This window comes from Pseudophryne corroboree, chromosome 1 (genome assembly GCF_028390025.1).
Source record: "Pseudophryne corroboree isolate aPseCor3 chromosome 1, aPseCor3.hap2, whole genome shotgun sequence".
In the NCBI taxonomy this organism is placed as follows: Eukaryota; Metazoa; Chordata; class Amphibia; order Anura; family Myobatrachidae; genus Pseudophryne; species Pseudophryne corroboree.
This window is the reverse complement of record NC_086444.1, coordinates 166,810,001-166,882,089: the sequence shown is the minus strand read 5'-3', so window position 1 is coordinate 166,882,089 and position 72,089 is coordinate 166,810,001. Positions and strand designations below refer to the sequence as shown.

The 72,089-nt window shown below is 45.9% G+C and overlaps 1 long non-coding RNA gene across 1 annotated transcript; it reads left to right on the top strand.

Moving 5' to 3' along the window:
- Positions 1-32,773: 32,773 nt before the first annotated feature.
- LOC135019437 (uncharacterized) lies at positions 32,774-70,111 on the top strand. The gene is made up of 3 exons (XR_010217445.1): positions 32,774-32,849; positions 55,207-55,249; positions 69,716-70,111. It is a non-coding gene; the product is annotated as an uncharacterized LOC135019437 (long non-coding RNA).
- The last annotated feature ends 1,978 nt before the right edge of the window (positions 70,112-72,089 follow it).

Sequence of the window (72,089 nt, the reverse complement as noted above, 5' to 3'; positions counted from 1 at the left end):
AATTGCTGACGCGTTATCACGAGGGCAGTGGGAAAGATTTTGTTTGTTGGCACCCGAGGCCGACGAGCATGGTTTTCATTGTCCCGGTTATGTTTGGCAGGTGATCGGGCCGGACTGGAGGGTCTAGCGTTGCGGTCAGTCGCGCCAACCACGCTTAAGGCTTACAGGCAAGCTTGGAGCGAGTGGGAGGAGTTTGTTCAAGGACGGAATTCACAAGGTAAGAGCGGGCATCGGATGATGCTTTCTTTTATTTGGCAGCTGTATGTTTCGGGTAGGTCCAGAGCGGTGGTTGCCCGGTACTTGGCTGGTATTTCGTTTTTCAGCAAAATAAAGGGCGTCCCCGACGTGACGAAAAGTGGGATTCTGCTGAAGGCGATGAAAGGATGGGCGCGCGTTGCGCCGACGCCGCCTGACAAGAGGCGGCCCATTGATGCGGCCTTGCTTCCAGATGTCATCAGGGCGGTTGGAGGCATCGCGTCGTCCATGTTTGAGTCGCTGTTGTTCAGTTTGGCGTTCTCAATGGCTTACCATGGGGCCTTTAGGGTCTCGGAATTGGTAGCGCCTTCTAAGCGAGCAGATTCGCGCATGCTGGTCGGGGACGTGGTGGTGGGTGAGAGGTCCTTGCTTTGCAGATTGCGTCGCTCTAAGACGGACCAAGTGGGGAGAGGTCGTTGGGTCACCTTGGTTCCGGCACTGGATGAGAGCATTTGCCCAGTAAGTTTGGCAGTGCAGTATGCGGCAGTACGGCCCGGCGGTCGGGGGTCATGGCTGCTGCATTATGACGGGCTGCCGGTGACGAAGTATCAATTTCGTTGGATGCTGGGTCGCTGTCTTGCGAGCTTGGGCCTTCCACCCGCTGCGTTCGGGACGCATTCCTTCCGCATATGGGCTGCGACGTCGGCTGCGGCGGCGGGATTTTCCATGGCCGAGGTCCAGGCGGTGGGGCGATGGAAGTCGTCAAGTTACAGACGGTATATTCGCCCCGTTGCATGAGATGTTGGCTCGCGCGTAGTTTGTTGTTTAATTACAGTTCTTCAGTCATGTTGTACAGTTCAGTACGTTATGGTGTTGTGCGTGTGTTTGTCTTCTCCCCTTTTATCCTACTCAGGGATTAGCTACTCGCCGTTGCGGGCATGAGCCGGCAGCGGGGGTCTGGAGTTATTTTGCGATTTTTTGCCTGACTTGACGGACTGAATTCTAATCCACAATTCGGCTAATCTGTTCTAATCAGAGTCCCTCAGCAGGTCTTTACGCTTTCACCTCCAGCTGAGTTCTTACATGTTTACCCCTTTTTTTACCCCCCCCGTTTTATTTTCTTAAATTTGTTTTCAATTTACCCATTCGTGTGTTCGTGTTATGCTTCAAATTGGCTCGAAGCTCGTGCAGATCGGCTAGGCCGAGATTTCTGCAATATTCGGAAACAAAATTTTTCTTTTTGGCCGATCCTTCAGGTTAATGCACTTACTGAATTATGGTTTAGATATTTAGTAACAAATTTTACCCCCTTTTCCTCCTCTTCAGGTTGGTTTGCTGATGTCTTGACCGTTTGGGTGGTGGGCAACTCGTATGTTTTTTGGGCCTCAAAGTTTTTAGCCTCGGCTGGGGCTCAGCGGTTTCCTAGGGCTCAGGGAGTTAGATGGCTTGGTTGGCGAGGAATGATGTGGAAAGATCTGAGGAGTAGACTAGTCAGTCAGGCCAGCAAGCATGGAGTTCCTAAAGTATTGGTTGTCCATCTAGGTGGCAACGACCTGGGGAAGAGGACATCTTTGGAGTTGCGGTGGGCCATGATACAGGATCTGGCAAGTGTGGCCGCGGCATGGACCAATTGCATATTGGTGTTCTCATTGATGATGCCAAGGTTGAGTTGGCGAGGTGTGACGGACGGTCGCGTAATTGATGAGGCCAGAAAGAAGGTGAATGGGGCGGTGGCGAAGTGGGTGCTGTCCCACGGAGGCAAGGTAGTTCGCCACCCTGGGATTCGGTTCCGAGACAGTCACCTTTTTCGGCCTGATGGTGTGCATCCAATGAGGGGATGATGTTTTTCCTGGAGGATCTGTTCCTAGTGTTGCAGGAGTTAGGGTGAGGTTATGGTGGCGGTGCGAAGACTCTGGGGAGGAGTCTTTCGCTGTTGGCGGAAAAGAACGGCAGTTTGTAGTTGTATGGTAAGCTGTAGTGATTTACAGTTTGATTTGGTTTAGGTGCACTCACCTCCATCGACTTATTGGCCGCTCGACCACCCGACCGGGAGGCAGCGGAATGGGCACCCCTCCGGGTGGGAAGTCATTGTGGGGGTGGAGCTAGCACCTATTACCGTTTTTGATAGTTTGTAGTTAAATTAGGATGGTTTTGATTTTAGCATTTTAAGGTTAGCGTCAGTTTAATAGAGCCGTTCTTTTTTTCTGCCACCATATGCCGGCTGTTTCGGCATCTTAACAAAAGTTTTTCATTTACAGGTTTGCTATGGTTAGGGTCAAATAAATAGCTAGCAATTTTTCTGCCAAATTCAAGTCTCCGTGTCTTTATTTCTTGGTATGAGAGGTAACGAATGCTTACTTAGAACGAAGGGGTCCACCAAATGTCACTAGGATGTTTAGGAGAGAGAATTGACAGCATAGGAAAGGAATGAGTTAAACATCTTGTGAGGGGTGGACCTAGCTGGGAGGAAAGTACAGCCCTTGGAAAAAGGGGAGGGTTAGTATATATAGGGAAGGATAGGCCATTTTGTCTCTCTCTGGTTGGTGAAATTGCCTTCCCGCCCTCCCACCCTGTTTGGTAGAGGTTCTGGCACGGAGTGCATTGGCATTGAATTGTTGGCTGGTTTTATCGTTGGCTATTTATTGGCGGAAAAGAACGGCAGTTTGTAGTTGTATGGTAAGCTGTAGTGATTTACAGTTTGATTTGGTTTAGGTGCACTCACCTCCATCGACTTGTTGGCCGCTCGACCACCCGACCGGGAGGCAGCGGAATGGGCACCCCTCCGGGTGGGAAGTCATTGTGGGGGTGGAGCTAGCACCTATTACCGTTTTTGATAGTTTGTAGTTAAATTAGGATGGTTTTGATTTTAGCATTTTAAGGTTAGCGTCAGTTTAATAGAGCCGTTCTTTTTTTCTGCCACCATATGCCGGCTGTTTCGGCATCTTAACAAAAGTTTTTCATTTACAGGTTTGCTATGGTTAGGGTCAAATAAATAGCTAGCAATTTTTCTGCCAAATTCAAGTCTCCGTGTCTTTATTTCTTGGTATGAGAGGTAACGAATGCTTACTTAGAACGAAGGGGTCCACCAAATGTCACTAGGATGTTTAGCCATATATATCCTCATATGCAGTGGCGTAAGTTCGTCACATTTGCCCGGAGGCAAGATAAATATTGGTGCCCCCCTATTTCCTATATTAAGATAAATATATGTATGTATGTGTGCGTGTGTATATATGTGTGTGTGTGTGTGTGTGTGTGTGTGTGTGTGTGTGTGTGTGTGTGTGTGTGTGTGTGTGTATGGAGTGTTCTGAAAAAAAAATTATGTACTGTATTTATACATTTAATTGTCTTTTATTTTAAGTCACACATTTCTTAGCAGTCATACCCAGGATTAGAACCCATGACCTGTTACACTAACAGCAGACACTGCTGTAGAGAAAGCACGAGAATTCTAACTATATGAAATTATGTGTAATTGTCAAAGAAGTATCTTCATATAGTTAAAATTCTCATATTTCCTATACAGGAGCAAATAGCTCCATCAGTAAGGTGCCGCATCCAGTGTAATAGGTTGTGGTTTCTAATCCTGGGTATGACACTTGTAAAATGTGTACATTCAGTATAATAAAGAGGGTGTGATTTGTAAGGTGCAGGGACCAGTGAGGAAGTCGGCCACTGAAGAGATAGTGACAGCTATCAATTAACTTAATTCAATGGTGTCACAGAATGGAAGGAGAGGTGCCCCCCTTCAGAGCAGGAGCCCGGCGGCAGATGACTCCGTTGTCTCCCAGAGTTCTGCCTCTGCTCATATGTATATGCAATTTAATTAATATTGGCTATCTGCAATTTATATGGTAAGCAACGTGGTTATAAGTGAACAGTTCATTTAGCAAAAATGCACCATCATCCATATTCATTGAGGCACATGGTTATGGACCATGTACCCAGAGCCGACCCTAACCAATATAATGCCCTAGGCAAGTTTTGGGCTGGTGCTTCCTAGCATCGCTGTTAGTTCTGCCTCTGACCCTTCACCAGTTTCCCAGCATCATCACCCCTCAGCCATAGCAGTCCTCATTTTGGTGCTCCTACCATTCCGTGCACAGCACAAAAAGGAGAGTGTTCTTGCTGGGAAGGGACATGGCCACACAATAGTACTCCCAATTCAAATTACGACACACAGTAGTGCAACTTTATTCACATTCTATCAAGCGATAGTGTCCCTAATTCACGTTACATCACACAGTAGTACCACGTTACCTTATAAACATTACTCCTCACAGTAGTGCCCCTTATTCATATTACATCACACTGAATTGCTCCTTATTCACATTACACCACACCATATTGCTCTTTATTCACATTAGACCACACAGTAGTGCACCTTTCTATACATTATGCCACACAATAGAGCACCTTATACACATAATACCACACATTAGTAATGCATTTATACACATAATACCATACAGTAATGCCCCTTAAACTTATTCCGCACATTATTAATGCCCTTATACACATGACACACATAATGTCCCTTACACATATGCTGCACATTATTAATGCATTTATACACAACACACATAATACCCCTTACACATATGCTGAACATTATTGCACAACCAAGCCACCCGCACATACAGCACTCACATGGCCGCTAATACTGTGACCTCTGCCTCTGCTTGGATACAGATGTGTCCTCATACATCTTGCCTCAATACGCCATGCAGCAGGAGACATCTTTTTTGCCAAAAAGTCAGGCGTCTTTTTTGCCGAAAATGCATCTTATTTGCATTGCTATATGGCTAGGCTGCACAAGCAGCTTCTGCTGATTAAAATAATATGCGGAATGCCTATATTCTGTGTGCAACTGTGGCTGTATCTGCATACGAAATGCTACGTTACAGTGATTTTCAGGAATACACTGTAAAGTAGCATTTCGTATGCAGATACAGTCACAGTCACACACAGAATATAGGCATGCCACATATCATTTTAATCAGCAGAAGTAGCTTGTGCCCCTAGGTATTCAAAATGCCCTAGTTTGCCTATGCCTAGGGCCGGCTCTGCATGTACCCATGCCTCATGGGGAAGCAATCATTTCAATCTCTTACTCCATGTGGAAATAAAATAAAGCAATAGAATTGGCATCAACAACCCAAATGGACTAAATGAACACAATAGTTTGTGATATGCTTCCTCTAATATAATTTTTTTAATGATTGTGAATTGACAATTTTTTTTACCGACATGCCATGTTTTTACCTTACTCTTAAGCCTATGTGACGTGTCATATTTTTTACAGTACCTTTTACTTTTAGCTTATGCGATTTTGACTAGGCTTGCTCTTTCTTTATTCTCCGTTTTGCACCCCTTCTGGATCTTTTTCTGTCTCTTATCTTTTCATGTACAGTACAGATTTTTTTATTTTTTCATATACAGTACAGTTTTATGAGCGACTTTATCCTCATAGCTCCCTTTGCCCCAGTGCTAGTCATGTTCACTTCATAGCCCCCATTTTACGGTGGGTTCATTCATTAACTGTTACTCAATGGACCCTTATTGGTGGGAAGACTCTGCTAGAGATCTGTATTACACAATAGCCACGCTGACTCTACAGAGGTGCCAGCATCTATGGTTACAGAAGCACCCAGCAGCTCTATCCCCTGGGTGATGTGCGGCCACGTCTTCTCCTTTCAGGTCACGTTCTGAGTAGAGATAAGCGGGTTCGGTTCTCCGAGATCCGAACCCCCTCGAACTTCACCTATTTTACACGGTTCCGAGGCAGCCTCAGATCTTCCCGCCTTGCTCGGTTAAACCGAACGCGCCCGAACGTCATCATCCCGCTGTCGTATTGTCGCGAGATTCGTATTCTATATAAAGAGCCGCATGTCGCCGCTATTTTCACTCGTGCATTGGAGATTGAACGGAGAGGACGTGGCTGCGTTCTCTCCCTGAAAAGCTCCGTAATCTGCGCTCAGTGTGCTGCAAATATCTGTGCTCAGTGTGCTGCAAATATCTGTGCTCAGTGTGCTGAAAAATATCTACGTTCTCTGCCTGAAAACGCTCCATATCTGTGCTCAGTGTGCTGCAAATATCTGTGCTCAGTGTGCTTTATTGTGGGGACTGGGGACCACCGGTATATAATTATACTTATAGTAGTACAGTACAGTAGGCCATTGCTGTATCTTGCAGCTCTGTGTCACTGCAAGTATCCATTCCATATCTGTGCAGCATTTTTGTGAGCAGTATATATAGTAGTACAGTGCAGCATTTTGGTGACCAACAGTATATAGTTGTACAGTACAGTAGGCCATTGCTGTATCTTGCAGCTCTGTGTCACTGCAAGTATCCATTCCATATCTGTGCTGCATTTTTGTGAGCAGTATATATAGTAGTACAGTGCAGTATTTTGGTGACCGACAGTATATAGTTGTACAGTACAGTAGGCCATTGCTGTATCTTGCAGCTCTGTGTCACTGCAAGTATCCATTCCATATATGTGCTGCATTTTTGTGAGCAGTGTATATATAGTATTACAGTGCAGATTTTGGTGACCAACACTATATAGTTGTACAGTACAGTAGGCCATTGCTGTATCTTGCAGCTCTGTGTCACTGCAAGTATCCAGTCCATATCTGTGCTGCATTTTTGTGAGCAGTATATATAGTAGTACAGTGCAGCATTTTGGTGACCGACAGTATATAGTTGTACAGTACAGTAGGCCATTGCTGTATCTTGCAGCTCTGTGTCACTGCAAGTATCCATTCCATATCTGTGCTGCATTTTTGTGAGCAGTATATATAGTAGTACAGTGCAGTATTTTGGTGACCAACAGTATATAGTTGTACAGTAGGCCATTGCTGTATCTTGCAGCTCTGTGTCACTGCAAGTATCCATTCCATATCTGTGCTGCATTTTTGTGAGCAGTATATATAGTATTACAGTGCAGCATTTTGGTGACCAACAGTATATAGTTGTACAGTACAGTAGGCCATTGCTGTATCTTGCAGCTCTGTGTCACTGCAAGTATCCAGTCCATATCTGTGCTGCATTTTTGTGAGCAGTATATATAGTAGTACAGTGCAGCATTTTGGTGACCGACAGTATATAGTTGTAAAGTACAGTAGGCCATTGCTGTATCTTGCAGCTCTGTGTCACTGCAAGTATCCATTCCATATCTGTGCTGCATTTTTGTGAGCAGTATATATAGTAGTACAGTGCAGCATTTTGGTGACCAACAGTATATAGTTGTACAGTAGGCCATTGCTGTATCTTGTTGCTCTGTGTCACTGCAAGTATCCATTCCATATCTGTGCTGCATTTTTGTGAGCAGTATATATAGTATTACAGTGCAGCATTTTGGTGACCAACAGTATATAGTTGTACAGTACAGTAGGCCATTGCTGTATCTTGCAGCTCTGTGTAACTGCAAGTATCCATTCCATATCTGTGATGCATTTTTGTGAGCAGTATGTATAGTAGTACAGTGCAGCATTTTGGTGACCAACAGTATATAGTTGTACAGTACAGTAGGCCATTGCTGTATCTTGCAGCTCTGTGTCACTGCAAGTATCCATTCCATATCTGTGCTGCATTTTTGTGAGCAGTATATATACTATTACAGTGCAGCATTTTGGTGACCAACAGTATATAGTTGTACAGTAGGCCATTGCTGTATCTTGCAGCTCTTTGTCACTGCATGTATCCATTCCATATCTGTGCTGCATTTTTGTGAGCAGTATATATAGTATTACAGTGCAGCATTTTGGTGACCAACAGTATATAGTTGTACAGTAGGCCATTGCTGTATCTTGCAGCTCTGTGTCACTGCAAATATCCTTTACATATCTGTGCTGCATTTTTGTGAGCAGTATATATAGTATTACAGTGCAGCATTTTGGTGACCAACAGTATATAGTTGTACAGTAGGCCATTGCTGTATCTTGCAGCTCTGTGTCACTGCAAGTATCCATTCCATATCTGTGCTGCATTTTTGTGAGCAGTATATATAGTAGTACAGTGCAGCATTTTAGTGACCAACAATATACATATACAGTAGGCCATTGCTATTGATATATTACTGGCATACAATTCCACACATTAAAAAAACGAGATTTATGGTAAGAATTTACCTTTGTTAAATCTCTTTCTGCGAGGTACACTGGGCTCCACAAGGATTGGACAATGGGGTGTAGAGTAGGATCTTGATCCGAGGCACCAACAGGCTCAAAGCTTTGACTGTTCCCAGAATGCACAGCGTCGCCTCCTCTATAACCCCGCCTCCCTGCAAAGGAGCTCAGTTTTTAGTTAACCAGCCCAATGAAGTAGCAGGAAAAGAGACAACAACGGTTAGTAGCCACATACACCACACTCTCACGACAAGAGAAGTGTCAGCGGCTAATGCCATACCAACCCAAAGAAGCTAAGTGCGTCAGGGTGGGCGCCTTGTGGAGCCCAGTGTACCTCGCAGAAAGAGATTTAAGAAAGGTAAGTTCTTACCATAAATCTCGTTTTCTGCTGCGGGGTACACTGGGCTCCACAAGGATTGGACAATGGGGATGTCCTAAAGCAGTTCCTTATGGGAGGGGATGCACTGTAGCGGGCACAAGAACCCGGCATCCAAAGGAAGCGTCCAAAGGAAGCATCCTGGGAAGCGGCAGTATCGAAGGCATAGAACCTTATGAACGTGTTCCTGGAGGACCACGTAGCCGCCTTGCACAATTGTTCAAGGGTCGCACCACGTTGGGCCGCCCAAGAAGGTCCAACAGACCGAGTAGAATGGGCCGTAATGTGAGCAGGAGCTGAAAGACCAGCCTTCACATAAGCATGTGCAATCACCATTCTAATCCATCTGGCCAGGGTCTGCTTGTGAGCAGGCCAGCCACGTTTGTGAAATCCAAACAAAACAAAGAGAGAATCAGATTTTCGAATAGAAGCAGTTCTCTTCACGTAGATACGGAGAGCCCGTACCACATCCAAAGACCGCTCTTTGGGAGACAAATTAGGAGAGACAAAGTCCGGAACCACAATCTCCTGATTAAGGTGGAACGAAGAAACCACCTTAGGTAAATATCCGGGACGAGTCCTAAGAACCGCCCGGTCACGGTGAAAAATCAGATATGGGGAACTACAAGACAAGGCACCCAGATCCGACACTCTTCTAGCAGAGGCACTAGCCAGCAAGAACACCACCTAAAGGGAAAGCCACTTAAGGTCAGCTGAACCCAGGGGTTCAAACGGAGGCTCCTGCAATGCCTCCAAAACCACCGACAAGTCCCAAGGAGCCACAGGCGGGACATAGGTAGGTTGGATACGCAACACACCCTGAGTGAAAGTATGAACATCAGGTAAAGTCGCAATTTTTCTCTGAAACCACACCGACAAGGCCGAAATATGAACCTTGAGGGAGGCCAGACGCAGGCCTAAATCTAGGCCCTGCTGCAGAAAAGCCAAAAGTTTGGCTGTACTAAACTTGGAAGCGTCATAATTATTAGATGCGCACCAAACAGAGTAGGAATGCCAGACCCTATAGTAAATCCGAGCAGAAGCCGGTTTCCGGGCCCGCAACATAGTTTTAATGACCTCTTCAGAAAAACCCTTAGCCCTCAAGACGGAAGCTTCAAAAGCCACGCCGTCAAAGACAGCCGGGCTAGGTCCTGGTAGACACAGGGGCCCTGAACGAGGAGGTCTGGACATTGTGGAAGCAGAAGTGGACGCTCTGACGATAGGCCTTGCAGGTCTGAGAACCAGGGCCGTCTGGGCCACGCCGGAGCTATGAGAAGCAGAATTCCTTTTTCTTGCTTGAACTTCCGAATTACCCTGGGCAGGAGTGACACCGGAGGGAACACGTACGGCAGCCAAAACCTCCACGGCACGGCCAGCGCATCCACGAATGCTGCTTGAGGATCCCTTGTCCTTGCACCGAAGACCGGAACCTTGTGATTGTATCGAGACGCCATCAGATCTACATCTGGAAGACCCCACTTTTCCAGTAGGAGTTGAAAGACTTCTGGATGGAGGCTCCACTCGCCAGCATGCACATCCTGACGACTGAGAAAGTCCGCTTCCCAATTCAGGACTCCCGGAATGAATATTGCCGATATGGCCGGTAGATGGCGTTCCGCCCAACGTAGAATCCGTGAGACTTCCTTCATTGCCAAACGGCTTCGAGTGCCGCCTTGATGATTTATGTTAGCCACTGTGGTGGCGTTGTCCGACTGTATTTGAACAGGACGGTTCTGAAATAAATGCTGGGCCAGGTTCAACGCATTGAAGACCGCCCGCAATTCCAGAATGTTGATCGAGAGGAGAGAGTCCTCCTTGGTCCACCGACCTGAAGGGAGTGTTGCTCCAGCACCGCGCCCCAACCTCTTAGACTGGCATCTGTCATCAACAGGACCCAGTTGGATATCCAGAAGGGACGGCCCCTGCACAACTGTTGGTCCCGGAGCCACCAAAGTAGCGACAGACGGACCTCCGGAGTCAATGAGATCATGTGAGATCTGATCCGGTGAGGCAGGCCGTCCCACTTGGCTAGAATCAGCCTCTGGAGGGGGCGAGAATGGAATTTAGCATACTCCACCATGTCGAATGCTGACACCATGAGGCCCAGCACCTGCATCGCCGAATATATCGACACTTGTGGACGAGAAAGGAAGCAACGAATCCTGTCCTGAAGATTCAGGACTTTCTCCTGAGACAAGAACAACCGCTGGTTGTGAGTGTCCAATAGCGCTCCTAGGTGCACCATGCTCTGAGCAGGGACCAGGGAGGATTTCATCCAGTTGATGAGCCACCTGTGGGCTTGTAGAAACCGGACTGTCATATCCAGGTGACACAGGTGAAGTTCTGGGGAATTTTCCAGGATTAACAAGTCGTCTAGGTACGGCAGTATCCTGACCCCTTGACGGCGGAGTACCACCGTCATCACCGCCATTACTTTGGTGAAAACTCGAAGAGCCGTTGTTAAACCAAAAGGTAACGCCCGAAACTGGTAATGAAGGTTGCCAATAGCGAACCTCAGGTATTGCTGATGTGACGCTGCTATAGGAATATGCAGGTAAGCATCCTGTATATCCAGGGAGACCGTGTAGTCCCCAGGTTCCAAGGCCAGAACTATAGAGCGAAGGGTTTCCATACGGAACTTGGAAACCTTCACAAACTTGTTCAATGCCTTGAGGTTGAGAATCGGCCGGGAGGACCCATTCGGTTTCGGGACTAGAAACAGCGGAGAATAGTACCCCCAGCCCCTCTGAGCAAGAGGCACCTGTACTACAACTCCTGTATCCAGGAGGGTCTGTACCACCGAATGCAGAGTGTTTGCCTTTGTCTGGTCCGACGGGACGTCTGTCTGGCAAAATCGATGAGGGGGTCGGTTTTTGAAGGCTATGGCGTAACCTCGAGTGACGACTTCCCGTACCCAGGCATCTGAAGTGGTCTTCAACCATTCCTGGGTATACCCTAGAAGCCGGCCCCCCACCCTGGGATCCCCGAGGGGGAGGCCTGCCCCGTCATGCAGCAGGCTTATCGGTCTTGGAATCTGGCTGACGGGCAGCCCAGGCTCTTTTGGGCTTCGGCTTACCAGGTTTGGACGTGCGGGCCTGCTTGTGGTACGCCTGACCTTTTGCTTTACCTGAATAGCGAAAGGGGCGAAAGGACGTACCTTTAACCCTCGACACAGAAGGAGTGGTATTTGGTAGACAGGCAGTTTTGGCAGTAGCCAAGTCAGCCACTATCTTATTTAAGTCCTCCCCAAACAGAATATCTCCCTTGACAGGGAGTACCTCCAGGGTTTTTCTACAGTCCAGATCCACAGACCAGGATCTCAGCCACAATATCCGGCGAGCCAGGACTGACGTAGTAGAGGCCTTGGCTGCTAGGATACCAGCATCCGAAGCCGCCTCTTTAATATAGCGAGAAGCTGTGACAATATATAACAAGCATTGTCTAGCATGGTCAGAGGAGATTTCAGTATCTAACTCCAAGGCCCACGCTTCAATAGCCTCGGCAGCCCATGTAGCTGCAATAGTGGGCCTTTGCGCAGCACTTGTGAGGGTGTAAATCGCTTTCAGACAACCCTGCACACGCTTATCCATAGGCTCTTTTAGAGACGTGACGGTAGTGACAGGCAGAGCTGAGGAAACCACCATCCTGGCCACATGTGAGTCCACTGGAGGAGGCGTTTTCCAATTCTTAGACAGCTCTGGCGCGAGGGGATAGCGAGCCAGCATCTTCTTGTGAGGCACAAACTTCGTACCCGGGTTTTCCCAGGGTTCCTGACGTATATCCACTAGGTGGTCAGAGTGAGGTAAAACTTGTTTAACCACCTTCTGACGCTTGAACCTATCTGGTTTCTTAGGAGGGACGGATGGCTCGGGATCATCCGTAATCTGTAGAATTAATTTAATAGCCTCCAAAAGATCAGGAACATCCACATGTGAACTACCCTCCCCATCAGCCGTATCTGAGTCAGAACCTGTGGGGTCAGTATACGTGCCCTCTTCATCAGACGAGGTGTCAGTGACAGCAGTGGATTGTGAGGAGACAAGCGCTCGCTTAAAGGACCCCTTGGACTTAGGCGAGCGATGGTCAAACTTTTTAGTAGTCAGGGACTGTTTCAACTTCTTTAACTGAGCAGATAAATCATCCGCCCACGGCGGGTTAGCTGCAGGGACCACATACGGTTGTACCAGCATTGGGGATCCCATAGGGGGTGTTAGTTTATGAACTAGCGTATGCAGAAGCGTGGAAAAAGCGGCCCACGGTGGGTCAGTATGTGCCTCCGTTGCCACAGTCCCACTGGGGGGCAAGGAGCCCCCAGAACCAGAGCCCACAGCTGCTATATTCTCCTCATATGGGTTTGTGGCTTCAGCAACAACAGCAGTGTGTTCAGCCCCAGAACCGTTACCCTCAGAAGCAGACATGATATAACTTGCAGTATGAGGAAACACAGTACAATTATCAGCAGCACTATGGGGGAGATGTACTAAGCCTGAAAAGTGATAAATATCACTGTGATAAAGCACCAGCCAATCGGCTCCTAACTGCCATGTCACGGGCTGTGTTTGAAAAATGACAGTTAGGAGCCGATTGGCTGGTGCTTTATCACAGTGATATTTATTACTTTTCAAGCTTAGTACATCTGGCCCTATATCTCTAAACCCAAACCCTTGCGCAGTGTAGTCAGCACTAGCAGAGATAAAGGAGAGATATGGTGACTAAATCACAGAGAAAAAATAAGAATTTACTTACCGATAATTCTATTTCTCGTAGTCCGTAGTGGATGCTGGGGACTCCGTAAGGACCATGGGGAATAGCGGCTCCGCAGGAGACTGGGCACAAAAGTAAAGCTTTAGAACTACCTGGTGTGCACTGGCTCCTCCCCCTATGACCCTCCTCCAAGCCTCAGTTAGGATACTGTGCCCGGACGAGCGTACACAATAAGGAAGGATTTTGAATCCCGGGTAAGACTCATACCAGCCACACCAATCACACCATATAACTTGTGATCTAAACCCAGTTAACAGCATGATAACAGAGGAGCCTCTAGAAAAGATGGCTCACTACAGCAATAACCCGATTTTTTGGTAACAATAACTATGTACCAGTATTGCAGACAATCCGCACTTGGGATGGGCGCCCAGCATCCACTACGGACTACGAGAAATAGAATTATCGGTAAGTAAATTCTTATTTTCTCTAACGTCCTAAGTGGATGCTGGGACTCCGTAAGGACCATGGGGATTATACCAAAGCTCCCAAACGGGCGGGAGAGTGCGGATGACTCTGCAGCACCAAATGAGAGAACTCCAGGTCCTCCTCAGCCAGGGTATCAAATTTGTAGAATTTTACAAACGTATTTGCTCCTGACCAAGTAGCTGCTCGGCAAAGTTGTAAAGCCGAGACCCCTCGGGCAGCCGCCCAAGATGAGCCCACCTTCCTTGTGGAATGGGCTTTTACAGATTTTGGCTGTGGCAGGCCTGTCACAGAATGTGCAAGCTGAATTGTACTACAAATCCAACGAGCAATAGTCTGCTTAGAAGCAGGAGCACCCAGCTTGTTGGGTGCATACAGAATAAACAACGAGTCAGATTTTCTGACTCCAGCCGTCCTGGAAACCTATATTTCCAGGGCTCTGACAACGTCTAGCAACTTGGAGTCCTCCAAGTCCCTAGTAGCCGCAGGCACCACAATAGGTTGATTCAGGTGAAAACGCTGAAAACCACCTTAGGGAGAAACTGAGGACAAGTCCTCAATTCCGCCCTGTCCGAATGGAAAATCAGATGAGGGCTTTTACAGGATAAAGCCGCCAATTCTGACACGCACCTGGCCCAGGCCAGGGCCAACAGCATGACTACTTTCCATGTGAGATATTTTAACTCCACATATTTAAGTGGTTCAAACCAATGTGACTTTTGGAACCCAAAAACTACATTTAGATCCCAAGGTGCCACTGGAGGCACAAAAGGAGGCTGTATATACAGTACCCCTTTCACAAACGTCTGAACTTCAGGGACTGAAGCTAGTTCTTTTTGGAAGAAAATTGACAGGGCCGAAATTTGAACCTTAATGGACCCCCATTTCAGGCCCATAGACACTCCTGTTTGCAGGAAATGTAGGAATCGACCTAGTTGAAAATTCCTCCGTCGGGGCCTTACTGGCCTCGCACCACGCAACATATTTTCGCCAAATGCGGTGATAATGTTTTGCGGTTATATCTGTCCTGGCTTTGATCAGGATAGGGATGACTTCATCCGGAATGCCTTTTTCCTTCAGGATCCGGCGTTCAACCGCCCTGCCGTTAAACGCAGCCGCGGTAAGTCTTGGAACAGACAGGGTCCTTGCTGGAGCAGGTCCCTTCTTAGAGGTAGAGGCCACGGATCCTCCGTGAGCATCTCTTGAAGTTCCGGTTACCAAGTCCTTCTTGGCCAATCCGGAGCCACGAATATAGTGCTTACTCCTCTCCATCTTATAATTCTCAGTACCTTGGTTATGAGAGGCAGAGGAGGGAACACATACACTGACTGGTACACCCACTGTGTTACCAGAGCGTCTACAGCTATTGCCTGAGGGTCCCTTGACCTGGCGCAATACTTGTCGAGTTTTATAAACATGTGGAAGACTTCTGGGTGAAGTCCCCACTCTCCCGGGTGGAGGTCGTGTCTGCTGAGGAAGTCTGCTTCCCAGTTGTCCACTCCCGGAATGAATACTGCTGACAGTGCTATCACATGATTTTCCGCCCAGCGAAGAATCCTTGCAGCTTCTGCCATTGCCCTTCTGCTTCTTGTGTCACCCTGTCTGTTTACGTGGGTGACTGCCGTGATGTTGTCCGAATGGATCAACTCCGGGTGACCTTGAAGCAGAGGTCTTGCTGAGCTTAGAGCATTGTAAATGGCCCTTAGCTTCAGGATATTTATGTGAAGTGATGTCTCCAGGCTTGACCATAAGCTCTGGAAATTCCTTCCCTGTGTGACTGCTCCCCAGCCTCGCAGGCTGGCATCCGTGGTCACCAGGACCCAGTCCTGAATGTGCGGCCCTCTAGAAGATGAGCACTCTGCAACCACCACAGGAGAGACACCCTTGTGCTTGGTGACAGGGTTCCGCTGATGCATCTGAAGATGCGACCCAGACCATTTGTCCAGCAGGTCCCACTGGAAAGTTCATGCGTGGAATCTGCTGCATGGGATTGCTTCATAGGAAGCCACCATTTTTCCCAGAACCATCTCATTGATGTACTGAGACTTGGCTCGGTTATAGGAGGTAGAGATGAGCGCCGGAAATTTTTCGGGTTTTGTGTTTTGGTTTTGGGTTCGGTTCCGCGGCCGTGTTTTGGGTTCGACCGCGTTTTGGCAAAACCTCACCGAATTTTTTTTGTCGGATTCGGGTGTGTTTTGGATTCGGGTGTTTTTTCAAAAAACCCTAAAAAACAGCTTAAATCATAGAATTTGGGGGTCATTTTGATCCCAAAGTATTATTAACCTCAAAACCCATAATTTCCACTCATTTTCAGTCTATTCTGAATACCTCACACCTCACAATATTATTTTTAGTCCTAAAATTTGCACCGAGGTCGCTGTGTGAGTAAGATAAGCGACCCTAGTGGCCGACACAAACACCGGGCCCATCTAGGAGTGGCACTGCAGTGTCACGCAGGATGTCCCTTCCAAAAAACCCTCCCCAAACAGCACATGACGCAAAGAAAAAAAGAGGCGCAATGAGGTAGCTGTGTGAGTAAGATAAGCGACCCTAGTGGCCGACACAAACACCGGGCCCATCTAGGAGTGGCACTGCAGTGTCACGCAGGATGTCCCTTCCAAAAAACCCTCCCCAAACAGCACATGACGCAAAGAAAAAAAGAGGCGCAATGAGGTAGCTGACTGTGTGAGTAAGATAAGCGACCCTAGTGGCCGACACAAACACCGGGCCCATCTAGGAGTGGCACTGCAGTGTCACGCAGGATGTCCCTTCCAAAAAACCCTCCCCAAACAGCACATGACGCAAAGAAAAAAAGAGGCGCAATGAGGTAGCTGACTGTGTGAGTAAGATAAGCGACCCTAGTGGCCGACACAAACACCGGGCCCATCTAGGAGTGGCACTGCAGTGTCACGCAGGATGGCCCTTCCAAAAAACCCTCCCCAAACAGCACATGACGCAAAGAAAAATAAAAGAAAAAAGAGGTGCAAGATGGAATTGTCCTTGGGCCCTCCCACCCACCCTTATGTTGTATAAACAAAACAGGACATGCACACTTTAACCAACCCATCATTTCAGTGACAGGGTCTGCCACACGACTGTGACTGATATGACGGGTTGGTTTGGACCCCCCCCAAAAAAGAAGCAATTAATCTCTCCTTGCACAAACTGGCTCTACAGAGGCAAGATGTCCACCTCATCATCATCCTCCGATATATCACCGTGTACATCCCCCTCCTCACAGATTATCAATTCGTCCCCACTGGAATCCACCATCTCAGCTCCCTGTGTACTTTGTGGAGGCAATTGCTGCTGGTCAATGTCTCCGCGGAGGAATTGATTATAATTCATTTTAATGAACATCATCTTCTCCACATTTTCTGGATGTAACCTCGTACGCCGATTGCTGACAAGGTGAGCGGCGGCACTAAACACTCTTTCGGAGTACACACTTGTGGGAGGGCAACTTAGGTAGAATAAAGCCAGTTTGTGCAAGGGCCTCCAAATTGCCTCTTTTTCCTGCCAGTATAAGTACGGACTGTGTGACGTGCCTACTTGGATGCGGTCACTCATATAATCCTCCACCATTCTTTCAATGTTGAGAGAATCATATGCAGTGACAGTAGACGACATGTCCGTAATCGTTGTCAGGTCCTTCAGTCCGGACCAGATGTCAGCATCAGCAGTCGCTCCAGACTGCCCTGCATCACCGCCAGCGGGTGGGCTCGGAATTCTGAGCCTTTTCCTCGCACCCCCAGTTGCGGGAGAATGTGAAGGAGGAGATGTTGACAGGTCGCGTTCCGCTTGACTTGACAATTTTCTCACCAGCAGGTCTTTCAACCCCAGCAGACTTGTGTCTGCCGGAAAGAGAGATCCAAGGTAGGCTTTAAATCTAGGATCGAGCACGGTGGCCAAAATGTAGTGCTCTGATTTCAACAGATTGACCACCCGTGAATCCTTGTTAAGCGAATTAAGGGCTCCATCCACAAGTCCCACATGCCTAGCGGAATCGCTCCGTGTTAGCTCCTCCTTCAATGTCTCCAGCTTCTTCTGCAAAAGCCTGATGAGGGGAATGACCTGACTCAGGCTGGCAGTGTCTGAACTGACTTCACGTGTGGCAAGTTCAAAGGGCATCAGAACCTTGCACAACGTTGAAATCATTCTCCACTGCGCTTGAGACAGGTGCATTCCACCTCCTATATCGTGCTCAATTGTATAGGCTTGAATGGCCTTTTGCTGCTCCTCCAACCTCTGAAGCATATAGAGGGTTGAATTCCACCTCGTTACCACTTCTTGCTTCAGATGATGGCAGGGCAGGTTCAGTAGTTTTTGGTGGTGCTCCAGTCTTCTGTACGTGGTGCCTGTACGCCGAAAGTGTCCCGCAATTCTTCTGGCCACCGACAGCATCTCTTGCACGCCCCTGTCGTTTTTTAAAAAATTCTGCACCACCAAATTCAAGGTATGTGCAAAACATGGGACGTGCTGGAATTTGCCCATATTTAATGCACACACAATATTGCTGGCGTTGTCCGATGCCACAAATCCACAGGAGAGTCCAATTGGGGTAAGCCATTTCGCGATGATCTTCCTCAGTTGCCGTAAGAGGTTATCAGCTGTGTGCGTATTCTGGAAACCGGTGATACAAAGCGTAGCCTGCCTAGGAAAGAGTTGGCGTTTGCGAGATGCTGCTACTGGTGCCGCCGCTGCTGTTCTTGCGGCGGGAGTCCATACATCTACCCAGTGGGCTGTCACAGTCATATAGTCCTGACCCTGCCCTGCTCCACTTGTCCACATGTCCGTGGTTAAGTGGACATTGGGTACAACTGCATTTTTTAGGACACTGGTGAGTCTTTTTCTGACGTCCGTGTACATTCTCGGTATCGCCTGCCTAGAGAAGTGGAACCTAGATGGTATTTGGTAACGGGGGCACACTGCCTCAATAAATTGTCTAGTTCCCTGTGAATTAACGGCGGATACCGGACGCACGTCTAACACCAACATAGTTGTCAAGGCCTCAGTTATCCGCTTTGCAGCAGGATGACTGCTGTGATATTTCATCTTCCTCGCAAAGGACTGTTGAACAGTCAATTGCTTACTGGAAGTAGTACAAGTGGGCTTACGACTTCCCCTCTGGGATGACCATCGACTCCCAGCAGCAACAACAGCAGCGCCAGCAGCAGTAGGCGTTACACGCAAGGATGCATCGGAAGAATCCCAGGCAGGAGAGGAATCATCAGAATTGCCAGTGACATGGCCTGCAGGACTATTGGCATTCCTGGGGAAGGAGGAAATTGACACTGAGGGAGTTGGTGGGGTGGTTTGCGTGAGCTTGGTTACAAGAGGAAGGGATTTACTGGTCAGTGGACTGCTTCCGCTGTCGGCCAAAGTTTTTGAACTTGTCACTGACTTATTATGAATGCGCTGCAGGTGACGTATAAGGGAGGATGTTCCGAGGTGGTTAACGTCCTTACCCCTACTTATTACAGCTTGACAAAGGGAACACACGGCTTGACAAATGTTGTCCGCATTTCTGGTGAAATACTTCCACACTGAAGAGCTGATTTTTTTGGTATTTTCACCAGGCATGTCAACGGCCATATTCCTCCCACGGACAACAGGTGTCTCCCCGGGTGCCTGACTTAAACAAACCACCTCACCATCAGAATCCTCCTGGTCAATTTCCTCCCCAGCGCCAGCAACACCCATATCCTCCTCATCCTGGTGTATTTCAACACTGACATCTTCAATCTGACTATCAGGAACTGGACTGCGGGTGCTCCTTCCAGCACTTGCAGGGGGCGTGCAAATGGTGGAAGGCGCATGCTCTTCACGTCCAGTGTTGGGAAGGTCAGGCATCGCAACCGACACAATTGGACTCTCCTTGTGGATTTGGGATTTCGAAGAACGCACAGTTCTTTGCGGTGCTTTTGCCAGCTTGAGTCTTTTCAGTTTTCTAGCGAGAGGCTGAGTGCTTCCATCCTCATGTGAAGCTGAACCACTAGCCATGAACATAGGCCAGGGCCTCAGCCGTTCCTTGCCACTCCGTGTGGTAAATGGCATATTGGCAAGTTTACGCTTCTCCTCCGACAATTTTATTTTAGGTTTTGGAGTCCTTTTTTTACTGATATTTGGTGTTTTGGATTTGACATGCTCTGTACTATGACATTGGGCATCGGCCTTGGCAGACGACGTTGCTGGCATTTCATCGTCTCGGCCATGACTAGTGGCAGCAGCTTCAGCACGAGGTGGAAGTGGATCTTGATCTTTCCCTAATTTTGGAACCTCAACATTTTTGTTCTTCATATTTTAATAGGCACAACTAAAAGGCACCTCAGGTAAACAATGGAGATGGATGGATACTAGTATACAATTATGGATGGACTGCTGAGTGCCGACACAGAGGTAGCTACAGCCGTGGACTACCGTACTGTACTGTGTCTGCTGCTAATATAGACTGGATGATAATGAGATGTAGTATGTATAAAGAAGAAAAAAAAAACCACGGGTAGGTGGTATACAATTATGGATGGACTGCCGAGTGCCGACACAGAGGTAGCTACAGCCGTGGACTACCGTACTGTACTGTGTCTGCTGCTAATATAGACTGGATGATAATGAGATGTAGTATGTATAAAGAAGAAAGAAAAAAAAACCACGGGTAGGTGGTATACAATTATGGACGGACTGCCGAGTGCCGACACAGAGGTAGCTACAGCCGTGGACTACCGTACTGTACTGTGTCTGCTGCTAATATAGACTGGTTGATAATGAGATGTAGTATGTATAAAGAAGAAAGAAAAAAACCACGGGTAGGTGGTATACAATTATGGATGGACTGCCGAGTGCCGACACAGAGGTAGCTACAGCCGTGGACTACCGTACTGTACTGTGTCTGCTGCTAATATAGACTGGATGATAATGAGATGTAGTATGTATAAAGAAGAAAAAAAAAAACTTGGGTAGGTGGTATACAATTATGGATGGACTGCCGAGTGCCGACACAGAGGTAGCTACAGCCGTGGACTACCGTACTGTACTGTGTCTGCTGCTAATATAGACTGGATGATAATGAGATGTAGTATGTATAAAGAAGAAAGAAAAAAAAACCCACGGGTAGGTGGTATACAATTATGGATGGACTGCCGAGTGCCGACACAGAGGTAGCTACAGCCGTGAACTACCGTACTGTGTCTGCTGCGACTGGATGATAAATAATGATATAAAAAATATATATATATCACTACTGCAGCCGGACAGGTATATATTATATAATGACGGACCTGCTGGACACTGTCTGTCAGCAGAATGAGTTTTTTATAGAATAAAAAAACACCACACAAGTCACACGATGAGTGTTTAACTTTTTCAGGCAATCACAATATAGTATACTATACTGGTGGTCAGTGTGGTCAGGTCACTGGTCAGTCACACTGGCAGTGGCACTCCTGCAGCAAAAGTGTGCACTGTTTAATTTTAATAATATGTACTCCTGGCTCCTGCTATAACCTATAACTGCTCCCCAGTCTCCCCCACAATTAAGCTGTGTGAGCACAGTCAGATATTATACATAGATGATGCAGCACACTGGGCTGAGCACAGATATGGTATGTGACTGAGTCACTGTGTATCGTTTTTTTCAGGCAGAGAACGGATTATATTAAATAAAACTGCACTGGTGGTCACTGGTCAGTGGTCAGTCACTAGTAAACTCTGCACTCTCTAGTACTCCTAAGCTCCAGTAAATCAAGTGTCTCTGTCTCAATCTCACTCTCTCTCTTCTAATCTAAATGGAGAGGACGCCAGCCACGTCCTCTCCCTATCAATCTCAATGCACGTGTGAAAATGGCGGCGACGCGCGGCTCCTTATATAGAATCCGAGTCTCGCGATAGAATCCGAGCCTCGCGAGAATCCGACAGCGTCATGATGACGTTCGGGCGCGCTCGGGTTAACCGAGCAAGGCGGGAAGATCCGAGTCGCTTGGATCCGTGTAAAAAAAGCTGAAGTTCGGGCGGGTTCGGATTCCGAGGAACCGAACCCGCTCATCTCTAATAGGAGGTTCCCGACTAGCTCGGATAACTCCCTGACTTTCTCCTCCGGGAGAAACACCTTTTTCTGAACTGTGTCCAGGATCATCCCTAAGAACAGAAGACGAGTCGTCGGAATCAGCTGCGATTTTGGAATATTGAGAATCCAATCGTGCTGCCGCAACACTACCTGAGATAGTGCTACACCGACCTCCAACTGTTCCCTGGATCTTACCCTTATCAGGGAATCGTCCAAGTAAGGGATAACTAAAATTCCCTTCCTGCGAAGGAGTATCATCATTTCGGCCATTACCTTGGTAAAGACCCGGGGTGCCGTGGACCATCCATACGGCAGCGTCTGAAACTGATAGTGACAGTTCTGTACCATAAACCTGAGGTACCCTTGGTGAGAAGGGTAAATTGTGACATGAAGGTAAGCATCCTTGATGTCCCGAGACATCATGTAGTCCTCTTCTTCCAGGTTCGCAATCACTGCTCTGAGTGACTCAATCTTGAATTTGAACCTCTGTATGTAAGTGTTCAAAGATTTTAGATTTAGAATCGGTCTCACCGAGCCGTCCGGCTTCGGTACCACAACAGTGTGGAATAATACCCCGTTCCCTGTTGCAGGAGGGGTACCTTGATTATCACCTGCTGGGAATACAGCTTGTGAATGGCTTCCAAAACTGTCTCCCTGTCAGAAGGAGACATCGGTAAAGCCGACTTTAGGAAACGGCGAGGGGGAGACGTCTCGAATTCCAATTTGTACCCCTGAGATATCACCTGAAGGATCCAGGGGTCTACTTGCGAGTGAGCCCACTGCGCGCTGAAATTCATTGAGACGGGCCCCCACCGTGCCTGATTCTGCTTGTAAAGCCCCAGCGTCATACTGAGGGCTTGGCAGAGGCGGGAGAGGGTTTCTGTTCCTGGGAACTGGCTGATTTCTGCAGCCTTTTTCCTCTCCCTCTGTCACGGGGCAGAAATGAGGAACCTTTTGCCCGCTTGCCCACGAAAAGACTGCGCCTGATAATACGGCGTCTTCTCATGTTGAGAGGCGACCTGGGGTACAAACGTGGATTTCCCAGCTGTTGCCGTGGCCACCAGGTCTGAAAGACCGACCCCAAATAACTCCTCCCCTTAATAAGGCAATACTTCCAAATGCCGTTTGGAATCCGCATCACCTGACCACTGTCGTGTCCATAACCCTCTACTGGTAGAAATGGACAACGCACTTAGACTTGATGCCAGTCGGCAAATATTCCGCTGTGCATCACGCATATATAGAAATGCATCTTTTAAATGCTCTATAGGCAATAATATACTGTCCCTATCTAGGGTATCAATATTTTCAGTCAGGGAATCCGACCACGCCAACCCAGCACTGCACATCCAGGCTGAGGCGATTGCTGGTCGCAGTATAACACCAGTATGTGTGTAAATACCTTTTAGGATGCCCTCCTGCTTTCTATCAGCAGGATCCTTAAGGGCGGCCATCTCAGGAGAGGGTAGAGCCCTTGTTCTTACAAGCGTGTGAGCGCTTTATCCACCCTAGGGGGTGTTTCCCAACGCACCCTAACCTCTGGCGGGAAAGGATATAATGCCAATAACATTTTTGAAATTATCAGTTGTTATCGGGGGAAAACCACGCATCATCACACACCTCATTTAATTTCTCAGATTCAGGAAAACTACAGGTAGTTTTTCCTCACCGAACATAATACCCCTTTTTGGTGGTACTCGTATTATCAGAAATGTGTAAAACATTTTTCATTGCCTCAATCATGTAACGTGTGGCCCTACTGGAAGTCACATTTGTCTCTTCACCGTCGACACTGGAGTCAGTATCCGTGTCGGCGTCTATATCTGCCATCTGAGGTAACGGGCGCTTTAGAGCCCCTGACGGCCTATGAGACGTCTGGACAGACACAAGCTGAGTAGCCGGCTGTCTCATGTCAACCACTGTCTTTTATACAGAGCTGACACTGTTACGTAATTCCTTCCAACAGTTCATCCACTCAGGTGTCGACCCCCTAGGGGGTGACATCACTATTACAGGCAATCTGCTCCGTCTCCACATCATTTTTCTCCTCATACATGTCGACACAAACGTACCGACATACAGCACACACACAGGGAATGCTCTAATAGAGGACAGGACCCCACTAGCCCTTTGGGGAGACAGAGGGAGAGTTTGCCAGCACACACCAGAGCGCTATATATTATATATATATACAGGGATAACCTTATATAAGTGTTTTTCCCCTTATAGCTGCTGTATCTTTAATACTGCACGTAATTAGTGCCCCCCCTCTCTTTTTTAACCCTTTCTGTAGTGTAGTGACTGCAGGGGAGAGCCAGGGAGCTTCCCTCCAACGGAGCTGTGAGGGAAAATGGCACCAGTGTGCTGAGGAGATAGGCTCCGCCCCCTTATCGGCGGCCTTATCTCCCGTTTTTCTATGTATTCTGGCAGGGGTTAAATTCATCCATATAGCCCAGGAGCTATATGTGATGCATTTTTTGCCATCCAAGGTGTTTTTATTGCGTCTCAGGGCGCCCCCCCCCAGCGCCCTGCACCCTCAGTGACCGGAGTGTGAAGTGTGCTGAGAGCAATGGCGCACAGCTGCAGTGCTGTGCGCTACCTTGTTGAAGACAGGACGTCTTCTGCCGCCGATTTTCCGGACCTCTTCTGTCTTCTGGCTCTGTAAGGGGGCCGGCGGCGCGGCTCTGGGACCCATCCATGGCTGGGCCTGTGATCGTCCCTCTGGAGCTAATGTCCAGTAGCCTAAGAAGCCCAATCCACTCTGCACGCAGGTGAGTTCGCTTCTTCTCCCCTTAGTCCCTCGATGCAGTGAGCCTGTTGCCAGCAGGTCTCACTGAAAATAAAAAACCTAAAACTAAACTTTTCACTAAGCAGCTCAGGAGAGCCACCTAGTGTGCACCCTTCTCGTTCGGGCACAAAAATCTAACTGAGGCTTGGAGGAGGGTCATAGGGGGAGGAGCCAGTGCACACCAGGTAGTTCTAAAGCTTTACTTTTGTGCCCAGTCTCCTGCGAAGCCGCTATTCCCCATGGTCCTTACGGAGTCCCCAGCATCCACTTAGGACGTTAGAGAAATACGTAATACAGTATATCTTTGTGAAAATCCTATATTAGATAAAACCTGACACACCAAGCCCCCTCAGGTTATAGAATATAGGGATAGCAGGTTGAGTGAAACACACGAAATGGACACCGCTCAGCTATCAAATGCACACACAGATAGTCACAGTTTGTACAATGCAGAGGTTATTACTGACATTTATACTGCACTGGACTAGCTTACACAGCTATATAACAAATGATATAACAGTACACAGTAAGAACTGGATGTATATCACAGGGTAATTGTACTAGAAAACCCTGACTAAATGCACTCTTTCTTACTAACACTGACTAAAAAAGGCAGATAGAATACTTAAGTGTCATGTAAAGTCACAGCACTGACAACCAGGCGGCTTTACATAGGAGGATTTGCCCAAGCAGTCCCAGGAAAAGTGAGCTGAGGGATAATGGCGCCGCAGACACTGACAGGGAGTGAGGAAAAGACAGATATGCAGCTCCAGGGCGGGAACACTTGCTAGAAATGGCGCCCTGGGGCTGGGGGAGGGGCTTCAGGTCTAAGCCTTATCCCCTCTGCTGGCAAAAACACCGGGTACTGTGGGCGATATAAGAATTGGTTTAGAGAGAAAACCTGACCTGCGCCCATGCCCTGGGGATCTAGTGGGATCGCCTGTATCCACAGTGTCCACCGCCAGCGCGCGTGGCCCGCCCACTTACCACCTCCCGAAGCGCGATCCTGGAGAGCCCCAGTCGTGTGTGTCTAACGTGAAGAAAACCGGAGCCTCCGCTGTAGTTACCCGGCAACCAGGGCTCGGGAGTGTACAGCGCCGCTGAGGAGAGCTGGAGCTGCAGCAGTGAACGTCACAAGACATTTACCACCGCTGCTGCCCTTGAAGTCTTCACTTTTTACCTCATAAAAAGCTTTTCTTAGGGCTGCCTGGAGCAGCCCCTCTGTTCAGTGCCTGCTTACTGCAGCACCAACTTACAAAACTGCAGGGAGGCGGGGTTATAGAGGAGGCGGCGCTGTGCATTCTTGGAACAGTCAAAGATTTGAGCCTGTTGGTGCCTCGGATCAAGATCCTACTCTACACCCCATTGTCCAATCCTAGTGGAGCCCAGTGTACCCCGCAGTAGAAATGGAGAACAAAAATGTGGAGGGTAAAATAGGGAAAGATCAAGATCCACTTCCTCCTCGTGCTGAAGCTGCTGCCACTAGTCATGGCCGAGATGATTAAATGCCATCAACGTCATCTGCCAAGGCCGATGCCCAATGTCATAGTAGAGAGCATGTAAAATCCAAAAAAACAAAAGTTCAGTAAAATGACCCAAAAATCTAAATTAAAAGCGTCTGAGGAGAAGCGTAAACTTGCCAATATGCCATTTACGACACGGAGTGGCAAGGAACGGCTGAGGCCCTGGCCTATGTTCATGGCTAGTGGTTCAGCTTCACATGAGGATGGAAGTACTCATCCTCCCGCTAGAAAAATGAAAAGACTTAAGCTTGCAAAAGCACAGCAAAGAACTGTGCGTTCTTCTAAATCACAAATCCCCAAGGAGAGTCCAATTGTGTCGGTTGCGATGCCTGACCTTCCCAACACTGGACGGGAAGAGGTGGCGCCTTCCACCATTTGCACGCCCCCTGCAAGTGCTGGAAGGAGCACCCACAGTCTAGTTCCTGATAGTTAAATTGAAGATGTCACTGTTGAAGTACACCAGGATGAGGATATGGGTGTTGCTGGCGCTGAGGAAATTGACATGGAGGATTCTGATGGTGAGGTGGTTTGTTTAAGTCAGGCACCCGGGGAGACAACTGTTGTCCGTGGGATGAATATGGCCATTGACATGCCTGGTCCAATGACAAAAAAAAAAATCACCTCTTCGGTGTGGAATTATTTTCACAGAAATGCGGACAACAGGTGTAAAGCCGTGTGTTGCCTTTGTCAAGCTGTAATAAGCAGGGGTAAGGACGTTAACCACCTAGGAACATCCTCCCTTATACGTCACCTGGAGCGCATTCATCAGAAGTCATTGACAAGTTCAAAAACTTTGGGTGACAGTGGAAGCAATCCACTGACAACTAAATCCCTTCCTCTTGTACCCAAGCTACTGCAAACAACACCACCAACTCCCTCAGTGTCATTTTCCTCCTTAGACAGGAACGCCAATAGTCCTGCAGGCCATGTCACTGGCAAGTCTGACGAGTCCTCTCCTAACTGGGATTCCTCCGATGGATCCTTGAGTGTAACGCCTACTGCTGCTGGGAGTCGATTGTCATCCCAAGTCGGAAGACCACTTGTACTACTTCCAGTAAGCAATTGACTGTATAACAGTCCTTTGCGAGGAAGATGAAATATCACAGCAGTCATCCTGCTGCAAAGCGGATAACTCAGGTCTTGGCAGCTGTGTTGGTGTTAAACGTGTGTCCGGTATCCACCGTTAATTCACAGGGAATTAGAGAATTGTTTGAGGTACTGTGTCCGTGGTACCAAATACCATCTAGGTTCCATTTCTCTAGGCAGGCGATACCGAGAATGTACACAGACCTCAGAAAAACCAGTGTCCTAAAAAATGCAGTTGTACCCAATGTCCACTTAACCACGGACATGTGGACAAGTGGAGCAGGGCAGACTCAGGACTATATGACTGTGACAGCCCACTGGGTAAATGTATTGCCTCCCGCAGCAAGAACAGCAGCGGCGGCACCAGTAGCAGCATTTTGCAAATGCCAACTCGTTCCTAGGCAGGCTACGCGTTGTATCACCGCTTTCCATAAGAGGCACACAGCTGACAACCTCTTACGGAAACTGAGGAACATCATCGCAGAAGGGTTTAGCCCAATTGGACTCTCCTGGGGATTGTGACATTGGACAACGCCACCAATATTGTGCGTGCATTACATGTGGGCAAATTCCATCACGTCCCATGTTTTGCACATACATTGAATTTGGTGGTGCAGAATTTTTTAAAAAACGACAGGGGTGGGCAAGAGATGCTGTCGGTGGCCCAAAGAATTGCGGTCCACTTTTGGCATTCAGCCACCGCGTGCCGAAGACTGGAGCACCAGCAAACACTCCTGAACCTGCCCAGCCATCATCTGAAGCAAGAGGTGGTAACGAGGTGGAATTCAACCCTCTATATGCTTCAGAGGATGTAGGAGCAGCAAAAGGCCATTTAAGCCTATACCTCTGCCTACGATATAGGCAAAGGAGGGGGAATGCACCTGACTCAAGTGCAGTGGAGAATGATTTCAACGTTGTGCAAGGTTCTGCAACCCTTTGAACTTGCCACACGTGAAGTCGAACTGACTTCACTGCCAGCCTGAGTCAGGTCATTCTCCTCATCAGACTTTTGCAGAAGCAGCTGGAGAGATTGAAGGAGGAGCTAAAACGGAGCGATTCCGCTAGGCATGTGGGACTTGTGGATGGAGCCCTTCATTCGCTTAACCAGGATTCACGGGTGGTCAATCTGTTGAAATCAGAGCACTACATTTTGGCCACCGTGCTCGATCCTAGGTTTAAAGCCTACATTGTATCTCTCTTTCCGGCAGACACAAGTCTGCAGAGGTTCAAAGACCTGCTGGTGAGACACTTGTCAAGTCAAGCGGAACGTGACCCGTCAACAGCTCCTCCTTCACATTCTCCCGCATCTGGGACTGTGAGGAAAAGGCTAGGAATTCCGAGCCCACCCGCTGGCGGTGATGCAGGGCAGTCTGGAGCGAGTGCTGACATCTGGTCCGGACTGAAGGACCTGCCAACGATTACTGACATGTCGTCTACTGTCACTGCATATGATTCTGTCACCATTGAAAGAATGGTGGAGGATTATATGAGTGACCGCATCCAAGTAGGCATGTCAGACAGTCCGTACATATACTGGCAGGAAAAAGAGGCAATTTGGATCCCCTTGTACAAACTGGCTTTATTTTACCTAAGTTGCCCTCCCTCCAGTGTGTACTCCGAAAGAGTGTTTAGTGCAGCCCGGTCACCTTGTCAGCAATCGGCGTACGAGGTTACTTCCAGAAAATGTGGAGAAGATGATGTTCATCAAAATGAATTATAATCAATTCCTCCGTGGAGACATTCACCAGCAGCAATTGCCTCCAGAAAGTACACAGGGACCTGAGATGGTGGATTCCAGTGGGGACGCATTAATACTCTGTGAGGAGGAGGATGTACACAGTGAAAGGGGTGATGAATCTGACGATGAGGAGGAGGTGGACATCTTGCCTCTGTAGAGCCAGTTTGTGCAAGGAGAGATTGATTGCTTCTTTTTTGGTGGGGGCCCAAACCAACCAGTCATTTCAGTCACAGTCGTGTGGCAGACCTTGTCGCTGAAATGATGGGTTTGTTAAGGTGTGCATGTCCTGTTTATACAACATAAGGGTGGGTGGGAGGGCCCAAGGACAATTCCATCTTGCACCTCTTTTTTTATTTATCTTTGCATCATGTGCTGTTTGGGGACTATTTTGTTTAGTGCCATCCTGTCTGACACTGCAGTGCCACTCCTAGATGGGCCAGGTGTTTGTACCGGCCACTTGGGTCGCTTAGCTTAGTCATCCAGCGACCTTGGTGCAAATTTTAGGACTAAAAATAATATTGTGAGGTGTGAGGTGTTCAGAATAGACAGGAAATGAGTGGAAATTATGGTTATTGAGGTTAATAATACTATGGGATCAAAATTACCCCCAAATTCTATGATTTAAGCTGTTTTTGAGGTTTTTTTTTGTAAAAACACCCGAATCCAAAACACACCCGAAGCCGACAAAAAATTTTCAGGGAGGTTTTGCCAAAACGCGTCCGAATCCAAAACACGGGCGCGGAACCGAATCCAAAACCAAAACACAAAACCCGAAAAATTTCCTGGTGCACCTATCTAGTTCTGAGCAACTGGCTGCAGCAAATGGCACCCACTGCAGAGGGATCCCAGTACACTTTCCCTCTGTTTAGGTAAGTGCTCATGATAGTTTTAGTATTTTCATAATGTGGAATTTTTTTTAGCTTTTAGATTCAGATGTTTGGCTGGTGATGCCTTGAACCCTCAATGCCCGCAGACACTGTACATACACTGGGGTAAATTTACTAACATTCGTATTTTCCCGTTTCAGGTCAAAGTTCAATCACGAATGACATCGAAAGTGTAAAACTGCAACTTTTTGAATTTATTACGACTAATTTACTAAGCTGTCGTATTCGGGTTTTTCTTTTGTTCCGATGTCGATGTCATTCGTGTTTTTTTTTTTTTTTTAACGGCAGTGATTAGCAAAACACTGCCGACTTTTTAAAAATGAATCTCGGCCAGATCTGTGTGATCCGTGCTGGGGTTCATTTATTTTTTTTTTTTTAAATTAAACAGTGTAAAATAAAAAAAAAATTGCGTGGGGTCCCCCCTCCTAAGCATAACCAGCCTCGGGCTCTTTGAGCCGATCCTGGTTGCAGAAATATGGGGGGAAAAATGACAGGGGTTCCCCCATATTTAAGCAACCAGCATCGGGCTCTGCGCCTGGTCCTGGTTCCAAAAATACGGGGGACAAAAAGAGTAGGGGTCCCCCGTATTTCTAAAACCAGCACCGGGCTCCACTAGCTGGACAGATAATGCCACAGCCGGGGGTCACTTTTATATAGTGCCCTGCGGCCGTGGCATCAAAAATCCAACTAGTCACCCCTGGCCGGGGTACCCTGGGGGAGTGGGGACCCCTTCAATCAAGGGGTCCCCCCCCCAGCCACCCAAGGGCCAGGGGTGAAGCCCGAGGCTGTCCCCACCCATCCAATGGGCTGCGGATGGGGGGGCTGATAGCCTTTTGTGATAATGAAAAGATATTGTTTTTAGTAGCAGTACTACAAGGCCCAGCAAGCCTCCCCCGCATGCTGGTACTTGGAGAACCACAAGTACCAGCATGCGGCGGAAAAACGGGCCCGCTGGTACCTGTAGTACTACTACTAAAAAAATACCCAAAAAAAGACAAGACACACACACCGTGAAAGTAAAGATTTATTACATACATGCACACAAACATACATACATACTTACCTTATGTTCACACGCAGGTCGGTCCTCTTCTCCAGTAGAATCCAAGGGGTACCTGTTGAATAAATTCTACTCACCAGATCCAGGGTCCCAGGGTCCTCGGGGCAACCATTTGTAATCCAGGTACTTGATTAAAATAACAAAACGGATACCCGAGCCACGAACTGAAAGGGGCCCCATGTTTTCACATGGGACTCCTTTCCCCGAATGCCAGAAACCCATTCTGACTTCTGTCTAAGTGGGTTTCTTCAGCCAATCAGGGAGCGCCACGTTGTAGCACTCTCCTGATCGGCTGGGTGCTCCTGTACTGAGTGACAGGCGGCACACGGCAGTGTTACAATGTAGCGCCTATGCGCTCCTTTGTAACCAATGGTGGGAACTTTCTGCCCTGCGGTTGACCTAAAGTGACGTCACCGCTGAGCAGAAAGTTCCCACCATTGGTGGGAACTTCACCCCTGGCCCTTGGGTGGCTGGGGGGGGGACCCCTTGATTGAACCCTACTCTTTTTTTTTTAAAGAAAATAACCACTTTCCCACCCCTTCCCACTGATATATATGCACGGATCTCATGGATCCCTGCATGCCTATACAATCACGGATTAAAAAAGCAGGTCTGTTTTTTTTTAGCACTTTTTTACGAGTTGTAATTTTTCACGGCAGTGTTTGTTTGTTTTTTGCTTTGCACTTCTTAGTAAATTACCGAGATTCATACTTAAACAGCCGCGTTTTGACCGATGGTGTATTCATTTGTATTTTTTTTGTTGGACTTCCAAAAAATTACGAATGCCCTCATCACTGCCGTGATTATTGCTTAGTAAATTACCGAGATGACACTTTGATGAAAAAACGGCATCTCGGTCAAAATCGGGACCTTAGTAAATATACCCCACTGTCTGATCAGTTTTGCTCTTTCCCTCTTTGCATTTTATTTTCTGGCTGTTCACACAGTTAACTGTTTATGTGCTGGTTGGCTCTGGCTATTATATATTTTTATGTGCATTTTTGGTATTATTCTTTCAGTTCTTCCTCCCGTTATGCATCTAGAATTTTTTGTGTCTGCTGTGCTATACTGACTATTTTTATTTCACCCTGTTTATTTCATGCATACTTTATGGTGCAGGTATTAAACTGATGACATCATAACAATGCTTAGTTAGCTAATTAATGCAGCCCGTTTATACCTCATATGACCAGTCACTCCAGTAGCTTGAGAAAGGGCACTTGGCTATATGTGCTATATGATATAGATATATATATATATATATATATATATATATATATATATATAGTACAAAAGATGGATGGCACTCCCATACTCACAAAGCAATGGGAATAAATGCAGTATAGACTACAAACACAGGTAATTTCCAACTATACATGTCTCTATTGATATTTTATTAAGGATAAGATATATAAGGGGACATTTACTAAGCACTCAAGCAGTGATAAGAGCGGAGAAGTGAGCCAGTGGAGAAGTTGCCCATGGCAACCAATCAGCACTGAAGTAACATCTATAATTTGCATACTATAAAAATATACAGAGCTGCTGATTGGTTGATGGGGCAACTTCTCCACTGGCTCACTTCTCTGCTCTTATCACTGCTTAGTAAATGTCCCCCATAGTTTCAAAATTAAATACAGATATTTAGTAAACAAGGAAATATTTTAAAAGGTTTCCCAGTTGCAAAAAAACCCAACCATATTATTAATTGATTTTCTTCTTCCATTTCCATCCATAGAAGACAAAGAGAGAAGAAAACTGGAGCTATGCTTACTCCCAGCAGGGGGTTACCGCTGGTGGCAAACCTTTGATGTACGAGTAAGGCTTTTCACCCTTTAATAAATGCAGCCCTTAGGGCTCGTTGAGTTGAGCACATATGAGTATGTTTGAAATGAATGCAATAAAATGTGTCAGCATGCGCTATTATAGAATTAATGTAAAGTAAACACTATGGTATATTTCCTTACATAGCACAAGTGCCATAGATATTTACTTAGAATATATCAATTTCAATGTGGGCATTTGGTTTGAAAAAAAAATAATAGTTTACTTAGTGAATACAAATACAGAACAAGGACTGAAATATTTGTCACTTTAACCTGCTCACAAACAATGAAAGTAATTAACTTGGGTGCTACCTTAAATAATAATAGTAATAAGTTACCTTTGAACATAGAACTGCTTTGAATTATTAAAACATTGTACTGAGGACTGTTGTGACCTTGTCAGCCAAAAAGAGACCAAAACTGCAGTATGTCATCAAATACAGTACACAGTGAGCGCATTTCCTGCGTGCACGTGTCACATGTGCGGCATACACATCACAGACCAGTCATCCTTTCACCCTGCACTGATTACATCCTCAAAGAAAAACAAAGATGGTTTTGATGCTTGGGTTTGTTTGCTCTCTCTTTCCTTCTTAAAACACAATTGGCAATACAGGAATGGATTGTGTCACTCATGTCTGCAATGGCATCTAGCCTTTGAGCCACTTGCAGCCTTAGGGGTCTATTTACTTAGCCTTGGATGGAGATAAAGTTGATGGAGAACGGACACCAGCCAATCAGTTCCTAACTGCCATGTTACAGGCTGGGTTTGAAAAAAGACAGGAACTGATTGGCTGGTACTTTATCTCAGTCCACTTTATCTCCATCCAAGGCTTAGTAAATATACCCAATAGAACCTGATAGCTCATTTTGCTGACTGATTTTTTGTGGCCATGCCAGTGCTTTATAACCGAGCATACACAACTGCGAGTAACGCCGATTTAGAGTCATAACATACATAGTAACATAGTAACATAGTATCTAAGGTTGAAAAAAGACAATTTGTCCATCGAGTTCAACCTATTTGTGGTCTCCTATGCAGGATTATTTGGTATAAAATTATGACTGATGCTGATGACTGCCGTTACGTTTTATCCCTCTTTTTTATAATAACTATAGTGCGTGACTATGCACCATAACCCTGGATATCCTTATCCATTAGGAATTTATCTAACCCATTCTTAAAGGTGTTGACAGATTCCGCCATTACAACTCCCTCAGGCAGGGAATTTCAAACACGTATTGTCCTTACCGTGAAAAAGCCTTTATGCCGTATTGTGCAGAATCTCCTCTCCTCTAACCTGAGCGAGTGTCCACGAGTTCTCTGTGTTGATCTAACCAAAAACAGGTCCTGCGCAAGATATGTGTATTGTCTCCTTATATATTTGTAGATGTTGATCATGTCCCCTCTTAGTCGCCTCTTTTCCAATGTAAACATGCCTAGTCTTTCAAGCCTTTCCTTGTATTCCAGTGTCTCCATGCCCTTAATTAGTTTGGTCGCCCGCCTCTGAACCTTTTCTAACTCCAGGATATCCTTTTTGTAGTATGGTGCCCAGAATTGTACACAGTATTCAAGGTGTGGCCTCACTAGTGATTTATACAACGGGATTATAACTTTCTCGTCCCTAGCATCAATTCCCCGTTTTATGTATGCTAATATCTTATTAGCCTTCTTTGCTGCAATCCTACTTTGGGAACTACTGCTTAGTTTGCTATCTATGAGGACACCTAAGTCCTTTTCCAGTACAGACTTCCCTAATTTTACCCCATTTAGTATGTAGGTGTTATTTTTGTTCTTGTTACCACAGTGCATTACCTTACACTTGTCTGTATTGAAGCACATTCTCCATTTTGCTGCCCATGCTTCTAATTTACCTAGTCGTTCTGAAGCAACTCAGCATCCCCTTCCGTATTTATAACTTTACACAATTTGGTATCATCTGCAAAAATTTACACCGTGCTCTCTAGACCTTCTGATAGGTCGTAAATGAAAATATTGAACAATTGCGGTCCTAATACTGAGCCTTGTGGCACACCACTTAACACTTCAGTCCAATTTGAAAAGGATCCATTAAGATCCACCCATATAAAGGGTTTGCGAAAATAACTACTTGCTCAAAACCACACTCTCCTTCATCCTTGTTTAGTTTCTATTTACACTTTGGCCGGTATCCAATTAGCCCTGATAATTTTTCGGCAGATAAAAATGGGCCGATTTTTGACCGATGGTCATTATCGGTATATCCAAATATAGCCTGTTTTATTGGATGAAAAATGCCCTGTTTTCAGCCGATAACACATGGAATCCGGGATAAGTATCTGGACCCATGTATTATCATAGGAAAAAAGGGTCTCTTATCGGGGATTATGCTTCACGTGCCTCAGTCAACTACATTGGGGCTAATAGGATAGCCCTGGGGAAATCCATTAGCAGCAGTAAATTACTGCTGCTAATTGAATATATCCCCGTAGACTTTACAGTAGTATAGTGAGTGCCTGTCAAACTGTGGCTTTTAACCAGTGGTGCAAGTAGAAATATTATCTTAGTGGTACTAAGTGTGCCAAAAAATTGGTGTGGTCACATGTCATGAGGGGGCATGACCACATAACACCAGGGGGAGTGGCTACATTACACTAGGGGTGTAGCCACATAGCATAGTCCCTTTTCTATTTCTTTGGAGGCAAAGCTAGAAATATATAGTACTGCCTCCAGTATAATAAAAATACATAGTACTGCCTCCAGTATAATAGAAATATATAGTAATAACCTCAGTATAATAGAAATTCATAGTACTGCCTCCAGTATAATAGAAATATATAGTAATAACCCCAGTATAATAGAAATATATTGTAATGCCCCCCAATTTAATAAAAATACTGCCCCCATTATAAGAGGAATATATACTGTAGTAGTGCTCCCGGTATAATAGAAATATATAGTAGTGTCCCACATTACAATATAAATATATAGTAATGCCCCATAATAATAGACATATACAGTGGGGATTGAAAGTTTGGGCACAAAGTATTAACTCTGCAGGGTGCCCAAACTTTTGCAGACGCCATTTTTTGTTTTCTGTTCATTTGAAAGTGTAAATGATGGAAATAAAATCAAACTTTTTTGACATGTTATAAGAATGTCTAATCTGTAATTTGATGCCTTTTGGAGATTTTTCCATCTTTCCTTGGCTTCTTTTTGCACATTAAAATGAATTTTTGCCTGGGGTGCCCAAACTTTCAAACCCCACTGTATAGTAGTGTCCCACATTCCAACAGAAATTCATTGCGATGCCCCCATAATAATAGACATACATAGCAGTGTACACATTACAGTAGAATTATATAGTAATGCCCCCATAATAATATAATTATATATTAGTGTCCACATTACAATAGAAATATATAGTAATACCCCATAATAATAGACATATATAGTAGTGTCCCACATTACAATAGAATTATATAGTAATGCCCCCATAATAACAGAAATATATATGTGTCCACATTACAATAGTATTATATAGTAATGCCCCCATAATAACAGAAATATATATTAGTGTCCACATTACAATAGAAATATATTGTAATGCCCCCATAGTAATAGACATATATAGTAGTGCCCCATAATAAAATAAATATATAGTAATGCCCCCATAATAAAATAAATATATAGTGATGCCCCCATAATAAAAGACATATATAGTAGTGTCCACATTACAATAGAAATATATAGTAATGCCCCCATAATAAAATAAATATATACTGTAGTAGTGTCCACATTACAATAGAATTATTTAGTAATGCCCCATAATAATAGACATATATAGTAGTGTCCACATTACAATATAAATATATAGTAGTGCCGGGTATGGGACTCAGGGTTGACAGTGTCTAGGTTGACACCTATTGGTCGACAGTGGCTAGGTCGACACTAGAAATAGGTTGACGTGGCCATTAGGTTGACCTGAACAAGGTCGACATGAAAAAAAGGTTGACATTAATTTTTCATGTTTTTTTTGGTGTCGTTTTCTTCGTAAAGTGACCATGAACCCCAATTAGTGCTCACCATGCTTCGGGCAGGGTGCCTCGCTCCACTACCACTGTGGTCCGCACAGGTTACCATTCCCAATCGTAGTCCACATGGATCGTAAAGTATTAAAAAGTTTAAAAAAATAAGTTAAAAAAAAAAAAAACTCATGTCGATCTTTTTGCATGTCGACCTTGTTCATGTCGACCTAATGGTCGTGTCAACCTATTTCTAGTGTCAACATATTCACTGTCAACCAATGGGTGTCGACCTAATGGGTGTTGACTTAAGTGGTATCGACCTAGAGTCCGGATACCGTAGTGCCCCATAATAATAGACATATATAGTAGTGTCCACATTACAATAGAATTATATAGTAATGCCCCCTTAATAATAGAAATATATAGTAGTGGCCACATTACATTAGAAATATATAGTAATGCCCCCATAATAATATATATAGTAGTGTTCACATTATAATAGAATTATATAGTAATGCCCCCATAATAATATAAATATATAGTAGTGTCCAAATTACAATAGAATTATATAGTAATGCCCCCATAATAATATAAATATATAGTAGTGCCCCCATAATAATATAAATATATAGTAGAACCCCCATAATAATATAAATATATAGCAGTGTCCACATTACAATAGAAATATATAGTAGTGCCCACATAATAATATAAATATATAGCAGTGTCCACAATACAATAGAAATATATAGTAGTGTCTACATTACAGTAGAGTGATATAGTAATAAAAAAAGGCAAAAGGCACCCAGCCCAGTCCCCAAGCTCCTCTCTTCGCGCCAGCCGCGGCCACCAGTAGAGGAAGCGTGATGTGATCTCATGACGTCATCGTCACATTTCCTGTAGCCCTGACAAAGTGGGAGGCGCCATCATGCTGCTGAACACCATGTTCTTGTTGCTCGACAGTGCATTATAATTGCGGTAATGGCAGTAACAGATGCAAAGTGTGCAGTGGGTGGTACTGCGTACCTGCTGCCAAATTCTTAAGGGTACTCTGTCTGTACCCGAGTGTACCTGCATACTTGCACCACTGCTTTTAACCAAAATAATGTATAATAATTAATATGCCAATAGAAATTTAGCACCATATCATAAGGTATAAAAGTATTTAAAATCTAGCAGATTTAAAAAAATAACTGCCAGCAGCGGGTTATTTTAAATTTCTTGGTGTATATTTATGACTTTTCATTGGTATGAATACTGCATGTGCATAATACGTTTGCTGACGGTGAGCATTGCTTCTAAACACTCATCAATTTTTCATAAAATTTGTTCATGGGCGCTCAAGATAGATCAAAGACAATAAGATAAAAATAGACCATGCCATTGCAGGACACACGGGTCATCATATATTGGAAACAGGTGTACCACCATTATGGGACTACCATGTTGTCTTCCTGTTTAGCATCCCGGATTTCAGACAGACAGAGCTTGCAGGCATATAACAAACTTTCATCCAGTCTAATATGCATCAGGTGAACTCTGCTGCCTGACTGCAGATACAGGATGCTCTATGCATTTTTACAGTACTTTAGCATTCAGCATCGAGAAGTCAGAGAATAAATGTACTATCATTCAAAGGTTTTATTAAGCACAGGACAATTCTTTAGCAAATTTTTACAATTTGATTTGTGAAAAATTTAGCAAATAATAATAAAAAAAATATGGAAATGTGATTGATTGATTGATTGATTGATTTATCAATAATTAGTTAAAACAGAATTTTCCATGGGAAGTCCTTGTCAAGCTAGGCTCCTCCACCCCTTCAGCATGGCTGGAAAACAATGGGGCTTATGGAACTGCATCTCCAGTTACCTCCATTCAAAATAGGCCCACAGAATCCCCTGATGTGTAGTCAGCGTTGACAGGAAACCAAGAGCACAGCTCACTCACCTCCTAAAGTAGCATTGCCCATTCATTCCCACCCTGAACCAGGCGGCCAAAGTCCTGACCAGCCCACAGCATGTCTGAAACTCTTCCCCGAATCTGCCTGAGGCTCTGCTCCCCCAGACCCATCTAAAGCTCCACCCCATAACACCCAAAGATCCACCCCTTGGCCTTTCTGAAGTTATTCCTTACCTGAGTGGATGACCCCAGGGCAGCTCCAAGCAACCCAGTCTGCCATCTGAGAATCGGGATATCTTTTCTGGAAAATTCTTGAGTTCTCACAAAGGGCAGCTGCCCTTTTTATTAAATTGGGGAGATTACAATATATTTCTATTATACTGGGGTTATTACTACTATATATTTCTATTATTATGGGGGCATTACTGTATATTTCTGTTGAATTTGGGACACTACTATATATGTCTATTATTTTGGGACATTACTATATATTTATATTGTAATGTGGGACACTACTATAAATTTCTATTATAACGGGAGCACTACTACAGTATATATTCCTGTTATAATGGGGGTATTACTAAGTATTTTTATTAAATTGCTACACACAGCTGGGCACAGGCAGCCTACGGCACTTATCAGGGTGATTTATAGAAGCTTTGTATAGAGCATCCACTTAGATGCCCTCTCCCCTAGTGCCGTAACAAGGTGTGGTGATGTCAAGGGGGCTTGGACCATTACCACCACTGCAGACTCTAGTAGGTAGAGCACTGTAAGCAAGACAAGCACCTCTGCATTAGCTCTACCAGCTGCAGGAATTTCTGCAAGCTACATGCTGGTGTGTGGGGCAGCAACAGGACCCATTGTGATGGCAATGCCTGCAGACCCTTAGTTAAGGCCCTGGCTACACCCTGTCCATACATCCAGATTCCCTAACCCCTACACCCTGTTCCTGCATCCAGGTACCGTCACCCCTACACCCATCCCTGCATCAAGGTACCCTCACCCCTACATCCTGTCCCTGCATCCAGGTATCCTCACCCTTACACCCTGTTCCAGCATTCAGGTACCATCACCCCTACACCCTGTCCCTGCATCCAGGCACTGTCACCCCTACATCCTGTCCCAGCATCCAGATACCCTGACCCCTACACATTGTCCCTGAATCCAGATACCCTCACCCCTACACCCTGACCCTGCACCCAGATACCCTCACTCCTACATCCTGTCCCTGCATTCAGGTACCGTCACCCCTACACCCAGTCCCTGCATCCAGGTACCCTCATCCCTACATCCTGTCCCTGCATCCAGATACAATCACTGAGTGGTATTATGTAGGGGTGCTGTGTATATTGAGTGGTATTATGGGAGGGCACGGTGTAGACTGAGTAGTATTATGGTGGGTGCTGTGTATACTGAGTGGTATTATAGTGGGTGTTGTGTATACTGAGTGGTATTATAGTGGGTGTTGTGTATACTGAGTGGTATTATGGGGGGTTTTGTGTGTACTGAGTAGTGGTATTATAGGGGGTTGCTGTGTATACTGAGTGGCATTATGTTTGATGTTGTGTATATTGAGTGGTATTATTATTATTATTATTATTATTATTATTTATATGGCACCACAAGGGTTCCGCAGCGCCCAATTACAGTACATAAACAAATAATCAAAACAGGAAAACTGCAACTTACAGTTGACGACAATATAGGACAAGTAGAGGGTAAATAAATATAGCTACATCAGCAGATGACCCTGAAATAAGTATCAGGTGGCAGAAGACTGCTGGATTTGGTGCAGTTGAAGACTATTAAAGTAAGAAAAAGGATAAGCACAAGAGGGAAGAGGACCCTGCTCGTGAGAACTTACATTCTAAAGGCGAGAGGTAGACAGACAGTGGTGACACAGATGGGGTACATAACGTGGAACCGCTCTCTATGTATTATGTATTTACTATGGGGGTTTGTGTGTACTGAATGGTATTAAGGAGGATGGTGTGTATACTGAGTGGTATTTAGAGATGTGCAACGGGCATTTTTCGGGTTTTGTGTTTTGGTTTTGGATTCAGTTCCGCGGTCGTGTTTTGGATTCGGACACATTTTGGCAAAACTTCCCTTTCGAATTTTTGCAGGATTCGGGTGCGTTTTGGATTCGGGTGTTTTGTTTTTTTCAAAAACCCCTCAAAAACAGCTTAAATCATAGAATGTGGGGATAATTTTGATCCTATAGTATTATTAACCTCAATAACCATAATTTGCACTCATTTCCAGTCTAATCTGAACACCCCACACCTCAAAATATTATTTTTAGTCCTAAAATTTGCACCGAGGTCGCTGGATGACTAAGCTAAGCGACCCATGTGGGCGGCACAAACACCTGGCCCATCTAGGAGTGGCACTGCAGTGTCAGACAGGAGGGCAGATATCAAAAAAAGGCTCCTAACAGCACATGATGCAAAGAAGAAAAAAAGGTGCACCGAGGTTGCTGTAGGCCTAAGCTAAGCGACACAACCACCTGGCCCATCTAGTAGTGTCACGCAGTGGCTGAATGTCAAGAGTGGGACGCAATTGTTCGGTCCACTGACAGCATCTCCAGCACGCTCCAGTCACTTTTAAAAAAATCTGTAATTGGTGGACTTATACGGCAGTACCCCAGGACTAATACAGCAGTACCCCATGACTCATACGGCAGTGTCACACAGGATGGCACTTTTCAAAAACTAGGCCCCAAACAGCACCTCATGCAAAGATGTCGAAGAGGTGCAATGAGGTAGCTGTATGACTAAGCCAAGCGACACAAACAATTCCAACTGGAATTATATGTCCAAATCACTGGCATTAAATGGAAAAATCACTGTAATTAATAATTATAAATCACTGGAATTAATTGGCAAAATCACTGTAATTAATAATTATAAATCACTGGAATTAATTGGCAAAATCTCGCTATCGCCTGCCTAGTGAAGTGGAATCTAGATGGGATTTGGTACCGGGGACACAATAACTCCATCAAATGTCTAAATCCCACTGCACTAATGGCGGATAACAGGCGCACATCTAACAGCACACTGATTATACTGAGGACTGATTATACTGAGGACTGATTATACTGAGCACTGATGATACTACAGAGAACTGACACTGAGCAGCACGATGCAGCACAAGACACTGTACTAGTATTAGTGAGCAGCACAAAAGCCCTCTGGAATTGTCACCCCCCAGATACCACTGTGACTGGAATGATGATGACCTATGCACAGTGACAGGACACTAACACAGCACCCTACAGCAGCAAGATGCAGACACTGGACTATTAGTAATGCACAGTAGTATACTGGCCACCACAATGCAGCACAAGACAATGAGCAGTGATACTGAGCACTGATGAGGATACTAGAACTGACACTGAGCAGCAAGATGCAGCACTGGACTATTGTACTGTAGTATACTGGTCACCACAATGCAGCACAAGACAATGAGCAGTGATACTGAGCACTGATGAGGATACTAGAACTGACACTGAGCAGCAAGATGCAGCACTGGACTATTGTACTGTAGTATACTGGTCACCACAATGCAGCACAAGACAATGAGCAGTGATACTGAGCACTGATGATGATACTAGAACTGACGCTGAGCAGGAAGAGGCAGCACTGGACTATTGTACTGTAGTATACTGGTCACCACAATGCAGCACAAGACAATGAGCAGTGATACTGAGCACTGATGAGGATACTAGAACTGACACTGAGCAGCAAGATGCAGCACTGGACTATTGTACTGTAGTATACTGGTCACCACAATGCAGCACAAGACAATGAGCAGTGATACTGAGCACTGATGATGATACTAGAACTGACACTGAGCAGGAAGAGGCAGCACTGGACTATTGTACTGTAGTATACTGGTCACCACAATGCAGCACAAGACAATGAGCAGTGATACTGAGCACTGATGAGGATACTAGAACTGACACTGAGCAGCAAGATGCAGCACTGGACTGTTAGTAATGTACTGTAGTATACTGAGCACCACAATGCAGCACAAGACAATGAGCAGTGATACTGAGCACTGATGAGGATACTAGAACTGACACAGAGCAGCAAGATGCAGCACTGGACTATTAGTAATGTACTGCAGTATACTGAGCACCACAATGCAGCACAAGACAATGAGCAGTGATACTGAGCACTGATGAGGATAATACCTAGAAGAACTGACACAGAGCAGCAAGATGCAGCACTGGACTATTAGTAATGTACTGCAGTATACTGAGCACCACCATGCAGCACAAGAAAATGAGCAGTGATACTGAGCACTGATGAGGATAATACTGAGAAGAACTGACACAGAGCAGCAAGATGCAGCAGTGGACTATTAGTAATGTGCTGTAGTATACTGAGCACCACAATGCAGCACAAGACAATGAGCAGTGATGCTGAGCACTGATGAGGATAATGCTGAGAAGAACTGACACAGAGCAGCAAGATGCAGCACTGGACAATTAGTAATGTACTGTAGTATACTGAGCACCACAATGCAGCACAAGACAATGAGCAGTGATACTGAGCACTGATGAGGATACTAGAACTGACACAGAGCAGCAAGATGCAGCCCTGGACTATTAGTAATGTACTGCAGTATACTGAGCACCACAATGCAGCACAAGACAATGAGCAGTGATACTGAGCACTGATGAGGATAATACTGAGAAGAACTGACACAGAGCAGCAAGATGCAGCAGTGGACTATTAGTAATGTGCTGTAGTATACTGAGCACCACAATGCAGCACAAGACAATGAGCAGTGATGCTGAGCACTGATGAGGATAATGCTGAGAAGAACTGACACAGAGCAGCAAGATGCAGCACTGGACAATTAGTAATGTTCTGCAGTATACTGATCACCACAATGCAGCACAAGACAATGAGCAGTGATACTGAGCACTGATGAGGATACTAGAACTGACACAGAGCAGCAAGATGCAGCACTGGACTATTAGTAATGTACTGTAGTATACTGGTCAACACAATGCAGCACAAGACAAAGAGCAGTGATACTGAGCACTGATGAGGATACTAGAACTGACACTGAGCAGGAGAGACACACTACTAGTATTACTGAGCAGCAATAAGTAAGCACTGATGATAAGCACTGATATTGATATTTCCACTGAGAGAACGTAACCTACATCCTCTCCTCTCTCTACAATGCACAAGTGTAAATGGTAGCGACGCGCGGCTCATTATATGGAATCCGAATCTCGTGAGAATCCAACAGCGGGATGATGAAGTTTTGCCTCGTTCGGGTTTTCCGAGTCAGGCCGGAAGAACCGAGCCCACCTCGAATCCGTGTAAACCACGTGGAGTTCGGGGGGTTCGGTTCTCGGAGAAACGAACCCGCTCATCTCTAGTGGTATTATGTTTGGTGTTGTGTATACTGAGTGGTATTATGGGGGTTTGTGTGTTCTGAATGGTATTATGGGGTGTGCTGTGTATTTTCAGTGGTATTATGGGGGATGCTGTGTATACTGAGTAGTATTATGGTGGGTGCTTTGTTTACTGAAAGGTATCATGGGAGGGTGCTGTGCATACCGAGTAGTATTATGGTGGGTGCTGTGTATACTAAGTGGTATTGTGGGGGGTTTGTGTGTACTGAGTGGTATTATGGGGGGGATGGTGCTGTGTATACTGGGTGGTATTATGGGGTGTGCTGTGTCTGCTGAGTGGTATTATGGGGGGTTTGTGTGTACTGAGTAGTATTATGGGGGGTTTGTGTGTACTGAGTGGTATTATGGCGGGTTGCTGTGTATACTGAGTGCTATTATGGGGGGTGCTGTGTATACTGAGTGGTATTATGACAGATGATGTGTATATTGAGTAATATTATGGGAGGATGCTGTATATATTGAGTAGTATTATGGTGGGTGTTGTGTATATTGAGTGGTATTATGGGGGGTCTGTGTGTACTGAGTGGTATTATGGGGGGGAGGGAAGTTTGCATACTGAGTGGTATTATGGGGAGTGCTGTGTATACCAAGTAGTATTATGGCGGGTGCTGTGTATACTGAGTGGTATTATGGTGGGTGTTGTGTATTTTGAGTGGTATTATGGGGGTTTGTGTGTACTGAGTGGTATTATGGGGGGGTGCTGTGTATACTGAGTGGTATTATGGGGGTGCTGTGTATACTGTCGTATTATGGGGGGTGCTGTGTATACTGAGTGGTATTATGGGGGTTTGTGTATACTGAGTGGTATTATGGGGGGGGGGTTCTGTGTATACTGTAGAGATGAGCGCCTGAAATTTTTCGGGTTTTGTGTTTTGGTTTTGGGTTCGGTTCCGCGGCCGTGTTTTGGGTTCGAACGCGTTTTGGCAAAACCTCACCGAATTATTTTTGTCGGATTCGGGTGTGTTTTGGATTCGGGTGTTTTTTTCAAAAAACCCTAAAAAACAGCTTAAATCATAGAATTTGGGGGTAATTTTGATCCCAAAGTATTATTAACCTCAAAAAACATAATTTACACTCATTTTCAGCCTATTCTGAACACATCACACCTCACAATATTATTTTTAGTCCTAAAATTTGCACCGAGGTCGCTGTGTGAGTAAGGTAAGCGACCCTAGTGGCCGACACAAACACCGGGCCCATCTAGGAGTGGCACTGCAGTGTCACGCAGGATGTCCCTTCCAAAAAACCCTCCCCAAACAGCACATGACGCAAAGAAAAAAAGAGGCGCAATGAGGTAGCTGTGTGAGTAAGATTAGCGACCCTAGTGGCCGACACAAACACCGGGCCCATCTAGGAGTGGCACTGCAGTGTCACGCAGGATGGCCCTTCCAAAAAACCCTCCCCAAACAGCACATGACGCAAAGAAAAAAAGAGGCGCAATGAGGTAGCTGTGTGAGTAAGATTAGCGACCCTAGTGGCCGACACAAACACCGGGCCCATCTAGGAGTGGCACTGCAGTGTCACGCAGGATGGCCCTTCCAAAAAACCCTCCCCAAACAGCACATGACGCAAAGAAAAAAAGAGGCGCAATGAGGTAGCTGACTGTGTGAGTAAGATTAGCGACCCTAGTGGCCGACACAAACACCGGGCACATCTAGGAGTGGCACTGCAGTGTCACGCAGGATGTCCCTTCCAAAAAACCCTCCCCAAACAGCACATGACGCAAAGAAAAAAAGAGGCGCAATGAGGTAGCTGTGTGAGTAAGATTAGCGACCCTAGTGGCCGACACAAACACCGGGCCCATCTAGGAGTGGCACTGCAGTGTCACGCAGGATGTCCCTTCCAAAAAACCCTCCCCAATCAGCACATGATGCAAAGAAAAAGAAAAGAAAAAAGAGGTGCAAGATGGAATTATCCTTGGGCCCTCCCACCCACCCTTATGTTGTATAAACAAAACAGGACATGCACACTTTAACCAACCCATCATTTCAGTGACAGGGTCTGCCACACGACTGTGACTGATATGACGGGTTGGTTTGGACCCCCCCCAAAAAAGAAGCAATTAATCTCTCCTTGCACAAACTGGCTCTACAGAGGCAAGATGTCCACCTCATCTTCACCCTCCGATATATCACCGTGTACATCCCCCTCCTCACAGATTATCAATTCGTCCCCACTGGAATCCACCATCTCAGCTCCCTGTGTACTTTGTGGAGGCAATTGCTGCTGGTCAATGTCTCCGCGGAGGAATTGATTATAATTCATTTTAATGAACATCATCTTCTCCACATTTTCTGGATGTAACCTCGTACGCCGATTGCTGACAAGGTGAGCGGCGGCACTAAACACTCTTTCGGAGTACACACTTGTGGGAGGGCAACTTAGGTAGAATAAAGCCAGTTTGTGCAAGGGCCTCCAAATTGCCTCTTTTTCCTGCCAGTATAAGTACGGACTGTGTGACGTGCCTACTTGGATGCGGTCACTCATATAATCCTCCACCATTCTATCAATGTTGAGAGAATCATATGCAGTGACAGTAGACGACATGTCCGTAATCGTTGTCAGGTCCTTCAGTCCGGACCAGATGTCAGCATCAGCAGTCGCTCCAGACTGCCCTGCATCACCGCCAGCGGGTGGGCTCGGAATTCTGAGCCTTTTCCTCGCACCCCCAGTTGCGGGAGAATGTGAAGGAGGAGATGTTGACAGGTCGCGTTCCGCTTGACTTGACAATTTTGTCACCAGCAGGTCTTTCAACCCCAGCAGACCTGTGTCTGCCGGAAAGAGAGATCCAAGGTAGGCTTTAAATCTAGGATCGAGCACGGTGGCCAAAATGTAGTGCTCTGATTTCAACAGATTGACCACCCGTGAATCCTTGTTAAGCGAATTAAGGGCTGCATCCACAAGTCCCACATGCCTAGCGGAATCGCTCCGTGTTAGCTCCTTCTTCAATGCCTCCAGCTTCTTCTGCAAAAGCCTGATGAGGGGAATGACCTGACTCAGGCTGGCAGTGTCTGAACTGACTTCACGTGTGGCAAGTTCAAAGGGCATCAGAACCTTGCACAACGTTGAAATCATTCTCCACTGCACTTGAGACAGGTGCATTCCATCTCCTATATCGTGCTCAATTGTATAGGCTTGAATGGCCTTTTGCTGCTCCTCCAACCTCTGAAGCATATAGAGGGTTGAATTCCACCTCGTTACCACTTCTTGCTTCAGATGATGGCAGGGCAGGTTCAGTAGTTTTTGGTGGTGCTCCAGTCTTCTGTACGTGGTGCCTGTACGCCGAAAGTGTCCCGCAATTTTTCTGGCCACCGACAGCATCTCTTGCACGCCCCTGTCGTTTTTTAAAAAATTCTGCACCACCAAATTCAAGGTATGTGCAAAACATGGGACGTGCTGGAATTTGCCCATATTTAATGCACACACAATATTGCTGGCGTTGTCCGATGCCACAAATCCACAGGAGAGTCCAATTGGGGTAAGCCATTCCGCGATGATCTTCCTCAGTTGCCGTAAGAGGTTTTCAGCTGTGTGCGTATTCTGGAAAGCGGTGATACAAAGCGTAGCCTGCCTAGGAAAGAGTTGGCGTTTGCGAGATGCTGCTACTGGTGCCGCCGCTGCTGTTCTTGCGGCGGGAGTCCATACATCTACCCAGTGGGCTGTCACAGTCATATAGTCCTGACCCTGCCCTGCTCCACTTGTCCACATGTCCGTGGTTAAGTGGACATTGGGTACAACTGCATTTTTTAGGACACTGGTGAGTCTTTTTCTGACGTCCGTGTACATTCTCGGTATCGCCTGCCTAGAGAAGTGGAACCTAGATGGTATTTGGTAACGGGGGCACACTGCCTCAATAAATTGTCTAGTTCCCTGTGAACTAACGGCGGATACCGGACGCACGTCTAACACCAACATAGTTGTCAAGGACTCAGTTATCCGCTTTGCAGTAGGATGACTGCTGTGATATTTCATCTTCCTCGCAAAGGACTGTTGAACAGTCAATTGCTTACTGGAAGTAGTACAAGTGGGCTTACGACTTCCCCTCTGGGATGACCATCGACTCCCAGCGGCAACAACAGCAGCGCCAGCAGCAGTAGGCGTTACACGCAAGGATGCATCGGAGGAATCCCAGGCAGGAAAGGACTCGTCAGACTTGCCAGTGACATGGCCTGCAGGACTATTGGCATTCCTGGGGAAGGAGGAAATTGACACTGAGGGAGTTGGTGGGGTGGTTTGCGTGAGCTTGGTTACAAGAGGAAGGGATTTACTGGTCAGTGGACTGCTTCCGCTGTCACCCAAAGTTTTTGAACTTGTCACTGACTTATTATGAATGCGCTGCAGGTGACGTATAAGGGAGGATGTTCCGAGGTGGTTAACGTCCTTACCCCTACTTATTACAGCTTGACAAAGGGAACACACGGCTTGACACCTGTTGTCCGCATTTCTGGTGAAATACCTCCACACCGAAGAGCTGATTTTTTTGGTATTTTCACCTGGCATGTCAACGGCCATATTCCTCCCACGGACAACAGGTGTCTCCCCGGGTGCCTGACTTAAACAAACCACCTCACCATCAGAATCCTCCTGGTCAATTTCCTCCCCAGCGCCAGCAACACCCATATCCTCCTCATCCTGGTGTACTTCAACACTGACATCTTCAATCTGACTATCAGGAACTGGACTGCGGGTGCTCCTTCCAGCACTTGCAGGGGGCATGCAAATAGTGGAAGGCGCATGCTCTTCACGTCCAGTGTTGGGAAGGTCAGGCATCGCAAACGACACAATTGGACTCTCCTTGTGGATTTGGGATTTCAAAGAACGCACAGTTCTTTGCGGTGCTTTTGCCAGCTTGAGTCTTTTCAGTTTTCTAGCGAGAGGCTGAGTGCTTCCATCCTCATGTGAAGCTGAACCACTAGCCATGAACATAGGCCAGGGCCTCAGCCGTTCCTTGCCACTCCGTGTGGTAAATGGCATATTGGCAAGTTTACGCTTCTCCTCCGACAATTTTATTTTAGGTTTTGGAGTCCTTTTTTTTCTGATATTTGGTGTTTTGGATTTGACATGCTCTGTACTATGACATTGGGCATCGGCCTTGGCAGACGACGTTGCTGGCATTTCATCGTCTCGGCCATGACTAGTGGCAGCAGCTTCAGCACGAGGTGGAAGTGGATCTTGATCTTTCCCTAATTTTGGAACCTCAACTTTTTTGTTCTCCATATTTTATAGGCAGAACTAAAAGGCACCTCAGGTAAACAATGGAGATGGATGGATTGGATAGTTTACTAGTATACAATTATGGACGGACTGCCACGGTTAGGTGGTATAAAAAAACCACGGTTAGGTGGTATATATTATAATAATAATACAATTATGGATGGACGGACTGCCTGCCGACTGCCGACACAGAGGTAGCCACAGCCGTGAACTACCGCACTGTACACTGGTTGATAAAGAGATAGTAGTATACTCGTAACAACTAGTATGACACTATGACGACGGTATAAAGAATGAAAAAAAAACCACGGTTAGGTGGTATATATTATAATAATAATACAATTATGGATGGACGGACTGCCTGCCGACTGCCGACACAGAGGTAGCCACAGCCGTGAACTACCGCACTGTACACTGGTTGATAAAGAGATAGTAGTATACTCGTAACAACTAGTATGACACTATGACGACGGTATAAAGAATGGAAAAAAAACCACGGTTAGGTGGTATATATTATAATAATAATACAATTATGGATGGACGGACTGCCTGCCGACTGCCGACACAGAGGTAGCCACAGCCGTGAACTACCGCACTGTACACTGGTTGATAAAGAGATAGTAGTATACTCGTAACAACTAGTATGACACTATGACGACGGTATAAAGAATGGAAAAAAAACCACGGTTAGGTGGTATATATTATAATAATAATACAATTATGGATGGACGGACTGCCTGCCGACTGCCGACACAGAGGTAGCCACAGCCGTGAACTACCGCACTGTACACTGGTTGATAAAGAGATAGTAGTATACTCGTAACAACTAGTATGACACTATGACGACGGTATAAAGAATGAAAAAAAAACCACGGTTAGGTGGTATATATTATAATAATAATACAATTATGGATGGACGGACTGCCTGCCGACTGCCGACACAGAGGTAGCCACAGCCGTGAACTACCGCACTGTACACTGGTTGATAAAGAGATAGTAGTATACTTGTAACAACTAGTATGACACTATGACGACGGTATAAAGAATGGAAAAAAAACCACGGTTAGGTGGTATATATTATAATAATAATACAATTATGGATGGACGGACTGCCTGCCGACTGCCGACACAGAGGTAGCCACAGCCGTGAACTACCGCACTGTACACTGGTTGATAAAGAGATAGTAGTATACTCGTAACAACTAGTATGACACTATGACGACGGTATAAAGAATGGAAAAAAAACCACGGTTAGGTGGTATATATTATAATAATAATACAATTATGGATGGACGGACTGCCTGCCGACTGCCGACACAGAGGTAGCCACAGCCGTGAACTACCGCACTGTACACTGGTTGATAAAGAGATAGTAGTATACTCGTAACAACTAGTATGACACTATGACGACGGTATAAAGAATGGAAAAAAAACCACGGTTAGGTGGTATATATTATAATAATAATACAATTATGGATGGACGGACTGCCTGCCGACTGCCGACACAGAGGTAGCCACAGCCGTGAACTACCGCACTGTACACTGGTTGATAAAGAGATAGTAGTATACTCGTAACAACTAGTATGACACTATGACGACGGTATAAAGAATGGAAAAAAAACCACGGTTAGGTGGTATATATTATAATAATAATACAATTATGGATGGACGGACTGCCTGCCGACTGCCGACACAGAGGTAGCCACAGCCGTGAACTACCGCACTGTACACTGGTTGATAAAGAGATAGTAGTATACTCGTAACAACTAGTATGACACTATGACGACGGTATAAAGAATGAAAAAAAAACCACGGTTAGGTGGTATATATTATAATAATAATACAATTATGGATGGACGGACTGCCTGCCGACTGCCGACACAGAGGTAGCCACAGCCGTGAACTACCGCACTGTACACTGGTTGATAAAGAGATAGTAGTATACTCGTAACAACTAGTATGACACTATGACGACGGTATAAAGAATGGAAAAAAAACCACGGTTAGGTGGTATATATTATAATAATAATACAATTATGGATGGACGGACTGCCTGCCGACTGCCGACACAGAGGTAGCCACAGCCGTGAACTACCGCACTGTACACTGGTTGATAAAGAGATAGTAGTATACTCGTAACAACTAGTATGACACTATGACGACGGTATAAAGAATGGAAAAAAAACCACGGTTAGGTGGTATATATTATAATAATAATACAATTATGGATGGACGGACTGCCTGCCGACTGCCGACACAGAGGTAGCCACAGCCGTGAACTACCGCACTGTACACTGGTTGATAAAGAGATAGTAGTATACTCGTAACAACTAGTATGACACTATGACGACGGTATAAAGAATGGAAAAAAAACCACGGTTAGGTGGTATATATTATAATAATAATACAATTATGGATGGACGGACTGCCTGCCGACTGCCGACACAGAGGTAGCCACAGCCGTGAACTACCGCACTGTACACTGGTTGATAAAGAGATAGTAGTATACTCGTAACAACTAGTATGACACTATGACGACGGTATAAAGAATGGAAAAAAAACCACGGTTAGGTGGTATATATTATAATAATAATACAATTATGGATGGACGGACTGCCTGCCGACTGCCGACACAGAGGTAGCCACAGCCGTGAACTACCGCACTGTACACTGGTTGATAAAGAGATAGTAGTATACTCGTAACAACTAGTATGACACTATGACGACGGTATAAAGAATGGAAAAAAAACCACGGTTAGGTGGTATATATTATAATAATAATACAATTATGGATGGACGGACTGCCTGCCGACTGCCGACACAGAGGTAGCCACAGCCGTGAACTACCGCACTGTACACTGGTTGATAAAGAGATAGTAGTATACTCGTAACAACTAGTATGACACTATGACGGTATAAAGAAAGAAAAAAAAATACCACGGTTAGGTGGTATATATTGTAATACAATTATGGATGGACGGACTGCCTGCCGAGTTCCGACTGCCGACACAGAGGTAGCCACAGCCGTGAACTACCGCACTGTACTGTGTCTGCTGCTAATATAGACTGGTTGATAAAGAGATAGTATACAATACATACAACAATATACTACTATACTGGTGGTCAGGCACTGGTCACCACTAGTCACACTGGCAGTGGCACTCCTGCAGCAAAAGTGTGCACTGTTTAATTTTAAATTAATATAATATTATGTACTCCTGGGGGCTCCTGCTATAACAACCTGCAGTGCTCCCCAGTCTCCCCCACAATTATTATAAGCTTTGCCTTTTATACATTGATGTGCAGCACACTGGGCTGAGCTGAGTGCACACAGACTGAGTCACACTGTGTGACTGGCTGCTGCTGTGTATCGTTTTTTTTCAGGCAGAGAACGGATATAGCAGAGAACGGATATATATTAAAATAAATAAAAGTTAACTAACAACAACTGCACTGGTCACTGTGGTAAACTCTGTCTGACTCTGCACAATCTCTCTCTCTCTTCTAATCTAATTTCTAATGGAGAGGACGCCAGCCACGTCCTCTCCCTATCAATCTCAATGCACGTGTGAAAATGGCGGCGACGCGCGGCTCCTTATATAGAATCCGAGTCTCGCGAGAATCCGACAGCGTCATGATGACGTTCGGGCGCGCTCGGGTTAACCGAGCAAGGCGGGAGGATCCGAGTCTGCTCGGACCCGTGAAAAAAACATGAAGTTCGTGCGGGTTCGGTTTCAGAGAAACCGAACCCGCTCATCTCTAGTATACTGAGTGGTATTATGGGGAGTTCTGTGTATGCTGAGTGGTATTATGGGGGGTTTGTGTGTACTGAGTAGTATTATTGGGGGTTTGTGTGTACTGAGCGGTATTATGGGGGGCTGCTGTGTATACTGAGTGGTATGGGGGGTGCTGTGTATACTGAGTGGTATTATGGGGGGTTTGTGTGTACTGAGTGGTATTATGGGGGGGTGCTGTGTATACTGGGTGGTATTATGGGGGGTTCTGTGTATGCTGAGTGGTATTATGGGGGGTTTGTGTGTACTGAGTAGTATTATTGGGGGTTTGTGTGTACTGAGCGGTATTATGGGGGGCTGCTGTGTATACTGAGTGGTATGGGGGGTGCTGTGTATACTGAGTGGTATTATGGGGGGTTTGTGTGTACTGAGTGGTATTATGGGGGGGTGCTGTGTATACTGGGTGGTATTATGGGGGGTTCTGTGTATGCTGAGTGGTATTATGGGGGGTTTGTGTGTACTGAGTAGTATTATTGGGGGTTTGTGTGTACTCAGCGGTATTATGGGGGGCTGCGGTGTATACTGCGTAATATTATGGGGGGTGCTGTGTATACTGAGTGGTATTATGGGGGGTTTGTGTGTACTGAGTGGTATTATGGGGGGGGTGCTGTGTATACTGGGTGGTATTATGGGGGGTTTTGTGTATGCTGAGTGGTATTATGGGGAGTTTGTGTGTACTGAGTAGTATTATTGGGGGTTTGTGTGTACTGAGCGGTATTATGGGGGGCTGCTGTGTATACTGCGTGGTATTATGGGGGGTGCTGTGTATACTGAGTGGTATTATGGGGGGGTTTATGTGTACTGAGTGGTATTATGGTGGGGTGCTGTGTATACTGGGTGGTATTATGGGGGGTTCTGTGTATGCTGAGTGGTATTATGGGGGGTTTGAGTGTACTGAGTAGTATTATTGGGGGTTTGTGTGTACTGAGTGGTATTATGGGGGCTGCTGTGTATACTGCGTGGTATTATGGGGGTGCTGTGTATACTGAGTTCAGGGCCAGTTCTAGATCTTTTGGCGCCCGTGTGGATAATAGGGGCGTGGCTTCATACAGGGGGCGTGGTCAGTTACGCCCCCTGTAGAGTTGTGCCCCCATTAGTGCCCCCTGTAGCGTAGCGCCGCTTGCACACACACAAAAAAAATACTTACAATCCCCGCTCCTGACAGCTGCAGACCTCCGCTGGCGCCGCTCCTCTCCTCGGATCTATGGGAGAGATGTCATGACGTCTCTCCCATAGCACAGCATACACAGACACTAGAGGTCAAATATGACCCCTAGCGTCTGTCAGTCCCACAATGCTGTGCGGTTCACAGCAAACTAGACGCGTAGTGTTTAGTTCTCTTCACAGTGGGGGACACAGCGGGACACAGCGGGGGGCACAGTAGCGGATCTTGCCATGGTGCGGCGCCCTCCAGAAGGCGGCGCCTCGGGCAAAAGTCCTGCTTGCCCGTGGCAAGATCCGCTACTGACTGAGTTGTATTATGACAGATGCTGTGTATACTGAGTGGTATTATGGGAGATGCAGTGTATACTGAGTAGTATTATGATGGGTGATTTGTTTACTGAATAGTATTATAAAGGGTGCTGTGAATACAAGAACTATTATGGGAAGGGGGGTGCTGTGTATACTGTTTAGTATTATGGGGGGGGGGTTCTGTGTATACGGTATGGTATTGTGGTGGGTGATGTATACATTGAGTGGTATTATGGGGGATGCTGTATCTACTGAGTGGTATTATGGGGGGGGAATTTCTGTGTATACTGAGTGGTATTATGTAACCCTACCCTCAATACCTTGAACGAGAGCTGTCTATGTATTCTATTAAGGGATGGTTACCTAATAGCTGTGCCTCCACTCAAGCTATGTGTAGTATTTAACTACCGTTAAGGCTTGCTTGAGTAAGCCTGATCTCTATCCTTAGGGGATGATTCCCTTATATCATAGATATATTATCTAATATACCTGTCTCTTTCTTCCAGGATCTTCAGATCAACTTCCAGACGGACCAGACACACATGGAAAGTATAACACTTTAATGACCAGTACCAAATGGATTAAGTATACATTAACATTTCATCAATTACACATTCCCCTTTAAGTCATTAATCCATGCTAACCCCCTGTCAATTAGGCCTATACACAGTACCTGCATGCAATACAACAAATCCTTTTTCTTTTCAAGACACCCTTAGGTGTTAGAGTGACCCGGGTACTCTTAATATGATATATGTAACACCAAGATGGCTGCATCACCTTTTGCATGCTCCTGATCATCTCCATAAAACAGCTGAAATTCACCACAACTGACCCATAAATCATCGTAAATATCCAAGGACTTACCTTTAACTTGTTCTACTCTACGCGGACATCTGATCAAAACCAACGGATTGCATTCCTGCGCTGAGATACACACTAGATTGAAACCTCTGCAACTCTCCACTTAGAAGTCCTTCAGTTTGGAATCTACTGTGCTCTGCATTGGACATCCCAGACAAGGTACTGTGAACTACAACCTATATTTGGCTCCATCCAGCCCCTCACTTAGACATCATTCACCTCTGTTCTCTGAGCAAAAAAGAACTGACTTCTTGCATTAATCAACTAATATACAGCATATTCAGGCTCTGAATCACTGAAGGGTCACTGCTCACTTCAATTTGCAAGAGCCATTCCAAAGGACACATGTTATCACTACCCCCCACAAGAAATTTACTTCAAAGGCCTCTCACACTGAGATCTTTCACACCTACACAACAGGAATTGGATTCTAACACCTCACCACAAGCCTGCTTTTGACTAAATCAGCAACAGAAAAAGCAGTTATTTTATTTACAGTATCACTTGTTTCAAATATACCCATTGTATTAAGGAGCAGCAATAGGTTACAGCAACAACGATTATAGCGATTACAATCTAAGATGGCGCCGCAGATGGCTGCCTCGGAGCTACGCAGCTCAGCCAAAATACCTGTTTCCCCTTGTTTTCCCTTGCCCTTGTCTACCCCACCGGTGACCAAATACAGCAGGGAAGCCCTCCTTAGTTGGAGCGCTCCCGAGGTGCTTACCACACGTTCGGGCCCGTCGGCGGGCAGATCAGCGGCCCTTGCAGCCCTCGCTGCCCTTGCTGCCCTGTGTGGCAAGGATGCAGATGTTGTGGACCCCGAAGTGGATGACCGAGCAGCCGCACCCCCCCGCAGCCCAGGTGGCGACTGGCGGATGGATCACCGGCCCCGGAAAGAGAATGACGGAGGCCCTCATGTCGGCCCTAGTAGAAGGACCTGGACTCAGAGGAGAGGCTGTCGCGCAGGCGCCCTAGTGAGGTGGCGGCGGCGAGGGCACCGGTCTGCACTACCCGCGATCCTGCTTTCGAATGTGCGCTCACTGGCAAACAAGTTCGACGAATTGTCCCTCCTTCTGGGCAGCGCAGGGTCAGGCATTACAGGGTCATCTATCCTCTGCTTTACGGAGACGTGGCTGGACGACCATATTGCGGACAACCCGATGTCTCTGCCGGGCTTCAGTCTCTTCAGGGCCGATCGCTCCAAGGTTCTCTCAGGAAAAACGAAGGGTGGTGGCATCTGCTTCTACATCAACGACGGATGGTGCACCAATGTCACGATCATAGGCAAATCATGCAGCCCTCACCTGGAGATGCTGAGTATCAACTGCAACCCCTTCTATTCCCCCCGGGAATTTGCCTCAATTGTCCTTGTGGGAGTGTACATCCCCCCCCTCGCCTGCGCGAACGAAGCCCTGCACCACCTGGCCATATGTATATCCGACATAGAACAAAAACACCCAGACTCTCTGCTTATAGTACTGGGTGACTTCAACAGAACTAACCTGAGCAAGGAGCTACCTAAGTACAAACAACAAGTCACGTGTCCCACTAGAGAAGGGCGCACCCTTGATCACTGCTACACTACCCTCAAGTCTGCCTTCCGGTCTATCCCGCGTGCTGCACTCGGCCTATCTGACCACTGCCTCGTCCACCTACTCCCTACCTATACACAGAAGCTGAGAGCAGTTAAGCCTGTCGTTAAGACTGTCAAGAAATGGACCAATGAGGCCAAGATGAAGCTCCAGGCCTGCTTTGACTGCACGGAATGGGGGGTCTTTGAAGCCTCGGCAACCGACCTGAATGACTTGACAGACACTGTCACATCCTACATCAGCTACTGTGAGGACATGTGTGTACCTACCAAGACTTACCGCATTTACAACAACAACAAGCCCTGGTTCAATGCCCAGCTCAGGCAACTTCGTCGAGCCAAAGAGGAGGCCTATAGCAGCGGTGACAGAGCACTATACAACCGTACTAGGAACTCTCTGACTAAAGGAATTAGGCTAGCAAAAAAGCGGTTCTCGGACAAGCTGACAAACGATCTCTCCACCAATGACCCCATATCTGTATGGAAAGGAATGCAATCCATAACCAACTATAGGAAAACATCAAAGTCCACCGCCATGCACCAAGACCTTGCAGATGAACTGAACCACTTTTATTGCAGGTTCGCAAAAGAAGTCCCCTGCAACCCAAACAATCACCTCTACGATGCCCCGAACACCGACGGCCAACCCCAGGCACTGCAAGTCACCCAAGAAGAGGTGGAGGCATTGTTCAAAAGGACCAAAACCAGGAAAGCTCCGGGTCCTGACGGAGTGTCACCATCTGCCCTAAGAGCATGTGCGGGTCAGCTCGCCCCCATATTCACCAAGATCTTCAATAAATCGCTGGAGCTACAGAAAGTCCCTTCCTGCCTCAAAAGGTCTACTATAGTCCCGGTCCCCAAGAAACCCACTATCACGAACCTGAACGACTACAGGCCGATAGCACTGACGTCTGTGGTCATGAAAACGTTCGAGCGTCTGGTTTTGAATCACCTGAAAACTGTGACTGGCCCCCAACTGGACCCCCAGCAGTTCGCCTATCGCTCGAATCGGTGTGTCGAGGATGCAGTCAACCTGGGCCTGCACTACATTCTACAGCACCTAGACATTCCCGGTACCTACGCGAGGGTCCTGTTTGTCGATTTCAGCTCGGCCTTCAATACAATCGTCCCCAGCATCCTCCACCCCAAATTACTTCGCCTAGGGGTCCCAGAAGCTACCTGTTCCTGGATAATAGACTTCCTGACAGATAGGACACAGGTGGTGAAAGCGGGGGAATTCACCTCTCAAGCGCGGTCCATCAGTACAGGGGCCCCTCAGGGCTGTGTCCTCTCACCCCTGCTCTTCTCCCTGTACACAAATGACTGTACCTCAGAGGCGCAATCAGTAAGGATCATCAAATTTGCCGATGACACCACCGTCATCGGCCTCATCAAGGATGGGGACGAATCGGCCTATAGACGGGAAGTAGACCGGCTGGCCCAGTGGTGCATCCACAACAACCTTGACCTCAACCCCCTCAAAACTGTCGAGATGATAGTGGACTTCAGGAAGAAGTCATCTAGTGCACCTCCGCTAACGATTGCTGACAGTGTGGTATCGCTAGTGGACTCCTTCAAGTTTCTAGGGACCACAATCTCCAGGGACCTTAAATGGGGGTCCAACACTGACGCCACTGTTGGGAAAGCGCAGCAGAGGTTGTTCTTCCTCAGGCAACTAAGAAAGTTCAACATCCCACAGAAGCTCCTGCTCCTCTTCTACTCCGCGATTGTGGAGTCGGTACTGTGCTCCTCGATACTCGTATGGTACAGCTCCGCCAGCGCGAGGGACATATGCAGGCTCCAAAAGGTGGTCAGAACCGCAGAGAAGATCATCGGGGCCGACCTTCCCTCAGTCCAGGACCTGTACTTGTCCAGAGCTAAAAAGTGGGCAATGAAGATAGTAAAAGACCAGCTACACCCCGGCCACAGCATGTTTAACTTGCTCCCTTCAGGCAGGCGTTACAGGGCTGTCCCCGCCAGATCCACCAGAAGCCTCAAAAGTTTCTTTCCCCAAGCTGTCCGCCTGCTAAACTCCTGAACATTGACTGACTAGACGTACATGTAACTCACTTGTGTCCCTACGGTATACCTATCTGTGTAACTTTACTTGCCCCCCCCCCCCCCCACACACACACACACACACACACACAAACCTGCTTACCTGTTACCTACTTGGCTGTTGTATAGCAAACCGAAGACAAATTCCTAGTATACGTAAGTATACCTGGCCAATAAAGCTGATTCTGATTCTGATTCTGATAGTGCACTAAGAGGGCCCATAAACTTCCTAAAAATAACAGCAGTTAATACAGAATGTCTGACACTATGTTTTAGTATCAACTATCAGTTCTCCCTTCAGTTAAAGAGAAAGATGTTTGGCTCAGTCTACTTATGGTAGCGATTACTTTCTCCTATAAGGTTACTTATAGTTCCTCCTTGGCAGATAACAGAAAGTATCTATTTAGCTAATAGATAGTAACATCAACAGTTGATTACCAAGGAATCTGTATCCTTTCCTCAGTAAAAATGTTACCGTAGTTGTCCAGTATTAAACTAAACTCCTAAGAAGCTGGTATGATAAACCTTTGTTATGCTGCGTCCTTGTGTCCATTTGAAGTAGCTGATGCTTTCTATATTTCAGAGCATATATAGCTTTTCGATTCCTGTATGCCTTAAATTATTGTTGTCTCTTAGGATGAGTCTATATTAAATATATCTGCAAGAGATGGTTTCTCTTATCATAGTCACAGCGAGCTCAAATCCTTTAACTTTAAAACTAATAGTCTCTTACGTGTCAGTCCTTCTTACGGGTTCACGAATATACATATAACACAGTTGTATTAAAGTGCCACAAGCTAGTCCTTGAATCGGGATGATATTCTAATCCTTTGTGGCTAAGAGGCTTTAACATCCATCCAATGTCACTGTAGTATGGCTACCTTTAATGTCCTTGACTCTAATTCTGCTAATTCAGGGGCATAAATACACACATTAGGTGGCAGCTTTAGGGTGTTACTTTCTATTTAGCGCTGCGGAACAATGTCTGGCTCTCCTTTGACTGATGTGATGCTGATATATGGGGGAGCTTTAAAACTATTTATGAAGCGTTAAACAGTTCAAGTTTCACTCCACTCCTCCTGTTACATATATATACCCAGTGCTTTCTACCTTCTCCTTAGCACTATGATTAAGCCATACATGGAACTGTAATTATAGGTCACTCTGACTACTGTGACCCATTACTATCCTCCTGCTTAATAGCCATTATTGCGGCCTAGCCCTGGAGTCCTTAGTCCCAATATGAAATTGACTATGTACCATAGTCACCTATGGCTTGCTGTGCTTAGTGTAGGGGTAATATAAATGGCTGGATTATACACTCACACTTCTACGATCTAGTGATGCTGCAGCAGGATGCTCCCCCGACTCCTCCCTTACACTTACAGCCACACAGAATGGAGCCTCTGCTGCTGGTCCTGGCTTCTTTGTTGTGGCTGTCAGAGTCTGTGCCGGTAATAGGTAGGAAGGAACCCTCTCTGCCTCCCTGTCATAGATGCGCCTTTCCAATACTGCTGGGTGAGTTGACTAGCGCTAATGCCGGGTTCTATGAACAGTGCTGAGTCTCAATGCTGCTGTCACCACCTTTACAGTAAGGAAGCCCTGTTCTGGCTACACACACTAAGCCCCCTCCGGCCGCCGCAATGTATACCGCTCAGCTCTAATGCGGGCGACGGCCGGAGCAGCAAAAAACTATGTCCTCTCACCAAGGGATATGCAGTCTCTCCCCCAGCTACACTCACAGCACCTCTCCACCCCTCTCTAGTAGTCACATGACCCACTCTGAGGTGATGCCCCGCCCACTGGCAATCACCCCACTAGGTGATTGACAGTTAGGAGCACAAGGACATTAACCCTTTAGATACACTGTGAAACCATAAAATAAGCCTTAATTGTATTCACCACTACATTTACATCAATGTACATACAATTACATATATGTGAACTGTATTATTTACCTCAAAACATGCATACAGTATTACAACATCCATTAACTTTTATATGAATAATATATATGCTTATACTCCATTTTAGTCACCATATTATAACTACCTCAGTATAAGTGTTGTTTAAACCCTAAATCATGGTTACAATTAGATTACTGATGGCGGTCACAGTGAGATAACGAGGGTGGCGAGCAGAATGCAGGCATGTAGTGACTATTTTGGGGATGTGTCTCAGACTGTGGATTCATACACAGCTCTACAGACCCTGGCATCTTAGTGCTGACAGCCGTCCTGAGCGACTATCGGGTGCTCTGCAGTATGATGTGCGTCCAGTGCTGTGTTTACGTAAGCAGGTGGCTGATTAGAGATGCAGTAAATTGGCGCATCTATAAATAATTATGTCTATTTATTTCCAAGACAAAAAGAATAGGGGGCGCAGATAGTGTAGTATGTTATAGCACAATGGTTTCCTTAGGATAAATCTTATGTACATGTACACCAAAAAAGGTAAAAACTAAAAAGTGGCATATCAGGGGTACGTTAGCCTGTTGGTAGAAAGCATCGGGGCTCCGTTTTCAGGAACCAGCTTCAAATATCCTCTGGGTGAACTATCTACAGATGGAGCCCTCCTCATCTATCCCTTTAATAGGATTAACTGAGCCAGGGCAGTCGGACTTAATCCCCTGCTGTATTGTTCTCTCTGTATTTGTATTGCAGCTGAGAACAATAGATGAAAGTCTTATGCTAATAAACTTTGGTGCACCTAGGCGCAGCAGAGCAGCCTAGACGAGCGAGGCTCCATCTGTACTAACAGGCTTGTGTGCCCCTGATATGCCAGTTTTACATTTTTCAAGCATAGAGATTGTGCAATTCTCAATGGTGCAATCGATGTTGGCTGAAGAATTTGCAGACACTGAGAGTGGGCGTCTCATACTTGTTTATAGGAATGCAGTGATGTACACCAGGGAAGGGTACTGTAGTAGCATTAGCATGAAGTCTCAGATCAACTGCAGCAACAGACACAAGGGAGGCTGTAACTGCCTCCAACTAATTATCAGACTCTATGAGGAATGAGAATCCCATCCCCTCAACAGATCCGCTGTCTTTAGAGCTGCTTCTGGAAATTTCTCTGGCTGGTTTTCCATCCCAATCTACACCCAACCCCTACACGCTGTCTTTGCATCCCGAAATCCTTACCCCTACATCATGTCCATACATCCAGGTACTGCCACCCCTACACCCTGTCCCTGCATCCAGGGACCATCATCCTTACACCCTGTCCCTGCATCCAGGTAACGTCATCGCTACACTCCGCACTTTCATGAATACTTCAGCAAAGGACAGCTCTCCTGATGAGAGCTGTCCTTTGCGATGTGGGGATTTCTGTGTTTAGGGGATCATTCCAAGTTGATCGCTCGCTAGCTATTTTTTGCAGCGCTGCGATCAGATAGTCGCCGCATATGGGGAAGTGTATTTTCGCTTTGCAAGTGTGCGAACGCTTGTGCAGCCGAGCGGTACAAAAAAGTTTTGTGCAGTTTCTGAGTAGGGCTGAAGTGATCACAGCGGCTGAGTAAGTTCAGACCTACTCAGAAACTGCAGTGATCACTTAAACCTGTCCGGTACTGGAATTGAGGTCAGACACCCGCCCTGCAAACGCCTGGACACGCCTGTGTTTCCCCAACCACTCCCTGAAAATGGTCAGTTGACACCCATAAACGCCTTCTTCCGGTCAATCTTCTTGCGATCGGCTGTGCGAATGGATTCGTTGTTAAATCCATTGCCCAGCACCGATCTGCTTTGTACACGTACCATGCGCCTGCGCATTGCGGGGCATATGCATGCGCAGTTTTGCCGAGTTTTGACCTGATTGCAGCGCTTCAAAAAATAGCTAGCGTGCGATCAGGTCGGAATGACCCCCATAGAACCCATGAGTCCGTCTGAGCATGCATCATGTGACGCACGAGCCACAAGGGCTGCTGGGAGGAATCCAATTTAACTGAATATGCTGCGCTATACAGTATAAGAAACTGTTAATAAATAAATATAAATTTCCAGGTCAACCACCCCGAAAAGTGGTGACTTTCAGAATATACTACTCAGTAAATCCAGGGGAGATGATTAAGCAGTGATAAAAGTGGAGAAGTGAGCCAGTGGAGAAGTTGCCAATGGCAACCAATCAACATTAACATTGACATTTATAATTTGCATACTATAAAAGTATACAGAGCAGCTGATTGGTTGCCATGAGCAAATCTCCATTGGCTCACTTCTCCACTTTTATCACTGCTCAGTACATCTCCCCTCTAGTCTGTTATGTTCTAATGTGGAGGAATTTTACTTTATTTTATTTTTTTTAAAGAACTCTGTTATATTATTTTAATGGAAATGGGTACCTTTGATATGCTTTTCTGCTCATTCAATTACAATGTTCCACTTCCAGTGGAAATTTATGCAAATGGATGAAGGTTTCTGTGTGAAAGAAAGATGCCGACATGTGTTACTGAAAATGAGTATAAATAGATCACATTTCCACTTTAAACTAAACTGTGGTCAAAAACACATCCTTAGATTTTTATATTGGAAATATCAGATTTAAATCCATCCTCCTGGACACATTGATTTCATAGGATATAAATAAATATAAGTGGTCTGTGTGAAATATTTATTTTCTTTAAGCTCAGTAGTGGTCTATCACACAGCAGAAGTGATATAAAGCATGCTCAATCATGGGATGCATTTGTATTAAATTATGAAAAAAAAACAAGATGCCATGTCTGTTGCAATTAGTTGCTATGAGCAGATTCAGTGTGTTTTAACTCAACCTTCAAAGTCTTTAGAAAAAAAACGAGGACATTTAACATTCGCCTATCTCATCTCATGCGCTGGTTCTGCTTTAAACAAATCTACGGTAGACTAATCTAAACGGTCTGTGCGCAGACTGCGGTTGTTTCGTTTTTTATGATGGAGGGGTGAAGGGGGGGGGGATCGGGATCTGTAGTATGTTTCAAATAAAGCAACTCTATTGTTCTCTGATTGTAAAGTGTAAAAACGAAATGTTCTTCTACCACAAGTCTACACACAGACTCGAATGTGTTTTTGTTTGAAACGTGTGTTATCATGTGTGCATCACACCGCGGCTCAGAAGTTGGATGAAATTTTCCTTTACGTTCTAAACATTTGTTTTATATTTGATGAAAATATACTGTATGTTTAGGAGACAGGCTTGGTGTTATGTTTTAGAAACAAATATGTATATATAAACATTGCCATTATAATTCTTCTCACTGAGACAACTATTTGTTTGGTATGTTTTCTGTATTTTATTTATGCTTGCATTGGCAATGAAGTGTCTTTAGTAGATTTGCAGTTGACTGGGAGGGAGTGCACTAAGGATTTGGCTGTAATGTTCAGTAGCTGAAGACCAGGGTGGTCAGTAACAGGGATTTGTGTTTGATTTATTAAAAAAATCAAGTTAATCTCTCCCACCTGTGGATCCGGCTACAGCCATAAATCTATGTTCTTGTTGTACACCAGAAGTGCCCAAGGACCTGATATTGGCTTCTGGGGTGCTGAAAATGGGGTGGAGCAGGTACTAATTACCAAGGCCCTGGCTTGTTGGAGGAACTTGATTTGGGTCAGCTGGTAAGGGGAACATTGTCCCCACTTTGCAGCACTGCTGAGGGACAAATTTAGTATTTGGCCATGCCCCCCCCCCCCCCCCCCCCCCAGTACCCAGGCGTGAACGCTCACAATGGCCCTGATTGGCTTACATTATTTTATAACCAATTGAGGCGGTGGTCCAACTGCATGCTAGACTTTGCACTTGATGTTAAAACGGGCCACTATGCCAATTTACCAAGATCTCTTTTCCCTCTCACTTGCCAAAGGAAGACCATGGGGTATATGTAATAGCTTGTCAGTTGCAGGAAGCCGCAAGATGCAAGCATTTTAGCTGCTAGATTTAAAGCGGTTCTTCTTTATAAGGCAAAAACAGGTACCTGCAAATTGCAATCAATTACATATTGCAGGCATTAGATTTTCTCAACAAATTTAGACTAACACCAACAACAATCTCCACAGAAGGTACTTATTCAGTGGCAGTAAACTAAGCCCACATCCACAGAGAGACATCCTAACAAGAAAAGGTTCATCATTACACAAGCACAGAAATCTAATGTTCTAAAGACCTGAACCACACTTTCAGGGGCGGATTGGGATGGAAAGCCAACCTGGGAAATTTATGGAAGCAGCCCTAATGGGGGCGAGGTCTGGTGTGGGGGTCGAGTCTGTTGAGGGGGCGGGATTCCTCAACATAGGGTCTGATTTTGAGTTGGACTCAGTCGCAGCCATCCTTGCATCTTTTGCTGCAGTTGCGTCTATGACTTTATGCTAATGACGCTACATTGCCCTTCCCTGGTGTACATCCGTTTATCCAAATATGCACGGACAGAGATGCCCACTTTCAGTGTCTACAGATGCTGCAGTCATGCTTTGTGCATCTTTAGATGCCACCATCGGTCACACCATTGTAACTTTCACCAGCTCTATGGTAGATGCAGATCATCCATCTGAGTATGGCCTCCAATGTGAGCAATTCAGTGTCTTTATATGCAACCACTTTCAGCAACATGCCCATACTATGTTACATCTGCGTCTGTTTAGCCAACCCACTGTAATCACACAGGAATGCCCAACACATTTCTAATACACTTCTTGGTGCGTGTGTCTGACTGTACTGTAAATCTATATGAACACTATTGTGGTGCATGACAGTGCGGTGCAACTTAGATGCAAGCTCAGATGAACATTGCACAAGAAATAAATAAACACATTGGCCCCCACAAGAAAAAAAAACATACAGTGGCACCCACAGAAAACAATTAAACAAATTGGCCCCCACATGGAAAAATTAGAATTTGTTTCAAATTTACACTGCTGTTTAAAAGGCCCAGTGACACCAAGAAGTTTTATAATTGTTGGCTGTAACGTCTATATATTTATTAATTTATTAACATTTATGTAGTGCTAGCATCTTCCATTGTACTTTCTTTCAAAGTCAAACAGGGGCAGATTGGAAACTGAAAGTGGCCCTGGAAAGGTATACCGTGTAACCATGGTGGCAGCACCACCAATCACCAGGCCCGTCATCAGGGAGGTACTGCAGGCACAGCTGTCCCAGGCCAGGACTCTCTAACAGAGAGGGGAGGGCCCAGATCATTCATACCACCACCGTCTGTGTCCCCATCCGTCCACTGGCGCCCGCCCGGCGCTCGCAGGCTCTATTGAAAATGTCCCTCTCAAGATGGTCGCCGCCTCAGAGGAAACAGTTATTATAAAGATACTAGAAAAGGGACTTTTTCAATCGTTTTTACTGGAAGCTAGAGATGTGCGGCGGGCACTTTTTGTGTTTTGGTTTTGCATCTGGATCCCCCCTCGTGTTTTGGATCTGGATTGGTTTTGCCAAAACCACCCTTTCAGGGTTTGCTTTTGGATCTGGATGATTTTTGAAAAAAAACATAAAAATAGCTAAAATCACAGAATTTGTTGGTAATTTTGATCCTACGGTATTATTAACCTCAATAACATTCATTTCCATTCATTTTCAGTCTATTCTAAATACCTCACACCTCACCTTGTTTTAAGGCCAAAAGGTTGCACCAAGGTGGCTAAATGACTAAGCTAAGCAACACAAGTGGGCGGCACAAACACCTGACCCATCTAGGAGTGGCACTGCAGTGGCAGACAGGATGGCACTTAAAAAAAACTAGTCCCCAAACAGCACATCATGCAAAGAAGTAAAAGAGGTGCAATGAGGTAGCTGTATGACTAAGCTAAGTGACACAAGTGTGCGGCACAAACACCTGGCCCATCCAGGACTGGCACTGCAGTCCCACTGCACTAATGGCGGATACCGGACGCATGTCTAATACCAACATAGCTGTCAAGGCCTCAGTTATCAGTTTTGCAACAGTGTGACTGCTGTCATATTTCATCTTCCTCGCATAGGACTGTTGGACAGTCATTTACTTAGTTGAAGTAGTACAAGTGGTCTTCCGACTTCTCCTCTGGGATGACGATCGACTCCGAGCAGCAACAGCAGCTGCAGCAGCAACAGTAGGAGGAAGTGGTTCTTGATCTTTCCCTATTTTATTCTCCAAATTTTTGTTCTCCATTATTTTTCTGTAGTTATAGAACAAAATGCAGCACAGGAGAGCATACCTCTACACCACACAGGGCAAACCCTGTAAAAATTATTTTGATTAAATATTAATAACCCCTTTATTTAAATAATATACAACACAGGACAGCACCACTGAACTTATACGGCAGTACCACTGGACATATACGGCAGTACCACTAGACTTATACGGCATTATCACTGGACTGGATTTATATGGCATACCACTGGATTTATACAGCAGTACCACTGGACTGGATTTATACGGCAGTACCACTGGACTTATATGGCAGTACCACTGGACATATAAAGCAGTATCACTGGACTTATACGGCAGTACCACTGGACATATACGGCAGTATCACTGGACATATACGGCAGTATCACTGGACTTATACGGCAGTATCCCCGGACTTATACGGCAGTACCACTGGACACATACTGCAGTATCACTGGACTGGACTTATACAGCAGTACCACTGGACTGGATTTATACAGCAGAATCACTGGATTTATACGGCAGTACCAATGGACATATATACGGCAGTACCACTGGACTTATACGGCAGTAACACTGGACTTATATGGCAGTATCAATGGACATATATATGGCAGTACCACTGGTTTTATACGGCAGTATCACTGGATTTATATGGCAGTATCACTGGACATATATATGGCAGTATCACTGGACTGGACTTATACGGCAGTACCACTGCAAATACACAACAGTATCATTGGACTTATACGGCAGTATCACTGGACTTATACGGCAGTACCACTGGACATATACAGCAGTATCACTGTGACTGGACTTATACGGCAGTACCACTGGACTGGATTTATACGGCAGTATCACTGGACTTACATGGCAGTACGACTGGACATATATGGCAGTATCCACTGGACATATACGACAGTATCACTGGATTTATACGGCAGTATCACTGGACTTTTACGGCAGTACCACTGGACATATATACGGCAGTATCACTGGACTGGACTTATATGGTAGTACCACTGGACATATACGGCAGTATCACTGGACTTATACGGCAGTATCAGTGGACTTACTGTATATGGCAGTACCACTGGGCATATATGGCAGTATCACTGGACTGGACTTATATGGCAGTACCACTGGACTGGATTTATACGGCAGTATCACTGGACTTATATGGCAGTACCACTGGGCATATATACGGCAGTATCACTGGACATATACGGCAGCTTCACTGGATTTATACGGCAGTATCACTGGACTTATACGGCAGTATCACTGGACATATATACAGCAGTATCCATAGGCGTGCGCAGGACATTTTATTAGGGGGTGCATGATTAGAAGGGCGTGTTTAGCACTGCCTATTGGGCATGTCTAACACCACGTAATGGGCGTGTCTAGTACCACCTATCAGGCGTGTTTACCACCGCATATTGGCACTCTATGCAAACTAAATAATATAGAGAATTGATGCACAGGTCACTGGACTTATCACTGGACTTATACGGCAGTACCACTGGACATATACAGCAGTACCACTGGATTTATACGGCAGTGCCACTGGACATATATGGCAGTATCACTGGACTGGACTTATAAGATAGTACCACTGAACTGGATTTATATGGCAGTACCATTGGACTGGATTTATACGGCAGTACCACTGGACTGGATTTATACAGCAGTATCACTGGAATTGTACGGCAGTTCCACTGGACATATACAGCAGCACAGAGACACCACCACTGGACTGATGCAGGACAACACAGCACAACTGCAATGGACTGGACTTATACAGCAGCACTGGACATATTGCAGCAGAGGACACCACCACTGTGACTGGACTGATGCAGCACAAGACACCACCACTAGATTGATGCAGCACAAGACAGCACTGGAATGACACATAAGACAGAGCAGGTCGCCACATCACTTTCCTGCACAGACAGACAGACACTGAGGAAAGAGACACGTCCTATCGCTACACTCTCCAGGACTGGAGTGAAAATGGCGGCGAGGTACGGCTCCTTATATGGAATCCAAAACCCGCAAGAATCTGACAGAGGGATGATGATGTTTTGCCTCGTTCTGGTTTCCGAGTATGGCGGGAAGTTCCGAGCCGGACTCGGATCCGGGTTCAGGACATGATGTTCGGTAGGGTTCGGTTCTCAGAGAACTGAACCCACTCATCTCTACTTGAAGCAGGCTGCGACAATGAGTAGGTACTGGGGCATTACTGTGTGGGACATAATATGGTGATAGGGGCATAGGAATTTTATTTTATGTTTTAAAACATTTATTTTTATTTATTTATATATATATATATATATATATATATTTATTTCATTTATTTACTTCTTTTTTTTGGCAGTTCCGGCACACACAGTTTCTGATGGTAGCCCTGCCCATCACATGTCAACAAACAGAACAGGCCCCCTCACGCATATCGGCCCACTGGGAATCTTCCCTGTGAGTACTATGGCCAATCCACCTCTGCACACTTTATATACTGTAACATGAATTAAGAATATGAAGGAGAAACCAAGCAGCAGATGAGTACACTAAGGCTGCCTTCATGTGAAATCATCAGAGGTCAATCCAGCAGCAGATGTGTTTGTTAGGAGGTGTCTGTAATATGCAGTCACATCATTATACATATCTTTATGTACAATGGGGGTCATTCCGAGTTGATCGCACGCTGACGATTTTTGCTGCGCTGTGATCAGGTCTCTACTGCGCATGTGCATCATACGGGTGCAATGCAGATCGTTGCTGAGCTATGGATTTAACAAAGAATCCATACGCACAGGCGATCGCAAGAAGATTGACAGAAAGAGGGCGTTTATGGGTGTCACTGTCAAGTGACCGTTTTCTGGGAGTGGTAGGAAAAACGCAGGCATGTCCAGGCGTTTGGAGGGCGGGTGTGTGACGTCAATTCCGGCACCAAAAAAGACTGAAGTGATCGCAAGGGCTGAATAAGTTCAGACCTACTCTGAAACTGCACAAAATGTTTTTGCAGAGCTCGGCTGCACAGGCGTTCGCACACTTGCAAAGCGAAGATACACTCCCCCATGGGCGGCGACTATGCGTTTGCATGGCTACTAAAAACAGATAGCATGCAATCACCTCGGAATGACTCCCAATATGCAGATGCATTTAACACTATGCTGAGTTGCATGTAACATGATATGTGCAATTCAAACTAAAAATAAACTGGATTATAAACATTTTGGTCACAAATGCATTCAATTCAGCATAAGGCTCGAGGAGCACACGTATCTTATCCCAGTTGTAGTTAAAATGGCAGCTGTTAGGATCTCGACATTTAGGATATCAACATCGAAATCCCGACAGCCAACAATGCCAACAGACGGAATCCAAGCGCACCAGGCCTATTCCCTTTTGTGGGTGTCCGCGACACCCATAGAGTAGGAATAGAGCCTGTGGCGAGCGCAGCGAGTCTGCAAGGGGACTCTTAGCACTCACCGTGCTGCCGGCATTCTGGCAGGTGGGATGCTGCTGTCAGGATATTGACAACCGACATCCCATCCGCCGGTAAAACGTATGTAACCCATCTCATCCTGGTGGATAAAGTTGAATAATGTTATACTGTATGTACACTTATTAATTCAAACAGTTCAGACCTTTTTATTAGGGGTTAGAGCTGAATTAGGGGTTGGGGTTAGGGGCAGGGCATAATCATATACCTCTCCTCCCCACATGCCTCCCAGCCAAGCCCACCTCAAGCTCACTGCAGACACTGAGCGCTCACCTCTCCCTTGGGCAGGCAGGCAGCGGTTTCACAGAGTTTGGCTGTGGCAGCTGCTGCAGTCGGGTTGGCGTAGATTCCTCTCATCCCGGTGCTGTCAGGATAGCACTGTCCGGTCCATCTCTAGGGCTGTCATGAAGGGGCTGCCCCATGCGGTCCATCTCTGGGACTGTCATGAAGGGGCTGACCAGCACAGTCTGTCTCTGATGGGAGTAGGGGTGTGCTAACTTGACCCATGGTTGGCAAGCAAGCCAGGCATGGTGCAGCAATATTGGGTGCATGGGTGAGGCAGGCCCTGGGAGGATGGGCGGGCCCCATAGCAGTTGCACCCCTGCACCTGTGATACATACGCCTATGGTTAGGGATTTTAGCTTATCCAAAACAATTTTCTTTAAAAAAAAAAAAAAATAATAATAATAATAATAATATTATTAATAATAATAATAATAATAATAATATTATTTGTAAAAAGATTGTTTTCCCCTCCCAAACATCTGATCGCGATTATTGGAACTTTGGTAACATCGCAATCATTCCAATGTTTATTTTCCAAGCAGCTGCTCATCTGAGTAGCCACCAAATACACAATGGAGGGGTTATTCTACATTTAACCAGCGGCTGCTAATGTCTGCAGCCACTGGATGGGGGGGTTCCTGCTGTGCTGACCAATTAGCAGTGATCGGCAGCACGGCGGACACCAGGGGAGGGTGCGAGGAAGCAGAGGGAATGGAAGGTCCCTCTGAGAATAGCATCTGAGAGAAGATTCTCTTCCTGCAGCCACCCACACTGTGCATCTCAGTGGTTGCATTGTTTGCTACCAGATCAGATAACACACTGCAGGGCCGGCTCTACCATTAGGCAGCTTTAGGCGGCTGCCTAGGGGCGCCAGCCTCTGGGGGGCTCCACTGAATTAATCTAGCAAAAATCTGAAGGATGTCTCTGTATGCAGCCTCCTCCTTTTACACTGCGCTGGCTG